At 36.0% G+C, this 60,948-nt stretch overlaps 4 protein-coding genes across 4 annotated transcripts in view; 2 read left to right on the top strand and 2 right to left on the bottom strand.

The window, feature by feature from the left end:
• The first annotated feature begins 14,047 nt into the window (after window positions 1-14,047).
• LOC123317828 (craniofacial development protein 2-like) lies at window positions 14,048-14,551 on the top strand. The gene has a single exon (XM_044904440.1). It carries the CDS (start codon window positions 14,048-14,050, stop codon window positions 14,549-14,551), a length of 504 nt encoding a protein of 167 aa, XP_044760375.1.
• Window positions 14,552-27,066: 12,515 nt separating this feature from the next.
• On the top strand, window positions 27,067-28,717 carry LOC123317827. The gene is made up of 3 exons (XM_044904438.1): window positions 27,067-27,284; window positions 28,041-28,434; window positions 28,607-28,717. Exons 1-3 carry the CDS (start codon window positions 27,067-27,069, stop codon window positions 28,715-28,717), a joined length of 723 nt encoding a protein of 240 aa, XP_044760373.1.
• Window positions 28,718-51,558: 22,841 nt separating this feature from the next.
• Window positions 51,559-52,986, bottom strand: LOC123317826. Its single transcript, XM_044904437.1, has one exon. It carries the CDS (start codon window positions 52,984-52,986, stop codon window positions 51,559-51,561), a length of 1,428 nt encoding a protein of 475 aa, XP_044760372.1.
• A 7,743-nt stretch (window positions 52,987-60,729) lies between these two features.
• Window positions 60,730-60,948, bottom strand: part of LOC123317202 — a 2,847-nt gene continuing 2,628 nt past the window's right edge. Inside the window, exon 2 of the mRNA XM_044903613.1 lies at window positions 60,730-60,948. This exon is cut by the window's right edge and continues 600 nt beyond it. Within this exon, the coding sequence (XP_044759548.1) occupies window positions 60,883-60,948 (66 nt within the window). The 3' untranslated portion in view covers window positions 60,730-60,882.

Genomic DNA, 60,948 nt, shown 5'->3' with positions numbered 1-60,948 from the left:
ATTTGGCCACCTCACCTGGATTTTTCTTATAGAGTTCTTGAGTCCGGGCGTACAAGAAACGCTTTTTGCTGCGTCCCTTGCTCCGAACTCTGGGACGGATTTTACCCCCAGCTTCACCTTCGGTTGGGCGGAAGTGTGAAGTAGCCTCCTGGTAGAGGAAGTCGACTTGAGCTTGTGAAAACTCATAGTCAGGCTCCGAGGCTAATTGGAGGGCGTCCCGCAGAAGTTGGACCGCTTCTGCAGACTTGCCTGGGGTGGCGTTTTGAGGTATCTCGTGAGCCAGAGCATGCTCTAGTATCCCCTTTCTCCATGCGGCTGTTTCTGGAGATGGCAAGTCTTCAGGTGCTGGAGTGACCTCGATCGCGGGAACCTGTACCTGAGGGGGAGCAGGTTCGGATCGCTCAACGATCCCTTCCTGGTCGGTAGTGTTACCCTCATTTTCCGTACCAGGGTGCCTCGAGGGTGCGGATAGTCGCGCAGATACGCATCCCGCAAAGCTTTGTAAGAGGACAGAGCCCGCTTGTCCCTTAGCTGCTTAGCGGTTCTGTTCAAAATACCCTCCATCTTTTCGGAAACACGAGAGTCCCCATAGAACCTCCGCTCCAATTCCAGCATGAGGTTGACTTCCTCCACCGTGAAGCCTCCCTGGCTGGGAGCCTGCTGCCTAGCGACTCCGGAGGTTCTTGCTCTGGCTTCATTTCTTATTTGGGGATGAGCCGTTCTCTCGTGCTGTGAAAGCCCTATGCGACATCGAAAGTACCATTGACAATGTTCACACCTGACTGCATTAGGTGGTGGTACTTTCGGACCCGTGCATTTCGGCACGTGGCATAGAGCAGCATGCTTGGACTCATACCCCTTGTGGCAGTTCCTACATTTAAATGTGGGGGTATGTGACCTGTGGTAGTCCTTAGCATGCCTTATGGCGTCATTGATGTTAAGCGCCATGAAGTTCCCGCGTGTAGTGTTGAGACAGACACTACATGAGGCGTCGCGAAATGGAACTTTAATCAAAAAGTTGCCTCCCTCGAATTCGACAAATAATTCGAGATTTGCGGGAGGATCAGTTCGAGGTCCGTTATTCGAATCCTGATCTGCCGGGTCGTCACCAGTGGTTCCCTGAGGAGTTGACATTAACTCCGAGTGGGAAGCGGAACCGTATCTCCCTCTCACCGAGGCCTGTGATCGCGTGATCGGGGCGCCGGGTAATGTGCCCGCCGGGTAGCCAGCCCAACGAGCCTTCTCTTGACGGCTATTAGCCGTGTGCTCCCACCAAACGTTTCCAACTCTCGGGTGGTGCAGGCACCGGACCCTGCCGCCGTACCCACAGGGAAGGTTGCCCTGTGAGTTTGGGATCTAGAGAAATCCCAAGAGAGTGAAATCTACTCCCACCGTTTATCCGCGGGTATTCACATCGCCCATATTGAGTGAGTTCTAATCTCGCCTTTTAGCCGCTGTTATTAACATCGTCTATATTGAGTTAGTGAATTCTACTCAAGTCGTTTACCCGCGCGTATTTAGATCTTCTATATTAAGTGAGTGAAATCTACTCCCACTGTTTATCCGTGGGTATTAACATCGCCTAAATTGAGTGACTTCTAATCTCGCCGTTTAACCGCTGGTATTAACATACCGTCTATATTGAGTTAGTGAACTTCAGTCGAATCGTTTACTCACGCGTATTTACACCGTCTAAACAGATCTTTATTCAGTAATAAATGAGCATTGTATACAGTAGGTGTGCCAAACATAATATAAAACAACATGTAAACCGTAACAGATTTGACACAAACATGCAGAATCATTTAGGCAGTGAACCTTCTTATTGAAATAATGCTTAAATTCTTGTTAAGCACTCGAAAGCCCACTCCCACGCACTCTAAGCAGAAAAGGCCTTATATCCCGCACACGCTCACACAACGCGCACTAAAGACCGATGTCGCTCTGTGGATCTTGCCAGAGGTAGCAAAATTGAAAATTCAGTCCCACGCCCTGCGGCAAACATCTGTGGGTATAGACCAGCTTCCCCGTAAAATTGTTGTTACGAGGTCCCTTCTCATTCTATTTTTGTCAATGGAGAGGATCTGTAGTAGGGAACTGCTTTCTCGACACCAGAACCCTCTGGTACCTATGATGAGCAGAACCTGTATTGTCTTGCCAGCGTACCTCTCTGCTAACACCACCAGGGGTTCGATTCTCGAGTCCATACGCAACGTAGAGTATACGAGACAAGGCGCACGGATGATAGCGCATAGAACCGATTCGATCTATTCCCGAAACTATCTACTACGTATACGCTACGGAATTGGGCGACTCGTACTATACATTCTGGCAACATCGCAAAATTGTGGGTTCATCTGAATCAAATGAAGCTGCGCATGTTCCCAAGTTGACATTTTGAATTCAAGATGGTTCCGTTTAAGAAAGGAAACTTTAAGATGGGAAGAATAAGAGCAACATCATCTTAATTACTTCTCTTATTGCTGAGAATTTTTGAATATAACATTCTAACATGTATTGAATACTTGTGATAAATTTAAAACTCACAGTCAACAACTAAAAATATGTTGGAAGCCTCACCCATTTGATAACTACCAGTGGCAGAGAATCTTAATGCAATATGTATCTGAAAATTTAAAAAATATACAGGGTGTCCCAAGATGTTGGATACAGTCAATATCTCGGCTCTCAGACAAGATAGAAAGTTCAAACAAAAAGTTTCAACTTAATGGAATCAGGAACTATAACCAGAATACGTCATTAATTTTTTTTCTAATTACCATCCCTAAAATCCACTCCCAAATGATTTTTTCAAATTGCACCCTTATATTTTTTCAACTCTAAACGATTCCCCAATAAAGAAAAAAATATGTTAAAACAATTTTTCATTTTCTTACGCAAATTCAACCCTTTAAAATTATAATTATAAATTCTGGCATATCCACCATTTTTGAGATTTATGATGAAATATTTTTAGTGCCCCAAGGCACTCAATATAGACAATAAAAAAAAATTATAGTAATACGATAATTTTAAATTCTATGGTGGTAACTTTGTTTTAGTTCGACATCTTATTCAATTTGATTTTTTTAACGTGTTTTTCTTTTTCTTCTATTAGGGAATCGTTTAGAGTGAACAAGTGAACAGAATGTAAGGATACAATTTGAATTTTTCTTTTACTAGGGAATCGTTTAGAGTGAAAAAATTTCAAATTATAAGGGTGCACTTTAAAACAAAGGGGGGTTGTTTTTAGAGGGGTGGTGATTAGAAACAAAATTTTATCGACGGGTTGTGTTAGAGCCGAGATTTTATTCGGAATATTATTAATGCGAGCTCAAGGAATTCCTTCATTTTCTGCAATTATAAGCATAACCTTTTCTCATGAATACGGCTCAATGACTGTATGGAACATCTTGGGACAACTTGTATAGTACAGAAAAAAACTTGACGAATATTTTGCCCTCAGTTGGAAAAAATGGGAAAAATCATCCCACTCGTGAAATGTGTGAGGTGGTCATTGAAAATTTGAAATTGGAATTTTGTCTCATTTAGAACTTCAAGCTATTAAATTCGAAGATACCATATTAATTCATTGATCACAATTGAGTTTTCTAATGTAATTAAATCACTTTCAGCTTTTTCTTAATAAAAACAACTGTTTAAATGTTCCACGGAACGAAAAGAACGTTCGAATTTCGTGCGACCGAACACTAGTCGCCCACTTATAACCACACTTTGCTAGACGCACGCATTCATCGCACATAATATTCGTATACGGCAGGGTCGCCCGCTCAAGAATAGCTATTTGAGAATTCTGTGCGTTACGATGTAACTAGCGTATACTTTGTCGAGTCGCCTGATTCGAGAATTGCCCGCCAGAAACGCCGGTTGGTCGTAAACCGCCTTCTTCAGAAGATATGTCTGTGACAGAAGTCTGGGAGATTCCCAACTCACTCCAATATCTGCCACCACCACCACATCATCCTTCACACAGATCATATCTGGCTTGTTTAGTCTTCCTCTGGTGTCCCGTATGTGTGGCTCCTCCTGAATAACCCATCCGCGCTTTTGTGCCGCCTGAACCAACCTCTTGATCACGAAGTCATGCCGGATTATTCTCTTTGTGTGTCCTAGGGGGCTTTTCTGAAGAACAAGTGACAGCGATTCTATTCTTCCACATCCCTCTCGACACATTTTCGCTTCTCGAGGTCCGTATGGTGAGCCCCTGGTTGGCAGCGTGTTAGTTCTTTTCTTAGCTTTACTGCTGATATATAATCTTCCCCTGACCACATCGAGGGTGGCGAATATATGTAAAAATTAGAGGCACTGTTGTTAGCTGCCTGTTTCGTACCACCTCCATAGAAAGAACTCTCCAGTCTTTCGGCATTCCTTCTGTACTCACGCCGTTTACCCGCGCGTATTCAGATCTTCTATATTAAGTGAGTGAAATCTACTCCAACCGTTTATCCGCAGGTATTCACATCGCCTATATTGAGTGAATTCTCATCTCGCCGTTTAAACGGTAGTATTAACATCGTCTATATTGAGTTAGTGAATTCTACTCACGCCGTTTACCCGTGCGTATGTACATCTTCTATAATAAGTGAGTGAATTCTACTCCCACCGTTTACCCTCGCGAAATCACATCTTCTCTATTAAGTGAGCGAATTCTACTCACGCCGTTTACCCGCGCGTATGTACATTTTCTATATTAAGTGAGTGAATTCTGCTCCCACCGTTTATCCGTGGGTATTCACATCGCCCATATTGAGTGAATTCTCATCTCGCCATTTAACCGCTAGTATTAACATCGTCTATATTGAGTTAGTGAATTCTATTCAAGTCGTTTACCCGCGCGTATTTACATCGTCTATATTAAGTGAGCGAATTCTACTCACGCCATTTACTCGTGCGTATGTACATCTTTTATATTGAGTGAGCGAATTGTACTCACGCCGTTTAGCCGCGCGTATTTAGATCTTCTATATTAAGTGAGTGAAATCCACTCCAACCGTTTATCCGTGGGTATTTACATCGCCTATATTGAGTGACTTCTAATCTCGCCGTTTAACCGTTGGTATTGTAACCAGTCCGGCCCTTGCGGTCGGACCTTTCGAGAACCAGAGCGGTCGAGAGGTTCTAGTCTAGAATAACCGCGAAGGTACCTGAATGTTTCCGGCGCCTATATAAGCCCAGCGGAGGAGCAGGTAGGCAAGTACAAGTACATTTATAGTTCACAGTGCAAGCGACTAGTGCAAAGAAATACGAGTGGAAATAAATAGTTGTGTAATAGTTAGTTTGTGAGTTATAAGTGTATTAAGTGTAAATAAATAATTGTAATAAGTTGGACGTTTTAATCAAGCGAAGAAAACGTTACATTGGTGTCAGGTGTAGGGTGAAACATCGCTCGAATTAAATAAATATTTTCGGTTATTTGTTCATGCCAGTGACCACAAGATTACAGAACGCAATGGAGACTCAAGCGGTAATGGACTTTTTGAGTAAGATGAACGAAAGAATGGAAGACAATTCTCGGACATTGAATGAGAAAATGGACGAGAACTCTTGTAAGTTGAATGAGAAAATGGACGAGAACTCATGTAAGTTGAATGAACAAATGGAAGAAAATTCTCGAAAATTGAATGAGAAAATGGACGAGAACTCATGTAAGTTGAATGAACAAATGGAAGAAAATTCTCGAAAATTAAATGAGAAAATGGACGAGAACTCTTGTAAGTTGAATGAGAAAATGGACGAGAACTCATGTAAGTTGAATGAACAAATGGAAGAAAATTCTCGAAAATTGAATGAGAAAATGGACGAGAACTCATGTAAGTTGAATGAACAAATGGAAGAAAATTCTCGAAAATTAAATGAGAAAATGGACGAGAACTCTTGTAAATTGAACGAAAATATGGACCAGATACAGCAAAATTGTAATGATGTGGTGAGTCAACTAACAGATAAATTGGATGGGAAACTGGAAACCATAAATGAAAAATTTGATAAAGTAGACAAAAAGTTTGATATAGTGAACGAAAAATTTGGCGAAGTTGATAAAAAGTTTGACAAAGTTTATGATGAAGTTAATGGAAAATTTGAAGAAATGGCAGGATTAATTGAACATCATGCCAAATTGATAGATTCCTTGAAAAGAATGCCAAACAGAACAGATGTTCGGGCTTCATCACCCTACAGCACAGCGAAAGCGGAAAATGACGGCGAAGGTAGTAGAATGAAGATCAAGCCTCCAACTCTTGATGGAAAAATACCCTGGTCGACATATCAAAAACAGTTTGAAGCTGCTGTGCTGGCGAACAATTGGAACGACAACGAAAAAGCCACGGCATTAATTATCGCTCTACGAGGAGAGGCACTCAACATTCTGCAGACGATCCCGGAGAGTCAACAAGCCTGTTACGAAGTTCTTACATCGAAACTTCAGATGAGATATGGTGATGCTCATTTACAACAAGTATACCATGCACAAATAAAGAACCGAGTGCAGAAAACAGGGGAAAATCTCCAGGAGTTTGAAGCTGATGTGGCGAGATTAGTCAGGCTGGCTTATCCATCTGCTCCAGATAGCTTCCTGGAACAGCTATCAATCCAGACATTCGTGGATGGGATAAAGGATTGTGAAATACAACAAGCCCTGAGACTAGCACGCCCTAGAACCGTAGATGATGCCTTAGCCCAGGCCTTGGAAATCGAAGCAGCGAAGCAAGCGTCGCATAGGGGACACCTTCGTATTAGACAAGAGCAAGAAACAGATCGATCTGTTGAGGAGATTGTCAGAGAAAAAGTCCGCAGAATATTGCTCGCCAGGAAAAAGGATGCTGTGTGCTGGAACTGCAACAAAAGCAGGCATTTCAAGCAAAATCGTCCAGAATTTGAAAGGGCTACAGCTGGGAAAATAAAAGGAGTCGCTGTGGTAGACAATGGCTCAACCAAAACCATTGAGGGTCCCCAGAATTCCAGCCATTGTTCGCGCCTGGAAGAAAAGATCGATTTAAGGCGGACCACCGTAATCGAAGACGACTGGCTACCTGAAGAAATTCAAAGAGCACAAGAGGAAGATAACGACTTGAAAGTAATCCTGAGTTGGAAGAAGAGCTGTAGACGACCTACTTGGGAAGAAGTATCCAGACTGAGCCAGAATGTAAAGTCGTATTGGGCACAATGGGAAACGCTGAAGATTGATGGAGGTCTTCTGAAACGTTGTTGGGAAAATGAAGATGGAACTGAGCAGAGACTTCAGTTGATTGTGCCGAAGAGCCGTGTGACAGACATTCTGACCAGACTACATAACGGAACTTCAGGTGGACATTTCGGGATAACCAAGACATTGGAAAAAGTCAGGCAGCGATTCTATTGGCCAAATTGTAAGAGGGACGTTAAAGATTGGTGTAGAAGATGCAAGGTTTGCGCTGCTGCTAACGGACCTTATGGTAGATGAAAAGCACCAATGAAGCAATATAACGTCAGATCTCCCATGGAACGAGTAGCTATCGACATCGCTGGCCCCTTTCCCGAAACAGACCATGGAAACAAGTACATTTTGGTAGCGATGGACTATTTCACGAAATGGGTGGAAGCCTACGGTATTCCTAATCAAGAGGCAAGTACGGTAGCTGATAAATTGGTCAGAGAATTATTCTGCAGATTTGGAATACCTCTGGAGCTGCATTGTGATCAAGGCCGAAATTTTGAATCGAAGTTATTCCAAGAAGTATGCAGCAAATTGGGAATTCACAAAACAAGGACTACACCTCTTCATCCACAATCAGACGGCATGGTCGAACGAATGAATCGGATCATGGGAAAACATCTAGCCAAAGTAGTTTCCGATCACCAGCGGGACTGGGATGAATATTTACATCTATTCACCATGGCATATAGATCTTCGGTTCAAGAATCTACCAAGGAAACTCCATCCAGTATAATGTTCGGCCGAGAAATAAGGTTGCCTTGCGACTTAAAGTTTGGATGTAAGCCTGGAGAAGACGTAGCTGGGGAGGACTACGTTAGTAAATTAAGGAACAAGCTGTATTACATTCATGACAAGGTACGCAATCAAATGCAGCAAGCAAGTGACCGAATGAAAATGCGCTACGACATCAAGGCTATTGAAGGTGGATTCACCACTGGAGACCTGGTGTGGCTACATAATCCACAAAGGAGGAAAGGTTTTTCACCAAAGCTGCAGAGATAGTGGGAGGGACCGTATGAAATAATCAAGAGGATAAATGATGTAGTTTACCGGATAAGGAAGCTCCCCAGAGGAAAACCAAAGGTTGTCCATTTCAACCGATTAGCCCCGTACGCGCAGGACAAAGAAGAAGTACGTCTTGTGGAAGCCCCGATGCAAGGTAGCAGCGATTACCAGAAGTTTATGGATTGTTATGGTGAGACACGCGTTGCACGGTTCGGCGTTACACAGGAAGTACATCAAGATCTCTTTACCGTGTCTAAGGAATACTCTCTCGCTCATTGCGTAGCGGAGGACCTTCGTATGAGCAAAGGAATAGCAAGAGTATTCAGAAATAAATTTGGACGTCAGGAACAACTATTGCGACAGCAGCCAAGAATCGGAAAAGTTTTGAAATTGAAGGCTGAAGGTCGGTTCATTTATCACCTAGTCACAAAGCAACATTCCTATCAGAAGCCAACCTATCAGAATCTATGGACGGCATAGCTTGAAAGAAGACCTTCAACGCTTTGGGGTTAGGAAATTAGCTGTTCCCAAGCTCGGTTGTGGATTGGACCAGCTGAATTGGCGAGTTGTGCGAAGCATGCTGGAGGTGGTATTTCAGGGGACTGGTATACGGATCCTGGTGTGCAGTTTCAACCCAAAGCAGGCCAGAAGCCTGGAAAAACTGTGGAGTGCTACTTCCATCAGAATGGCTACTGTAGGAATGGTGATGAGTGCAAGTTTCGCCACGGTCCTCGGAGGAATTCACTAAATCTGTTCTGGGACAGAACAGGCTTAAGGAGGGGACAGTGCAACCAGTCCGGCCCTTGCGGTCTGACCTTTCGAGAACCAGAGCGGTCGAGAGCTTCTAGTCTAGAATAACCGCGAAGGTACCTGAATGTTTCCGGCGCCTATATAAGCCCAGCGGAGGAGCAGGTAGGCAAGTACAAGTACATTTATAGTTCACAGTGCAAGCGACTAGTGCAAATAAATACGAGTGGAAATAAATAGTTGTGTAATAGTTAGTTTGTGAGTTATAAGTGTATTAAGTGTAAATAAATAATTGTAATAAGTTGGACGTTTTAATCAAGCGAAGAAAACGTTACAGTATTAACATCGTCTATATTGAGTTAGTGAACTCTACTCAAATCGTTTACTCGCGCGTATTTAGATCGTCTATATGAGCGAATTCTACTCACGCCGGCGCCGTTAACCCGCGCATATGTACATCTTATATATTAAGTGAGTGAATTCTACTTCCAACCTTTATCCGTGGGTATTTACATTGCCTGTATTGAGTGAATTCTAATCTCCCCGTTCAACCGCTGGTAATAACATCGTCCATATACAGTAAGTGAATTCTATTCTCGCCGTTTACCTGCGCGTTTTCACATCTTTTTTATTAAGTGAGCGAATTGTACTCACGCCTTTTACATTCGCGTATTTAGATCTTCTACATTAAGTGAGTGAAATCCACTCCAACCGTTTATCCGTGGGTATTCACATCGCCTATATTGAGTGACTTCTAATCTCGCCGTTTAACCGTTGGTATTAACATCGTCTATATTAAGTGAGCGAATTCTACTCACGCCGTTAACCCGCGCATATGTACATCTTATACAGGGTCTTTCACGAGGAACCTCACCCATATTTATACGGGAAAATATTGAACGTATTTTCATGAAATTAAGCACTTATAAGTATTTCACGATGCTGATGAAATCTAAAATATTTTCAAGGCATGAGCACGTCCGGTTTTTCCGGAAATGACGTCAACTTCCTTTTTTCAAATTAGAACACCATTTTTTTATTGCAGAAATAGATTTCTTAGAAAATTTCAAGTTATTTTGATGTAACATTTTTCAGTTTTGGTTGGAAAATTCTCTCTGAGCGGGAAAATTCGAAAAAAAAATCAAAAATAGAGCTCCGCTGAAACAAGAATAACTTCGAGGTTTTTGGATGGAAAATTTTCATTTTTGGGATTTTTCAAGATGTAAGATTGATGGATCCACTTTTAAAATCGAAATCGCGATTTATGATACAGGGGGTGAAAAAATCGCTTTCAAAGTTAGGGATGACAAAATTGTGAAAAATCAATTTTTTCAAATTAGAACCCCATTTTTTTATGGCAGATATTGAATCTACGTTAAAAAATAATGTGAGTGTATGCATCACACCCTTGCCCTAAAATGGATATTTTCTGAGTTATTCACAAAAAACTGTTTTTCGTCTTGAATTTTCAGCTATTTCTTTTCCCTTCACGCCAAAAAGATGAAATTTTCAGGAACTGTTATTTGAACCCTGCTGTAGATTTTTCACCCCTTCTTGAAACCGACTTCAAGTTACTATTAGGAGAACCATGGCAAACACTCGCAGTTATAACTAGAGAAGATGCTCAAAGTTTCGACCGTTAATTTCTAGACATTTATTTATACGTCTCAGGAATGCTTCGTGCGTCGCTCTTCTTATTTCATCGGGAGGAAGAGATCTGCAAAAGTGTTTAAAAACCAAATTGAGTTTCAAAACTATGAATCTAAAAATCTAAACAAACCTGAACGCATTTCTGACTCGTTCTATGCAGTCCTCTTTATCAGTCAGGGGAGTTGAGTAGACAATATTTTTTATCCTACCCCAAACATAATAGTCTAAAGGAGTAAAATCGAGAGAACGTGGTGGCCAAAGATGTGGACCATTGTTCGCCAACCATCGATCTTCAAATAGCCTGTAGAGGATATTTGACACATTCAGTGAATTGTGTGGAGGCGCGCCATCTTGTTGATACCATAAGTCATTATGGTTCTGTACTAGCGGCTCAATTATTTGAGTCAATATGTCAGAATATCTATCTCCTAAGGGAGAACATTCTTTAAATAATGCAAACATGTGTAGTGTTCTATCTTACCAGTTAAAGTCCCATCATAAATGTGAACATCGAGAATTGCATTATTTCTGATGGCGCAAAAAACATTGAAACTCCGGGTCTCTTGAAAGTTCCATTGTCTGAAGTGGTGGTTGTTCTCTTCATCCCAATAATGACTGTTATGCCTATGAAAGAACCATTCTTTGTGAATTTAGATTCATCTGTCCAAATTATACAGTCCAAAAAGTTTTCATTCTCTTGAAATCGAATCATCATAGCTTCGCAAAACTCTGTTCTCCTGACGAAATCAGTTTCCTTCAAATGCTGTACCCTATTGAATTTATATGGGTGCATTTTATGTTTTTTTAATATTCTCCAAACACTCGATTGAGATAATCCCAGATCAATCTCGGCATCTTTGAGAGAATTTTGAGGATTCACACGAAAATATGCAAGAACTGTAATTTCGTTGTTCTCATCTTCTACTACACTTTTTTCTCTGTGTTTAGTTTTCTTATCGAAAGATCCGACATTTCTCAAGTTTGTCATGGTTCTGTTAATGGCGACATCTGAAAACATTAAATCAACTACAACAAAGGCACCTGAGGCAGATAGCGCACATCAAATGGTTTCATAAAATATCCAATAAAGCTGTTCTCGAAAGAACTAACAGCCAGAGCATTGATGTTTTAGTTGGCCGAGCGCAACTCAGATGGGCCGGGCACGTCCAGCGTATGCCCGAAAATAGACTTCTTAAATGCGTCTTGTACGGAGAGCTGGTGTGCGGGCAGAGAAGTCAAGGCGGGCAGCTAAAGAGATATAAAGACTCTCTTCATGAGAAACTTAGACTCTTAAATGTACAGAACGACTGGGAGGCTCTGGCACAGGATAGATCGCAATGGAGACGTGTTGTGAATAGCTACAGCGCGGAATCGGCCAGACGTCGAAATCCATCAGCGCAAGGAAATTTTGAATGTCCTGAATGTGGCAGAGTGATCACCTCGAGAATAGGTCTTTTCAATCATCGAAGGACCCACCGAAGATAGGATCTGTGTGGGAGTTTCAACTCTATCTTCTATCATATAATAAAATGTAATCCTTCTGTGTAACGTTTTATACTCGTCATCGAGTTACAGCAATAATAATAATAATAATAATAATGGTATCTCTCATGTAGATTGTAGAGCGCTGTAATATTTGTATGTTTGTATGACACAGGTTAAGTGTAAGAATAGCCTTAGGCTAAACTTCGCCTGTGTTATATTGAAAACGTGAATAAAAGACGTTTATTATTATTATTATTATTATTACTATATGTGGAATTTTCAGAGTCCGAACGAGTTTCTTATATGTAGCATGACCTATGGTTTTTATCGTCGATTTGGATTGAATTAGGTGAGATACTACTTCCTAGGAAGTTTTCCGTTCATACCTTCGCTAATTTTTGAAAAATAAGAAAATTATGTTTCTTTATAAAACTGCATGTTTATATACATTCATATAATTTTATGATGTGAACGGTCAATGAAGAAATGTTTGAACCTTTTTAATTGTAATATTTTCAACCTGACCGAGTGCGGAAAGCAAAAAAAAAGCTTACAGCACGCGGTGTTCTCAAGCGGTCACCCAATTCAATTCAATTCAATTTAAAACGTTTATTGTGCCTTTTTGTTACAAGTATGCATACATTACATTTATAATATTAGGTTCATAGACATGATTCCTACTTTTAAGTATTATCCACGTATGTGGTTCAGCATGTCTAAAAGCTATAAATAATTTGTAATTTCATTTTATACCGTGATATGCTACATTTTGTTTGGACGCACAGGAAAAATAAAAAGAGAAAAAAACCTGTTTTGGTCAATGGAGGCTATGTACAATTATTTACATTATATACAGTATATACATTATTTACAATTCATATTTGAAAATTTTAATATTGGTTCAGCGATCCTTGTCCGCCCGGCCGCCATTGGCTAGGCGCGCTTGACCCCTCCCTCAGTGATCCCTCGCAATCCAGCTGTCGGTCTGATAACTTGTGGTTGGTTCGGTTTCGCTGGGGGAGTGGTCAGCGCGCGCCGTCTGTCATGGCGGTACCGTCGTTCTAGTTTCGTTGCCAATGGTACTGCTGTTGTTCTGTAATTCCAAAAGATATTATTGAAGAAATATTTTCAGGAGGGGGTTGGGGGAGGTGATTGGGCTGGGAGGTGGGGTTTGAGGAAGATGGGTATGGGGTGTGGGCTGTTGGGATCAATATTATTGACTCTAATTTTTGTTATATTTTTTACGAGATCGCTCGAACGACAATGGAATTCGTAGAAATTATTTGATATCCGATCGAAATGGTCTCTGATTGTTGGGAGATCTGTAATTTCGTGGAGGTCAGAAATTCTCGTGTAGCTGTGCCTGTTCGAGATGAGACGAAGCATTTTGTTCTGGAAATTTTGAATGGGCCTGAGGGGAAACGGCCGGAGATGACAAAATGCTGGGGCGGCGTACGTGACTAGGGGTCTGATTAGGGATGTGTAGAGGAGTTTTTTATTCTTTTGATTTAATTTGCTGTTTTTATTGAGCAGGGGGTAGAGGTTTTTCTTCGCTGTGTATGCTTTGTTAAGCGATTTTTGGATGTGGCTATGAAAGTTCAGCCTGCTATCCAGCTCGATACCTAGGTATCTAACGGAGTTTTTGAGGGTGATTGTGTGATTGTTGATTTTAAGTGGGGGGTTGATGATTTTGTCGTTGACCCTTCTGCTAAACACGATCTGTTCTGTTTTCTGTCTTGCTTTCGTTGAGTTCAATTTTCCATCTTTCAAAATATTTAAGTAGTATTTCAAGAAGTGCTAAAAGTTTCGACAAATCGCCTCGGAAAATGGATGGATCAAACAGGTATCGACAACGGCTACGAAAAAGGATTATGAAACTGGCTACTTGGAATATACAAGGACTTAGAACTAAACAAGAAGAAGTATTCCAGGAAATACAGAAAATGGATGTTGACATCTGTGTACCTACTCAACGAAGTGAAGAAAAAAGGGAGAGGAAATGAGATTATAGGAGAATATATCCATATTTATAGCGGAGTCCCGAAAGATGCAAGAGCAAAAAGAGGGGTGTCCATAGCAGTACACAAAAAGCTGAGGAAGAATATAAGAAGCTGGGAAGAAGTCGATGAGCAGATAATAAAACTGGAGATATTTAAAAACGGTAGAAAAATTGTTATAATAGGCGTGTATGCTCCCAGTGAGGACTCAGATAGGGCAACAAAGGACCACTTCTACAACCACTTCTACAACACCATATCTGACATCGAAGACAATAAAGAGATATTCATACTAGGAGACCTGAATGGTCGAACGGGACAGAAAAGTAACGACCCTGTGGTAGGACAATACGGCGAAACCGCTTTGAACGATAATGGACAGCGCCTGATAAGCTTCTGTCAAAGTTCATCCTTAAAAATAATGAATGGATATTTTGCCCATAGACATCCATAGATTCACCTGGATACAGGCCACTAGAGGAATACGCTCTATAATTGATTATGTAATCCAAAAACAGAACTCGACACTCAAGACCATGGACGTGAGGGTGTACCGAAGTGCGGAATGTGGGTCCGATCACCATATGGTTGTGGCTAAGGTTGCTGTGAATTATAGACAAACGAACAGCGCGTTGCAGTCCGAAGGAAAAGAAGAACAGAGAATGGATAACCGCAAATACAACTTGCTAAGCATGCAACAAGACTCTGTGAAGTTCCTATATAAAATACGTGTAGCCACCAAATTAGAGACACTTAACATGAGTAGTATGGATGCGGAAAATTTGTACAACGAAATTAAACGCAGCATTCATGAGGCGGCAGAAGAGTCTCTAGGGCATCAAGAGCAAAGACATTCATGAAATTCGGAATGGTGGTCAAGAGAAGTAGAACAATTGGTTGAAAAAAAGAAGAGAGCATACGAGAAATGGTTAGGCACGAACAATGTAGATGATAGAAGAATATATGCGCTGTGTAACAGAGAAGTAAAAAAAGTAGTTATACAGAGTAAGAACGAATTATGGGAGAAAAAATGCGAAGAGATAGAAAGATGCATGGGAGGAACAAGAGTAGCAGAGGCGTGGAAAGCAATTAAGAACCTGAGAAGAGAAAACAAGGAAAGTGCTGGAATGAGTATAATAAATATGGAAGAATGGGAGAAATACTATAGGACGTTACTCACCGAAAAACGAAAAGAGTTTGAGTTAAAAAACGTCAGGGTCGAGCCGAGTACAGTTTCGTCAGTAGAGGAAATAACAGTGGAGGAAGTAAGGGAAGCATTGCGGAGGTCGAAAAATGGGAAGGCTGCAGGTCCCAGAAACATCCCGATTGAGCTAGTAAAATATGGACCGGACATATTGTTGGAGACCATAACTGGGTTGTTCAATAGGTGCCTGAAAGGTGACAAGGTTCCTGAGGATTGGAATTTGGCGTATATTAGCTCGATCTATAAGAAGGGAGAAAAAAGTATGTGTAAGAACTACAGAGGAATAAGCGTTATGAGCTCGATGGCGAGATTGTACGGCCGAGTACTGAAACGAAGAAAAAAGGAAAGTATCGTGGAAATAGAGGAAGAAGGCGGCTTTCGAGTAGGAAGGTCTTGCACTGATAATGTTTTCGTTCTCCAGCAAGTAATAGAAAAAAGGAAGTCCAGAAATCTGTCCACACACTTGGTGTTCGTTGACTTGGAGAAAGCATATGACACGGTCCCCTTGAAAAGACTTTTTGAATCCCTGACGAGAATTGGCCTGAGTGGTGTGTATGTGAAGGCCATATGGAACCTGTATGTGGACGCTAAGAGCGCCGTTAAAGTGGGAAATACCACCTCAAACCCTTTTTCGACAACAAAAGGATTGAGACAGGGATGCAGTCTTTCCCCAACGTTGTTCAAAATTTACCTACAAGAAACACTTAGCCATTGGAGAAGGAAAACATCAGGAATGGGAATACAAATGTCTCAACACTGTTTGACGACACTGTTATTTGCTGATGACCAAGTAATTATGGCTGGAGATGAACGCAGACTATATGTTAAGAAAGCTGCTGGAAGAGTATCATGAATGGGGGTTGAGTGTAAACATGGGAAAGACTGAGTATCTGAAAGTAGGAAACGAACCAGAGGACACAGAACTGAAGATTCGGGAATTAAAAAGGTGTAAGGAGTTCAAATATCAAGGAACTATCATTTCAGAGGAAGGTACCACAAAACAAGACGTCCTTTATAGGACACAACAGGGAAAGAAGGCTATTCGTTTACTTAACTCTCTTCTGTGGTCGAATAAGATCAAATTGGATACTAAAATGACAATCTACAGGACTATTGTGGAACTAATTTTAACATATGGCAGTGAGTGTTGGCAGTTCTCGAGGGAGGACAGGCAAAGAGTTGAAGTGGTTGAAATGGACTTCCTGCGGAGAGCCTGCGGGTTATCAAGGATGGAACACGTTTCCAATGAAGTAATTAGAAGGCGAACAACGAGGGTGTTCACAAGCGCTGACAGAATTGAATCGAGGCAATTGTTGTGGTATGGCCATGTAAAAAGAATGTCTCCGGAAAGATGGCCGAAGTTGGCAGAGGAGTATAAACCACATAAACCACAGAACAGGCGGAAAAAGGGAAGACCAGGAAGGACCTGGATGGATGGGATTAGAGAGACTATGAGGGACCAGGCGATAACAGAGGAAGAATGGAAGGATAGAAAGACATGGCGGTCGAAATGCGGGATGCGTCAGAGAACGTAGGAACCCCGCGATATATATATATATATATATATATATATATATATATATATATATATATATATATTTTTTTTTTTTTTTTTCTTCACCACAATGGGGTTGGTTCACCGAGTACACCGGTCCGCTTTTCGGACAAGGTGGACTCAGGAGGTGGTAAGGAACTTTCGCACTATCCTTGTGGTTGCAAGAATAACCTGTTTCTGTGCAGTACTTATTAATTCTTTTTGTAGACCCAGCATGACAGTGTACTCCTCCAAGTGTGCCTCGACCAGTCCATTGGTGGAAATTATGAGTGGGAGAATCACCACCGACCTGAGAGCGTAAGTGTTCTTCAATTCGAAGGCAAGGTCTTGATACTTCGTAAGCTTCTCCGTGAATGCTTTGGATATATTATCATCAGCTGGAACCGTGACATCCATGATTTTGGCAGATCTTTGCCCCTTGTCGAAAAGCACTATATCGGGCCTATTATGCGGTATTGGTTTGTCCGTTGTTATGACCATATCCCAATAAAGTTTATATGCGCCGTTTTCCAAAACTGTGCTCGGACGATACTCATATGGCTTTTTTGATCTTTTAACCAATCCGGTTTCTTCGGCAATGGCACGATGGAAATATATATATATATATATATATATATATATATATATATATATATATATATATATATATATATATATATATATTTGTCCAATAGACGTTTCCAGTCCCGATACGTTTCTAAGGCGACCTGAGACCCACATGATCCGAATGTTTTCTTCGAGTATATATGATGAAATAACGTTAATGAGAATTATAACTCCTTAGGCACACTTAGAGGGGAAAAGAATTCCCTCATTTGAAAAACTAGCATAATCGATATTATTTTCCAAACCCGAGACATTGCACCAACTTTACAATCCCACATATACTCCAGCGGTAAATATGGCCAACGTTCACGATCCCAGCGCTGTTGCCAGTTTGACGGGACTGGAGCCGACAATTTCGATGTATAAAATGACGCGAAAAAGTAGGTGTTACGGTAGAAATTCATATATGTGTGAGTTTGTTGGGAAAGAAGTATTTTCTCAATATTCTCATGAAGCAAATTCCTTTTTAACAGATTTCACAAATTTTGATCCATTAATAACATAACCTTGAGAGGCCTGTATACATAAAATGATTGTAATAAAATATGAAAAATTAATTTTTAGCTTCCTTCTGAAATCTACAAGGGGGTTCCTGAAATTCGTGCAAGTACTCCAACTATCATAAAAATGAGACAAAAATCAACAAAATTTATTACAACACTGTTGAAAAAAATTGAGATCTAGAGAGCGAAATATGAATTGTTTTAATATTCCAGAGCTAGACTCATCACACCTAATTCAATGTGTTCAGTTTTATCATATCATCCTGTATGTCGAATTGAAAATAATTGTTTCACTTTCCAAGAAGTCCATGCCAAGCCCAGAATTCCTCCTCTAATGTATTTTCCAAATTGAAATAAAAAATAGAAGCAAAATCTAATTAATTCCTATAAATATCGCGTCAATGAATAGGTATGAGATGTGAAATATTCCATAACAAGCTTTAAAACGACCAGAATAATCGTAAAAGCTTTCCTCGATAGGTACAATCATTCATTGATGCGAAACACTGAAATGAAATAACACAAACAAAAATGAAAAAATTGATTACTGACGTTCAAATTCCGTCAATATTATTTTGAAAGTTTTGCGAAATGAGAACCGTTTGTGGGATATAGCCTTCCGAACCATTTTGCCATTGTTTCCTAATAGATCACAAAAATTCATCATTCAATTGGTTTCTCGTCGTCTGGATATCCTCCTCATAAACCTCCTTCAATTTTACCCACAAAGAATTGTATAGAAGGTTCAGATCTGGTAATCTATAAGGTCATGGTTCCCAGTTGGGCCTCCTGGACCAATTCATTTAATTGGATAGGTATTGTCCAGGCCATTCCTTACTTTGAAAATGTGTTTCTCCGATTTTTATGCCCTGTGGCATGCCAGGAGAAATATTTTGTGGAAAGTTAATATTATACAAATGCAAAGGACTAAGGGATATGATTCCTCGATGAAAATAAGCAGGGGTAGTTCCTATGAATTTTTTTCGAAATGGACCTCCAAGATACAGCCTTTGGAAGGCGATGACGAGTTTATAGTAGTTGATTTTTTTACGGGTTCTAAAAAGCACTGAGTCATAAAACTATACATAATATGAAGCACTAAGTATATATTATTACTCACACAATTTTTTAGATCTCATAATTTCATTATTAAGTGTTGAACATAACAACCCTCTATGATTATCCTTCAAAAATTGTTTTCGTGGGATAGATATTCAAAAAACAAAATTCTCTTGTGGATTCCTATTCGATTCGGGAGAAAAAATCGCCTGCAAAGTTTCGAAACATTCGATACTTTCTCGGAAGAAATATAAACTTGCAATCAGTTCTGATTACTGTTCATTCCATTTCGTCGTAAAAGTGTTTCAAAGAATGAATATTCTGAGATATTGTATGTCTATGACGGGAGATAAAGATGTTCTATGAATCTTTCTGAAGGTTAAATTACTAATTTCCGGAAGAAAATTATATCCGTAATATTTTAATTTAACAAATTGAAATTTCTTTCGATTAATGAGCATAATTGACAACAGTACTCTTCATTTTATTTTAGATACAATAACGCAAAACTATAATAAATGTTCAAAATGACTACCTCTCGCTAAAATATATGCATCAACTCTCTGTCTCGTAGAGCTTCGTATTCTTTCGAATATCCCGGTAGTATTTCTTATGGTTTCACACGATGATACTATTCGATCTCTGGAGTATTAAACGCATGATCTTCAATGAACTGCAGATTCTCATATACAAAAAAGGTTTGTGATTAGCCATAAAATTTGAAAAATTCAAGGTTGAATATTATCTCCAAGTTCTAAACATTCTACATACTGCATGTGGAGAGGAAACTCTTGTATACTGCGCTTTGCAATTGAATACTGTTGAAAATTTAATTTTCGATTGTCAAGGTTGAAATCTAATTGATTATTGGTTTATACAGCGTGTCCACTGTTAAAAGGGCCAAACTTCATGATGAGATAATACAAGCGATTTGGAACGAAAAATGTCATATAACACATAATCGAAATGTTATCGGTCATTCTTTAATATAACATTTTTTGATTTCACGAAATATTACCAGTTTTTCTAATAGTATCAATCACACTACAGTTATCTCGTAGCCTAATTAAATTTGACCACATATCTGGAAATAGCAATAAATCTGCTACATGATGAGAATTCGTGTGTACGATAAAATTTGTTATTGCGGGTCTGGTAAGGGGATGGGATGAATATCACGATTCTGAAGAGAACAAAATTAAGCCTATTTTTCCAATGGTTTTGTCAATGAAAAATTATTAATTATGGATATGTTTTCTTTTCAACAAAAAATACCCCATTTAGATTGCTTCCGAATGACATATAAGCTTTTATTCTTGCTGCTAGTCTTCTTCCATTATATTTATTTATTACATAATTTTTTCCAGTAAAGGACAAGCCTATAAACTCGAAGGTTATAGATTACATACATGCATACATAAACTGTGTGGATAAACGAAAATGAAAGCGAAAAATACAAAAATGAAATATCATATACAAAAAAGAAAAAAAAATTAGATATAACACCACAGTTCCTCACAGAGAGGACTTCTACCTGTCATAACTGTTTTTGAAACCGTTTACCGAGGTCGATCGCACTACGCATTCAGGGAGACGGTTCCATTTGTGAAATATACGGTTAAGGAGAAAGTGTTAACATATGAATATAATGGCTAACAAGATAACAACGAAAAACTGGACACATTCCAAACCTTAATTTGATTGAATGATTGAATATTAAAATTATTCACATGGAAATCATGAATTTATCTGCAAAATCAAATAACCCAAATGCATAAACTAAATTTTAATGATATAGATTTTATGAAAACATGTAAAGAAAACAAATTACTACTAGTACTTATACTCGTAATAATTGCTCGAAATGTCCACCGCCTTGTTCAATACATTTTATACATCGTTTTTATAGTGAATCTGCAACCCTGCGAAGTTTCTGACGCATTTCAGCATATAACACAATGTTATTCTTTCGATCAGGACCTCTCGAGTCTGAACGCTAATTTAATAAACTTTTTCTTTCAAGGTGTTCCAGACATAAAAATCCAAAGGCGTAAGGTCGGTGCCTCTTTGTGGCCATCTTACATTGACCCTCAACTACTCATGTTGAAAATGAGAAACCATGGTCGCATGGGAGTTTTCTCTTTTCCATACATGGGTTGAGGGTCAACGTGTGGTTGGCAGTCATGAGAGGTGGACTTTTCGGACGAGTAACATTTCCCGATCCGATTGATCCAAAGCATCTTGACAGACATATTGGAGAAAATGTCTGGTTTCAAATGAATGGCTGCCCAGCTCATAATAGCCGGAATGTACGGGACTAAATAAATCAATATTTTGGGGTGCAATGGATTGGAAGGTACAGTCCGGTAAGATGGCCAACAAGAAGCCCCGACCTTACGCTTTTGGATTTTTATGTCTGGAACACCTTGAAAGAAAAAGTTATCACCATATTTTGAATAGAATCTGCGTGGTGTTATCGAATTCTTTTCGTAAGCAAACTAGATTATCACACGTCAGCAAAACTATAAACGTCCGATGAATTCAGGATCTTCGCCAAAAAAAAATTAATTTTAACTTTACCCTACTCCACCCTATGCCGTCAATAGTCAAACGTTCCTCGCAGATTCCTTTTAAATCGTCTCAGTCGTCTCTGAAGGTATTTAATTTTAGTTTATCGCAACAGTTGCGAAATAATTTACTAGTTACGAGAAGTAAAAATTTCAAGACATAGATGAGTTCCAGAAAATGTCAATTTAAATGTCAAAATTTGAAAAATCACTATGGTCTTTTCCAGAATTATTGACATATTGATCTTCTGAAAAATTTCTGGAAAAGAGCTCCTGTCAAGTCAACCAAATATAACTACAATGATGTTCAGGAAATTCGTAAATTTGTAAACACGACAGAGGGTCAAGTAGGGTGTGGTGAATATACAATTTTTGTGCATAGGATCCTAAACGTGCCAGAGCTCCTGAAATTAGGTCGACTCACTTCACTTAATCGGGCTTGTATAAGTTTCCATACGTGTGCTATTATAGTTCGTATACGAAAAGAATCCAATAACACCACTTCAATTCAATTCAAAATATTGTCATTTAATATTTCTCATGACGACTGTTCATCATACCGGGATCGTATAAGTTTTCTTATAGTACATTTGAGGTGTATAAATCGAAAAGATGACAAAATAAATTCTCAAGCTCTTCAACTGCAGCGTTGCCAAATTTTCGGACTAGATGCGTCGGTCAACTATGCGGATTATATACATCAAGTTCATATCGCTCGAAGCGCCCTCGCACTGGCCAAACTCTGAAGTTTTCTGTATATAATAACGAGTATAACCGACTTTTCAGACCCACCTGAAAATTCACCCCTAGCATCCCCTAACCCCCCTTATAACGATTCTATGGTCGAACGTTACCAGACCCGGAGCCGGGTCTGACAACGTCACTTTTGGACTGAAAAGTCGGTCGAGTATACCGTTTTGGGTCTGTATATGCGGTCGAACAAATCTATATATATATATATATATATATATATATATATATATATATATATATATATATATATTTCCATCGTGCCATTATATATTATATATATATATATATATATATATATATATATATATATATATATATATATATATATATATATATATATATATATATATTACCAACTACGTGAGATTCATAAGCTTAAATCCGTTGGTGTGCTCCCGTTGATCATTTCAGTGAATGGTCTGGTCGAAAAACATCTGCCCGAAAACACTGAAAGACTTTGTCTGGACCGCAGTGTTATATCGAGTTCGCAGAAACAGGTGATGCTGGGTACGGCGAGAATGGTCAGAAGGTTTCTCCAAGGTCCGTAGCGACTGCACATGCTTTGGCGAAAGCCCGGTGGGTGCAGCATTTCCTCCCGTTCAATACGGTGCTATAAAAAAAAAAAAAAAAAAAAAAAAAAAAAAAAAAAATATATATATATATATATATATATATATATATATATATATATATATATATATATTTTTTTTTTTTTTCTTGATGTATTTTGTTTATGATGTATTTTACACTGAAGAAGGCGGATGCGCCGAAACGTTTGTACGAATAAATTATTTCACGTTTTTCAACTATAACCTAGACACCCAACAAATAAAGTCAAACACGTTGATATATATATCTATGTACAGCGGTACATATGGGGACTTTCGGTATATATATATATATATATATATATATATATATATATATATATATATATATATATATATATATATATATATATATATATATATATATATATATATATATATTTTTTTTTTTTTCTTGATGTATTTTGTTTATGATGTATTTTACACTGAAGAAGGCGGATGCGCCGAAACGTTTGTACGAATAAATTATTTCACGTTTTTCAACTATAACCTAGACACCCAACAAATAAAGTCAAACACGTTGATATATATATCTATGTACAGCGGTACATATGGGGACTTTCGGTACTTATTGGACCGGTCCCCATATGTTTTTAGATGCAGCGGTACTTATTGGGACCGGTCCCCATAAGTTTTCGTCAGTCTATCGGTACATATCAGGACCGTTTCAAAAATAGATACAACGGTAATTATTGGGACCAGTGTATATAAATTTGAATTTCATTATGAATTCCTCTATGATATAATTGTGGATAGCTCATTGATTTGGTCGACTGATAAGTTGTATTTAATAGCTACATATTCTTACAAAAAGTGTGAAAATATGGTAAAAATGCAAAACTGAAATGAAACTCATCATATTAGTTGATGAGCAATTGAAAATAATTCTAATTTACCATGTTGCAACGAATTCAATTCAATTCACATGAGAATATAGGAAAACTTATACAACATATAAGAAAAATACTCAAATTTATTGAAAAAATTATGTGAATGAAAATTCATGAGTTGGTGAAATAATTTTTAATATATATATAAAATACATACCTATTAATACGAAACACGTTAGAATAATAACATATATAGAGAAAAAATAAAAATATAATTTGATATCATACATATATAGTCAAAATATTGGATATCCCATTATTTAATTCCCTCTCTTGATTTTTTCAGCTTTTCATTTTTGATCCAGGTTTCAATAGTGGCTACACTTCTTTGAAATACACCAGGATTTGTATTCATGACCTCGTGCATTTTTTGGAATGATGGCAATGTATTATTCATAATGTATTCTTTGAAGTCTTCTGAAGCTATTCGTTTCTCTTCTTCAGACCAACGCATCCTACGGCATTTGACATTAGGAGACGGAGCTGTAAAATATTATTTTCAGGAATTTAAACAAAATAACAGTTATATTCATACATTATTGTTTTTGAGATATGCAGTCTATTAAGCTAAAAAAATTAGGTCATTTTAATCGTATGTGAGTTTCCAAGTCTGAATAATATTGTCCGGAATAAATAGTTCTAATTTATAAAAATGAATGTGCCATTCATGTCGTCTTTTTTCGAGAAATTAATAATGCCATCAACTGCATTCCTCTATCTCCTTTTGTTTTAGATTTATAGGCCAAAATTGAAATTTGGACGATTTCAACTTTGGTCATTATCTCCGTTCCTGTTTCTACTAGGATGTTGTAATGAAAACATTATACAGACACTTTTTCATAGCAATCCAGTGGCGTACTATGATTTTTTCCGAAAGGTATATTTGCCTAGCTATAACATCAAGTTGTGTTTTTTCTTATGGAAATAGTCGTTTAAAATGATCTAGAAAGAATCGACGTTTCTTTCCCGTTTCAGGAATATATCATACATCAAACATCGCCCTCAGATTCGTTCAGATATTATGAAAAATATAGTTTGTATGTGAATTTTAAATGATTGAGTAGGCTGAATCGCAGAATAATATGTCTCTAGGCATGGTTTAATTATTATTTTACGATTGAATACTTGATTCAATCCTCCATGGTTTGATCTCTATCTATAATTCAGCCTACATAATACACTTCATTTTAAATGTAACATAGATACAAACTCTATTTTTTATAATATCTAAACAAATATTTCCTCGAACGTGGCTTTTGAAAGAACCAAACACAGCTAACTTATCTGCCAACTGTTTGAAATACCTAACATTCGGTTGATTACGTTCTCGTAATTTTCGAATATTTCCGTAATGCCGCCAGTAATGACTAAATGTTTTAAACCGAGATCAAACCATGGAGGATTGAATCTAGTATTCAAACGCAAAGTAATAATTGGACCATGCGTAGAGACATATTATTCTGTGATTCAGCCTACTTAATACTCAATCATTTAAAATTCACATACTACATTTTTCATGATATCTGAACGAATCTGAGGGCGATGTATGATATATTTCTGAAACGGAAAAAAAAGGACGATTCTTCTGGTTCACTTTAAACGACTGTTTCCATAAGAAACAACACAACGATATTATATCTCAGCAAATATACCTGTTGGAAAAAATCAAAGAACAAAGCACCTGCTTCATCAAGCAAGTCTTCTTGAGCGGCGATCTCACCTTCATGTGTTGCAATCTGTTGTGTTTCTTCTAAAGATGCCAACTCTCCAGTCCCACCCGGCATGCCATTCCGAGTGGGACTATCGTCCCTTTGCTGTGTCCTTACTCTGTCCGCCTCTACATCTGAGACCTCCCTGGACTCACCCAGCATACCATTCTGGATGAGACCTTCCTGCATGTCTGTTGTGTGTTGGTTTGGAGTACTAAAAATCAGTTTGCTTGTTAAGCATCTAGAGAACCGTTGTTTAGCATCAGTGTGTTCAGTTTATTTAGGTTATCTTTAATAAAGGAGGTGTGTGAGATTTTGCTGATGCTGATGCAAGTTATTTCAAGACCAACAGGTCATGCTTATTAGAGGTCTTTTCTCTCTCAAAATTCGGTGGGTACTGCTGCTGTGTGTTTTTGTTGTATTTATCTATGTACATGTTATTGTAGAGTCCTGAAGAAGGCCAGCGACTGCGGCCGAAACGTAGACGAAGAATAAAAAAAGGAGAGTAAAATCTAGCCTTTCACTGAACATCTCCCCGTCATACCCCTTACCAATATATACATTACACTAATACGGGATTAACGTTACCATACAAAGAAGCATGGGGTTTTATGCGTACATCAAACAGCAGTACAGCAGCAGGGTATGCCAACAGCTGAAACTTTGGGCCAATCACAACTTGAAACTGGCCTCACTTAGAAATAGGAGAATTTTTCTTTTGGAATGTAGGCGACAAGGGTTGACACCCAGGCACATCAGGGACAGGATAAATTCACTCTATGGATCAATCTCAAGTTCGGATTCTGTAAGGCAAGCCGAGAGGATGCAGGTTAGAATTGTGAATCAAATAATCAATTTCGAAATAAGAACAACTATAAAGAACACACTAGCTTTAGAGAGGGATATGATCCGAAGGTGGGAGATTCTGGCTTGCTCCCTACCACTTGACATACTAGAAAGATTCAAGCATTTTCAAGACATAAGTTACAATCAATAAAAAGTAACAACCTTAAGAAAATACAATCACTAAATCAAAATTGTCTTGACAGAGCCAGAGCCTAGCCTCAATGGTTCAAAAATATTAGCGACATCAGTATTCCCAATCGAGTAGAACGTTTTCTTGCTTTAGGCCCTAAATTCTGCATAGAGATTCCAAAAAAAGAAGTATCTATTCAGAAACTGCTAGCGAACATCGAACAACTAATCACACTCAAAAAAACTAATAGTCACGAAGCTGATAATACCCTCAGATCATTGTCCACGAATATAGTTACCAACTACTTACTCAATAACATGAGCATTAATAATGCTTTTCAGGCGGAGTATTACTATTGCAAGAATTTCCTCAAAAACCAGTCGAACCTGTTAATCTTACAATCCGATAAAGGGAATGTAACAGTGGCGATGAACAGGGAACATTACCATTCCTTAGTGCTGGAGATATTGTCAGATGAAAAATATTACAGAAAAGTCAGCAGGGACCCAACATCATCCTTCTAAACCAAGGCTAACGACATGATAAAGCACTTCATCAGAAAGGAATACATAAGCGAGCAGCAGGGTAAAACAATGTTTAATTATAATGCAGTCCCAGCCAGATTTTACGGCCTTCCGAAGGTACATAAACCAGTATTGTCCCTGCGGCCAATCATTTCCAGTATCAACACCCCCATCACCAAATTATCCGCTCTGACGTCACAGATCCTTTCTGACAGCATGGATGATAACAACAGGTACTATGTCAAAGACTCTTTCGCCTTTGTAGAATTCATCAATGACTTTCAACTGCCCCCATACCACATCATTATTAGCTTGGATGTAGTATCACTTTACAGCAATATATCAATAGACCTTGCCTTGAGGGCGGTAGAACATAACTGGGACAACATATCACAAGTAACATCTATATCTAAAGAAGACTACTTTATCATGTTAAGATTTTTATTTTCCTCCAATTGCTTCATTTACAACAACGAGTTTTACATACAAACCTTTGGCTCTCCCATGGGAGCAGAGCATAGCGCCGCCATTGCAAGAATTGTGATGGACTACCTTTTGGACTGCATCTTACCGACCCTCCCTTTCAACTTCCCTTTTATCAAAAAATATGTGGACGACATTGTGGCCGCCATTCCCGAGGACATGGCCGAATTAACCCTAGAACGTTTTAATAGCCATGACGAACATATCAAGTTCACCATTGAGAGTGAATCAGATAATTCAGTACCGTTTCTTGATAAAAGACTTGTAAGAACACCAGATAATAAAATCATAACAAACTGGTACACCAAGCCGATTAGTTCAGGCAGATATATCAATTTTGCATCAAATCACCCAATAAAACAAAAAATTAATTTAGTACTTAACTTAAAGAATCGCATCAGCAAAATCTCACACACCTCCTTTATTAAAGATAACCTAAATAAACTGAACACACTGATGCTAAACAACGGTTTCCCTAGATGCTTAACAAGCAAACTGATTTTCAGTACTCCAAACCAACACACAACAGACATGCAGGAAGGTCTCATCCAGAATGGTATGCTGGGTGAGTCCAGGGAGGTCTCAGATGTAGAGGCGGACAGAGTAACGACACAGCAAAGGGACGATAGTCCCACTCGGAATGGCATGCCGGGTGGGACTGGAGAGTTGGCATCTTTAGAAGAAACACAACAGATTGCAACACATGAAGGTGAGATCGCCGCTCAAGAAGACTTGCTTGATGAAGCAGGTGAATTCACAAGGGTCAATTCAGAAGCACACATAACACCTAGCAATAGAGACAGGCTTATCCGGAATGGTATGCCGGATGAGACTTTGGAGACAACCACTGATGAAGAAGAAAGAAGATTAATTTTTGTAGCGTTCCCACTCATCCCTCAAGTAACCAACTCGATAATAAAACTGTTCAAAAGTGACAAAATAAAGATTGCGGTAAAAAATGAGTTTAAAATAGGCAATATGTTCTCGCATACGAAAGATAAATTCAGCGTAGAGAAAACATCTAATGTAGTCTATAAGGTTCCTTGTGCTCAGTGCCATCTATCATATATAGGGCAAACGTCGCAACAAATTAAAAAAAGAATGGCACAACATAAAAGTGACATCAAACATCCTGGAAAGGGCTGTGCTCTGGCTCAACACTGTCATGACAACCAGCACATGATGAATTTCAATAACATCCAAATTTTAAAAAGAGAGAAGAACTATAGAAAAAGAACCTTTCTAGAAATGTTTCATATAAAGAAAAATTTGGAAAATGTGGTTAATTCCAGATCGGACATTAAGAACATCAGTAGTATTTACACTTTTCTAATTCATCATAATAAAGACCATGATCGGAGAAGAAATAATTCTACAGCCTAACTTCACTAAGAAAAAGAGAACAAGTCATAGATTCACGAATGTCAACTTTCTTTACGTCACCGACGGGTCCTCTCGCCTTGTCATTATACATATTCTTGTTGCCCACGTGTAGCCGAACTAAGATTTTAATGTGTTGTCTTTTTGTGAAGATTGTAATGAGAGCGAGTGGCATGTATTTCATCGAATTATCCAAACAACTGCAAGTTATTTCAAGACCAACAGGTCATGCTTATTAGAGGTCTTTTCTCTCTCAAAATTCGGTGGGTACTGCTGCTGTGTGTTTTTGTTGTATTTATCTATATACATGTTATTGTAGAGTCCTGAAGAAGGCCAGCGACTGCGGCCGAAACGTAGACGAAGAATAAAAAAAGGAGAGTAAAATCTAGCCTTTCACTGAACATCTCCCCGTCATACCCCTTACCAATATATACATTAGATTAGAAAATACGGCAATACTACTTGTATATATATATATATATATATATATATATATATATATATATATATATATATATATATATATATATATATATATATATATATATATATATATATATATATATATATATATATATATATATATATATATATATATATATATATATATATATATATATATATATATATATATATATATATATATATATGAACCCGTAGTGCGCTGCTACCTCCGTTAAGTTCATTGGGCGACCTGACCTCCGGGTGAAGCAGTTATATAATTGGAATAATTTTTGTTTATATATGTAGAGGGGAAGGTAAATAACAGGGGTACCTAAAGAGGGGAAAAGATTTTTATCGACAAATTTTTCTTCAAACGAATCAGACCTTACTACCTCCGCATATATTTCTTATTAGTAGTGCGCTCTCACCTCCCGCAACGTTGCCAGATTTTAGGAGGACAGAAAGTAAGACAGCTCGAATTCTACTCATATATAGAATACAGCTGCTCTTCTGATTCATTCACACATATTGAAACCTGTAAATAGTTCGAGAACGATACTAATATTAATAAACTTCATACGCTGATAATTGATTGATAAGGTTCGTGATCTCGGTGTGAATGAAGTTGGACAGTTTTGAATAAATATGATTATGTTTACGATACTGCGTCCGATAGGGGAGTTTAATACCATATAGCTCCCAAAGTGAATGATGCATGAAAATGAAATTTTTCGTGACATATAAGATTAATTCAAAAGACAATTTTACCGAATTTGTTCTGGTATGAAATAGTAGTCTAATTTTTGGGCATTATATTCACGACATCAGGAACTCCATATAAATGTTTTTCCCGAATGAATCGATGAAGATATACGTTTTACTTTCAGCTTCTATACTTCATTCACTTTCATTTTAGCACTGGATTGGCCATGAAAATTGGATACCTTTCACTCTGTATGATACGAAAATGTTGGGTTAAGACGCTTGTCAAAACATTCTTGAGTTTTAAATCAGTGCTACGTAGTCCGTTCTACGTGAGACTCTCAGTAATTACGTATTTCATGACAATGTTAAATTACTTCGGAAAATATCAAGTCGAAAATATGTAACGAACATAATTGACGTTTATACAAACTAATTGAAGACATACCAAATCTATTTATTTATATGGAAAATACAAGTGATCAGTAGCTTGAGGAGAGTTACTGTTGTTTATCTTCTTTGGCTGGAGGTTGAAGACGTTACATCAGTTGTAGAATTCAAAAAAATTAACCCGAAGATGAAATGCATTTGATGCAGTGTTAGCATTGAGTTGAATAATCAAAGGTGGTAGGGAATGGGTATCTCTTGAAGAAATGAACGGATAATTACAAGAATGTTGAATTCTTCAACAAAAATCATCTTGCGTGAATAGTAGTCAAAATAATTAAAAGCAGTTTGAAGCAAGAGGAGCTTCACCTCACAAAACAACTGGCTCGTATTCATGTCTGTTTATTTTCAATACATTGATATAATGATAATAATTATACAGGGTGTGGCGTAATGAATGGATAATATGGATCCTGCGGGTAGAGGACTCTATGGCGCTTCAGATAAATATATTTTACGTTGGGTAAAAGTGCCTTGGTTTTCGAGATATAATTATATAAATAATAATAATAACTGGATATTGATATTTTTCATCATAGCGCATCAAAAGAAACTCCTTGATTTAATGGCATTTCTTAATTGCTCGAGGAGTCTTTTGCGATTTTTCAGTACACAGGGTGTTTCACAAGTAAACGGACAAACGAAAACCGTGAATAGAGGGCATTGAGCTGAGTTCAAAAACACCTCATATGTGTGTCTTGGGCATTCCGTTTCCGATATACAGAGGAGTTTATTCAAATTTCCCGAATTTTCGTTCAGCTATAACTCCAAATAATTTAGTTGTATTCGGCTAAAAACTCATTATCCGCTTAAGCTTGTAAGTTTCAATAAAACAGAACATTAAAAGTTGACGAACACAGCACCGGACTCATTGAGGCTATATTCAAACTTAAACTCATGCAAAACACTCTGTTTGTAGTTTTTTTTCGTCATAATTTTCAATTTTTCAGGTATCTGCATTTATTTTCTCAAAATCAATGAAAGTTTGGTATGCTTTATCAGTGGATAATTTTTAATGAATAATTGTTTGGTGGTGAAATGCCTCTAGAAAAAACCAGCGCAGCATATTGACTTTTACTTCATAATAATTATTGGTATGAATATGATCGCCAATCAGAAGTGGAAATCTAAAAATGGAATTGGAAATGTTCAACTGAATTTTTTCGTTTTTGATATTTTAGCATATCTGGTTATTCAGATAAATCATTCACAGTGATAATAAGCTTTATTATTGATAATGAACAAAAATAGCAATAAAAAACTACGCTATCATGAAAATAATAATTATAACTTGATATCTTCCGAATGAATCGCTTTTTATGGACAACGTGGACCGGAAGTAATTTTCCGAATTGATTTTCACCTCATTTGGTCTTTTAGTGAAGGTAATGAATGGCACTTCGAATAAGTATGATAAATGCACTTTCGAGTTCTTCACTTATTCCGTTATATTCATTATTGGATCTATGGAAATCTATGGATTGGTCTGGTCTTATTACAATTTGTTATTGAAACATTGATGATATTCATGCACTAGCAAAAGTATTTATCAGTATTTCAGGTCATTTCATTAGAAGGGTAGGACCCCAACATTGGACTGCTAGATCTCCAGATCTGACACCCCGCGATTTCTTTCTTTGTTTTAATTCACACAACTAGTTGTCCAAAGAAAAATAGATTAATTCTGAAGATCAAGTTTTAATATTTAGTTTGAAGATAGCGTAGTTTTTCCATCCATATTTGTGCATTATCAATTTTGAAACATTTTATCATTGTGAATTACTATTTTGAAGACCGAATATGGTATAATTGTTGAACACATTCATTTCATTTCTTTGAAAAAAAAATCAATTAAGAATTTCTATTTTTCATGAAGTGCTCTATTCCTTGAAGGCGTCTGACCAAAACAATTACTTCTAAAACATGATCAACAGGTGGCGCAACCCAAAAATCAATTCATTTTGAGACAATAATAATGCAGATAACAAAAAAGTTTAAATTATGATTAAAATACTACATACACGTTGTTTTTATGAGTTTGAAGTTAAGTAAAGCCTCACTGAGCCCGGTCCTGATTTTTTTCGAATTTAAATGCTCTGTTTCAATGAAATTAACAACTCAAGGCTAAATATAAATTTTCAGTCGACTTGATAGAGAATTTCAGGACTTATAGCCGAACGGAAATTCGAGAAATTTCAAAAAACACTGAAGAAACCTATATATAGGGTGCCCCAAAACTATTGAAACAAACGTCACACCACGATAGAGTAGATCAAATACTATCGAATGACACCAACATTAGTTGAGCGAAAATGTACGGTTTCTGAGAAAACCTAACCTAAAGTTGCCGATTTTCGAACTATTTTTTCAATCACAAGGCAAATTTGTGATTGAGGATAGCGTTTTTCTTCCATATTATCACCCCTGTTTAATCTGAGTATTGAAAATCATGTAGAAAAAACAATTGTTTCAATTAACATCAACTTAGGTCGAGACTTAGGTTATGGTTATCGATTAACTACTTAAAATAATTTCAATTAGGGGAGATAAAACAATAATCTTAGTTCAATATAATTTACAATCGATATCCTTCTTCACAAACTGGCCCTGTTATTAAGAAAAATAGTTCGAAAATCGGGAACTTTAGGTGTTTTAATAAAATTCTGATTATTTTGGAAACGGTACGTTTTCGTTGAACTAATGTTGGTGTCATTCGATAATATTTGGTTTACTCTATCGTGGTGTGACGTTTGATTCACTAGTTTTGGGACACCCTGTATATGGGGTGATTTTGAACTCCGCGCAATGCCCTCAATTCATGGTTTTCATTTGTCTGTTTACTCGTGAAACACCCTGTATACTCCTTGTACTCTGAAAATTTTGAAACAAATGCCTCACCCTCATATGAAAATTCAAATTCTTCTTGTTGTGAGAAACGTTCATCCAGAGACTCTGGTTCATCCCCCCGACCCTGGTTACATTGCCCGTTGAAAATGAAATCGGCATCTGTTTACTGCAAAACACGTGTTAATGCTGATACGAAGGGTTCAAACTTCTCTACCTGATTCGAGCTTTTTAGGAACGAATTTCTCAAGATGAGTTCGAGTAACATTTCGTTTTGCGTGTTATATTGGATAAAATTGAATTTATGCCATGGACGATTCGAGAATTATTGATGTCCGGAATGCTCTAGAATGATGAAAATTTTCAGATTTCATTGAAACTCTTGCGAAAACTGTCTCGTATATTGTCAAGTTTAGATTTTAATTCATTCAGAACTTTGAAGTTCGACAAATAATGATGTAAATAATTCAATATTATATTTGCCTCAAGACTCGAAACTTTTCGAGAAACGATTTATTTAATGATTTGATGACGAATAAATCAAAAAATTATGTGTGTTGATATTATATTTTCATTCATTGAAGAATATTTAGAATAATGAAGTTCAACAAATGATACGAACAATATACTTATTCAATTAACCTCATGATCCGAAACATTTCAGAATTTATTTCGTGTTTAGATAATCCGCTGCATATCGTTGTTCACAATACGACTGTCAATTTAGGACCAATTATAGAACGATTCAATTAATAGATCAATAGCTTTCGAAAATGTTGGTCAGTCTATGACTGACAACTCATTTTGTCAAATGACGGATTTCAGTATCAGACTGCTATATTAGTATGATGAGAGTTCAAAAAAATTTGTATGGACTACAGAATTCAGATGGTTGATATTCCGTGTCGCTAACAGTCAATCACATTTCCTTCAGCGTAGTTGTTGTTTTGAAGAAAAAGTAGTAGATTCTCGCAAAATCCGAAACTCTACATGTATAGCAGTTGTTCAGTTCGGGATTAAAGTTTGTCCTAGATTGATTTTGACATTTCAGTTCAGTTCTGTCAGATCAATCTTGGATCATCTTAAATCTCGGCCTAATCCTGAAGTGATCAACCGGGCCTTATAGTAATAGCAACGTAGCATTCATTAAGTCGGTATATTATTGAAATAATACTAATTTTTTATAGTGGAGAATAGTGGATTCTCCTCGGTAGTTATTCACGAAATTCATTTTATTATGTTTTTTTAAGGTGAATCGGCCCGAAATCTTGGATCCCCCCGACCTGCTAGTTTCGTATACTTCTATGACAATAGCATAAAAACTCAAATTTCAACATTTTCACAGAAATTTTTGAATTTAAGGGAGAGACACATTGAAAAAATCGATAGCAATTTACCGCCTAAACTACGAGCTTGCCGAAGTTGAAACTGGTAACAATCTACTCAGTGCTTCTGTAAAAAAAATTAAAACCTGTAAACTCGTCATCGCCTTCCAAAGGCTGTATTTTGGAAGGGCTGTCGATTTGGAAAAAAATTTATAGGAACTACCCCCGCTTATTTTCATTAAGGAATCATCTACCTTAGTTCTTCGCATTTGTTCACAGATATCCTGTATATAGATATATTTTATCTATGTACCTACTTATTTTGGATAGTAGAAGTTTAGTTTCGAAGACCAAAACAAAAATGTCAATTGCACCTGATTTGTTGATTATAAGAATCATTTATTTTGAATAATGAAACAGCATGCGAAAATACTTAAATTAACTTTTGTCTTTCTCCTTTCATCATGCCTCCATCATAGTGTCCGCTGTTCATCATAGCTTTTGGGAATTTACCAACCAATCATCTGTATATCAATCATATGTATCCGAGTATGTATTTATATTATTAACTTCATTTTGTAGATTCATCATGTCTTGACAAAAACATGGTTGCAATTTCAAAATATGTTGACTCGAGGCCTTCTAAAGACTTCAATTTTGTTTAATTTTTCCCTTACATCCTTTATGATCTATCGAAAAATGAAATCTGTTTTGAATAATTCTTCATAAAATCTCACTTGTTTCGATATAATTGGTAATTTTCTTTATGATACATCACTAAAAAATTCAAACCAGAGAGATGGTACAAGTTCTTTAAATTTTCGGGAAAATCTAATATTTAAACATAATCTATAATAAAATAGATGCTTCTGAGCAAAGGATTCCTCAAAATCATTGAGCAATCCGATTCAAAGAAAATATACAGAGCGTTCGATCTGGAATAACACATCAATGACCAACATTGGGTTCAGCCGACGTTCATTTCTTTTATATTGTAAAATTTATCGCATTTTTTCTCTCGATTCTGAAATAATTTGAATTAATCTGAAAATGTTCGGAATCGCTTATTCTCATTGAATATTCATCACTATCTATTACGGTAGTGTCGATCCTAGCAGGTATGCAGCGCTTGTCCGGCACGCGGTCGCCCAAATAAAAGGGATGGCCTCAGACAGCCACCTTCATTTGTCAGTCAGTGTCAATTATTGAGTATTACTTTCTAACTCCAATTATCCAAATTTTGAATGAGACGACGAAAAATATTAAATGAAACTGAATTTTTCAATCTTGTCAAATCGAATATTCCTTGTTCCCTTTCACCGAAAAAAAGAAAAACAAAAGAATGCTTGCTTCAGAAGAACGTGATGTAAAGATCGAACAAACCACCATCTGAGAGCAATTATCGTTATCGATAGGGACTCGAGATAGGAATGTCTAGGGTTTGTAAAAATTACCAGATTTTGAAATAGAATCGCGTGGTCGTAAAAACAAAAACGGCTAGGGTTCAATTATGATGCTTCCTACAGTTACTGCATGCGTGTACTTAAAAATGTAAATTGCATTTTCATTGTGTAGATTAGATAACATAAAAATCTGTAGAGAAAATGTCGGAGGGCAGGGACATCATCATCCAAATGGGAGATTATAGATTCTCATTTACAGGGTGTTTTTAAAGTTTGAGTGGAGCGGAAATTAAAACAACTCTATCTCCTGAACGGAATCGCCTATTCATCCGAAATTTGGAATGGAGATAGTTTCCATGAGGTTCCAGAAAACTGCAATCAATATCATTCTATTTGCAGGACAGTAAATTTGGACAGTCGTTGTCGTTAAAATTTCGCGAAATCACCCAATGAATTTCATGATTTCTCGATATCTGCGTAAACTGTAAAATTTATTTATTCAATTTCTTGATAGTGACAATAAGTTTTTTCTCGTGTTGATATTTAACATTCTATTCTTCTCATACCGAAGTGAATTTTGAATCTTTACGAATTTAATCAATTAAATATACATTATTGAATGTTTATTCCAATTTTCATTTGATCCAATACAAAAAAAAATCAAAGGTGCGGTGCGTTCTATAAAATAACATCAAATAAAATCATCTCTGCAACCAAAGATGTAGGAACAATTAATTCTTTAATGCAATTCATTAAGATATAAAATTCACTTCATCATGGGATGAAAACGATCACTTTATATTTTATTTTTACCAATTAAATTACTTAAAAATAAATAATTGTTGAAGAACCATCCTCGAGTTACTCTTCAGAAAACTGATCTAAGTAGTCGATCAAATGAAAACTAAAATTAACATTCAATAGTGATTCAATTGATTAAATCCATAAAAATTCAAAATTCACTTCGTTATGAGATCAATAGGATGTTGAATATCGACACGATAGAAAAAATTATTGTCGCTATCAAGACGAAAAATCAGTTTCTGGAACCTCATAGAAGCTATCTTCATATCAAATTTCGGATGAATATCTCCGTTCAGGAGATAGAGTGGTTTCAATTTCCATTTAAATTTGAAAAACACCCTGTAAATCAGAATCTAGAACTCTTAGATACTACATGTGGGGGTTCTTCGTAATCCTCGAGGTTTTCTCTATCTCACATTAAAATGTTTTTCATCTTATCTGGGACACCGTATATATGTAAAAAAAAGTATATTTTTTGTCTTTGGAGCGGGCGGAGCGGCACATAAGGAATTCGGCACGCCTAAGGATCGGCCTGTACTTCTGAATATTCTTTTCCAAAAAGTATTCTCCTTTCTCTGAACAGCTCATTTTTTTATATGCAATGTAACATTTCTGATTATTCGTTATTCTAATAGGAAGTATTATCTATATAAATAATTTTCATAGAAAGAATCAATATTATTATGGTTTTATTTCAGGTAGGTAATGAATTATTTCGCCAAATTCAGAATTATAGAGATATATTGAATTGATGTGACTGATACTGGATGAAGATCCACAATTGAACTCAAAATAGATAATACGATTTTACAAAATTAGTTTTGAACCACGACACAATAACATCTTCAGGTGGGTGAAGGTAAGCTCAGTTTACCCAGTAGTGGAATTAATAGTATTCCAAATCTTGCTTATGACCATGAAGGTCTTTCGACTAGGTTCGGCCTTCCAAGTGAAGATTCTTCTGTTCTTCAGTTGTTTGAGGAACCCTCATGTTGGGGAATCATCTCCCATAGATATATCAGTGGTTATTCATTAGAAAATAGGAAAAAGAAATTCAAAAATTTCTCACACTTCATTGAAAATTCGTCAATATTTCCTATCAGTGGTTATCAAACCGGCCGAAACAAGGCAACATTTGGCCCGATAAAATCATGCAGAAACCAGAGACGGAATAGCTTGAAATATCTCCAATTGTACAAATTCGTGATTCGTGTTGGCGTAGATTCAGGGTTTTTTGCCCGATATGTATTTTAACAAGTGTTTGAAACAATGAATAATTTTTCTCCTGTTGTGTTATCTTGCAGGTAGTTGTACATTCTTAACAAAAAACTATCTGGTATCATCCATTTAAGCCGTTTCCCTACATAGAGCATTACGCTCCTGTGAGTGATACACTTTTTGTAGTGCTATCGATGTTGATATAAATGAATATCGAAAGTTCGAGCTGAAAGAAAGTTCTTCATAGTATATATAGATATATTTTACCTCTAGGTGTACCTAGAAAAGCTCCTTCCTGTTATTCTATGTTCTAAGAACATTACTGATTTATTCGTTATTCTAATGAGTGGTATTATCTATATAGATCATTTTCATAGAAAGAATCACTATTATGTACAAGATTCAAATCGATTTGTTTTCAAGTAAGTAATTAAATCGCCAAATTCAGAATTATGGTGTTAGCTTGAGATGAAAGAAGTTCAACGGATGCATAGATACACACGATGAAATGTATACAGTCATAATCCCATTCGAGAGAGCTAAGATTGGTTTTCTTTCACGTGATTCTTTTCCCTACAAAAGAATGCGATAAAAATTGTTGAGATATGCCGCCTGGATTGCAATTATGGAGGAGATAGCGCGCTGCGCCTCTATTTACTTAATTCCTCCGTATACTGATATTCCGCCTGTGTACATCTGCTTGTACGGTACAACGTTGCCATTTTCGGAGGTGCTAACCAGCAAAGAGTCCCGCAGAGCAATTCTTCTATATACAGCTCGGCACACTAGCGCCAGTGATATACACTCGAACTAAAAGATTGTTCAGTACATAAACGGGGTGCGTTGTGACCTCAAAACGATTTTTTGATATGTTGATCCCTGAAGCCTCCTGAATCTAACAAGCTAAAAAACAAGGCAAAACGATGTCACCTCCGAAATCGGAGGTGACATCGATATATATGAGGTGAGAGCGTTAAACGAGTTACTATTTTGGAGGTGGTATTAACACTTTATAACTATATATATATATATATATATATATATATATATATATATATATATATATATATATATATATATATATATATATATATATATATATATATATATATATATATATATATATATATATATATATATATTTGAATTCATTTTTACCTAGTTATTTATATATTAACGTGTTTGACTTTATTTGTTGGCTGTCTAGGTTATAGTTGAAAAACGTGAAATAATTTATTCGTACAAACGTTTCGGCGCATCCGCCTTCTTCAGTGTAAAATACATCATAATGGACTTAAAACATCTAAAAATTTTGTATATTAATTAAATAAAATAAAAGTTTTATGTAAACATCTCACTTATTGTCATCTTGGTTGATTAGGTGTTGTTGAGCCCGTATTGTCAATTTCATGTCACTGTGTGTTCTTTATGATTGTTGTTATTCTTCTTTAATTTTGTGGTCGCTTCAGTAGGGGCATATAAATACGACTGAGATTTTTTGTGTCTAACTTGTCGTTTACTGTATTTTCGTTCCTCATTTGGATGTGTATCATCACCAATATTTCTCTACTTTTCTGTTGATGTTCAACTGCTAAGATTTTTGTGTCCTCATAATTAAAGTCGTGTTTTTTCGTTTTCTTATGTTTGTTCAGTGCTGTGGTTGCATTTTTGGTGTATTTATGTGCATTTAATGCACATGAAATTTCATGAAATTGACAATACGGGCTCAACAACACCTAATCAACCAAGATGACAATAAATGTTTTAAGTCCATTATGATGTATTTTACACTGAAGAAGGCGGATGCGCCGAAACGTTTGTACGAATAAATTATTTCACGTTTTTCAACTATAACCTAGACACCCAACAAATAAAGTCAAACACGTTGATATATATATATATATATATATATATATATATATATATATATATATATATATATATATATGAACCCGTAGTGCGCTGCTACCTCCGTTAAGTTCATTGGGCGACCTGACCTCCGGGTGAAGCAGTTATATAATTGGAATAATTTTTGTTTATATATGTAGAGGGGAAGGTAAATAACAGGGGTACCTAAAGAGGGGAAAAGATTTTTATCGACAAATTTTTCTTCAAACGAATCAGACCTTACTACCTCCGCATATATTTCTTATTAGTAGTGCGCTCTCACCTCCCGCAACGTTGCCAGATTTTAGGAGGACAGAAAGTAAGACAGCTCGAATTCTACTCATATATAGAATACAGCTGCTCTTCCGATTCATTCACACATATTGAAACCTGTAAATAGTTCGAGAACGATACTAATATTAATAAACTTCATACGCTGATAATTGATTGATAAGGTTCGTGATCTCGGTGTGAATGAATTTGGACAGTTTTGAATGAATATGCTTATGTCTACGATACTTCGTCCGATAGGGGAGTTTAATACCATATAGGTCCCAAAATGAATGATGCATGAAAATGAAATTTTTCGTGACATATAAGATTAATTCAAAAGACAATTTTACCGAATTTGTTCTGGTATGAAATAGTAGTCTAATTTTTGGGCATTATATTCACGACATCAGGAACTCCATATAAATGTTTTTCCCGAATGAATCGATAAAGATATACGTTTTACTTTCAGCTTCTATACTTCATTCTCTTTCATTTTAGCACTGGATTGGTCATGAAAATTGGATACCTTTCACTCTGTATGATACGAAAATGTTGGGTTAAGACGCTTGTCAAAACATTCTTGAGTTTTAAATCAGTGCTACGTAGTCCGTTCTACGTGAGACTCTCAGTAATTACGTATTTCATGACAATGTTAAATCACTTCGGAAAATATCAAGTCGAAAATATGTAACGAACATAATTGACGTTTATACAAACTGATTGAAGACATACCAAATCTATTTATTTATATGGAAAATACAAGTGATCAGTAGCTTGAGGAGAGTTACTGTTGTTTATCTTCTTTGGCTGGAGGTTGAAGACGTTACATCAGTTGTAGAATTAAAAAAAATCAACCCGAAGATGAAATGCATTTGATGCAGTGTTAGCATTGAGTTGAATAATCAAAGGTGGTAGGGAATGGGTATCTCTTGAAGAAATGAACGGATAATTACAAGAATGTTGAATTCTTCAACAAAAATCATCTTGCGTGAATGGTAGTCAAAATAATTAGAAGAAGTTTGAAGCAAGAGGAGCTTCACCTCACAAAACAACTGGCTCGTATTCATGTCTGTTTATTTTCAATACATTGATATAATGATAATAATTATACAGGGTGTGGCGTAATGAATGGATAATATGGATCCTGCGGGTAGAGGACTCTATGGCGCTTCAGATAAATATATTTTACGTTTGGTAAAAGTGCCTTGGTTTTCGAGATATAATTATATAAATAATAATAATAACTGGATATTGACATTTTTCATCATAGCGCATCAAAAGAAACTCCTTGATTTAATGGCATTTCTTAATTGCTCGAGGAGTCTTTTACGATTTTTCAGTACACAGGGTGTTTCACAAGTAAACGGACAAACGAAAACCGTGAATAGAGGGCATTGAGCTGAGTTCAAAAACACCTCATATGTGTGTCTTGGGCATTCCGTTTCCGATATACAGAGGAGTTTATTCAAATTTCCCGAATTTTCGTTCAGCTATAACTCCAAATAATTTAGTTGTATTCGGCTAAAAACTCATTATCCGCTTAAGCTTGTAAGTTTCAATAAAACAGAACATTAAAAGTTGACGAACACAGCACCGGACTCATTGAGGCTATATTCAAACTTAAACTCATGCAAAACACTCTGTTTGTAGTTTTTTTCGTCATAATTTTCAATTTTTCAGGTATCTGCATTTATTTTCTCAAAATCAATGAAAGTTTGGTATGCTTTATCAGTGGATAATTTTTAATGAATAATTGTTTGGTGGTGAAATGCCTCTAGAAAAAACCAGCGCAGCATATTGACTTTTACTTCATAATAATTATTGGTATGAATATGATCGCCAATCAGAAGTGGAAATCTAAAAATGGAATTGGAAATGTTCAACTGAATTTTTTCGTTTTTGATATTTTAGCATATCTGGTTATTCAGATAAATCATTCACAGTGATAATAAGCTTTATTATTGATAATGAACAAAAATAGCAATAAAAAACTACGCTATCATGAAAATTATAATTATAACTTGATATCTTCCGAATGAATCGCTTTTTATGGACAACGTGGACCTGAAGTAATTTTCCGAATTGATTTTCACCTCATTTGGTCTTTTAGTGAAGGTAATGATTGGCACTTCGAATAAGTATGATAAATGCACTTTCGAGTTCTTCACTTATTCCGTTATATTCATTATTGGATCTATGGAAATCTATGGATTGGTCTGGTCTTATTACAATTTGTTATTGAAACATTGATGATATTCATGCACTAGCAAAAGTATTTATCAGTATTTCAGGTCATTTCATTAGAAGGGTAGGACCCCAACATTGGACTGCTAGATCTCCAGATCTGACACCCCGCGATTTCTTTCTTTGTTTTCATTCACACAACTAGTTGTCCAAAGAAAAATAGATTAATTCTGAAGATCAAGTTTTAATATTTAGTTTGAAGATAGCGTAGTTTTTCCATCCATATTTGTGCATTATCAATTTTGAAACATTTTATCATTGTGAATGACTATTTTGAAGACCGAATATGGTATAATTGTTGAACACATTCATTTCATTTCTTTGAAAAAAAAATCAATTAAGAATTTCTATTTTTCATGAAGTGCTCTATTCCTTGAAGGCGTCTGACCAAAACAATTACTTCTAAAACATGATCAACAGGTGGCGCAACCCAAAAATCAATTCATTTTGAGACAATAATAATGCAGATAACAAAAAAGTTTAAATTATGATTAAAAAACTACATACACGTTGTTTTTATGAGTTTGAAGTTAAGTAAAGCCTCCCTGAGCCCGGTCCTGATTTTTGTCGAATTTAAATGCTCTGTTTCAATGAAATTAACAACTCAAGGCTAAATATAAATTTTCAGTCGACTTGATAGAGAATTTCAGGACTTATAGCCGAACGGAAATTCGAGAAATTTCAAAAAACACCGAAGAAACCTATATATAGGGTGCCCCAAAACTATTGAAACAAACGTCACACCACGATAGAGTAGATCAAATACTATCGAATGACACCAACATTAGTTGAGCGAAAATGTACGGTTTCTGAGAAAACCTAACCTAACGTTGCCGATTTTCGAACTATTTTTTCAATCACAAGGCAAATTTGTGATTAAGGATAGCGTTTTTACCCCATATTATCACCCCTGTTTAATCTGAGTATTGAAAATCATGTAGAAAAAACAATTGTTTCAATTAACATCAACTTAGGTCGAGACTTAGGTTATGGTTATGAAATAAAACACCCCTTACCTGGAATCAATGGAAGAGCGGCTTTCCACTGAACAAGGGGTGATTATTTTTAAGATGTTAACTACACAAAATTGAAGGCCCCCTTAAGGGCAAAAATGGTGGATTCGGCCCGTCGCGCGAAGGACAGGTCTTTGATGTTTTTCTATATTTTCTGGGGAGAAAATTTAAATGAAAATCTGTTAAATTTAACAAATAAATCTATTGCAGAAATTTGAATACAAGCACGTATTTGGTCGATAACGACCACAATAAAAATCTCAATTTCTTTCACACATGCAAAGTGCGCAAAGCAATAATCATTAAAATTTCATCGATAAAAATCTTGGATTAAAAAATTCTCTTTTCTCAATTTCACAACAACAATAAAAATATGATCAAAAATCAGATGAATTTTAGAGGAGCTTTCAGGACTCTGGACAAACAAAAATTGGAACCTTCTACCTTTTTCTGCGACCAGCGACCGTCGTTCGCCTGGGGTTGCTGGTGAACTTTTCGATCACCAGACTTTCCTCGCACAGTACGGCGAATTCTTTACACTCAACCGCACTTCCCGCACTTTTCCGTCGTCAACGATTAACGCTATTCGTTTCGACTCTATCCAAAATTCCTAAAATCCTATATCCGATTTATATCACAAATAAACGCAATTATTACGCCCTGACTGACTTTAACCACGGTACTAAATCTCTTACACTATTCCCCGAATAGCTTGTACCCGTCTCCCTTTTTGAGACCTAACTCCGAAAAAAAAATACTTCTAAATTTCTCGGACTGCCGAACTTACTTTCGGACTTCCAAATCTACTCTATTAGAATCCCGGATTCTACTTCCGTCTTCCCGACGTATATTTTCTTCGACCAACTTCCCACTGACTCCCTTCCCTATTTTGGTTCCTTTTTATCATTCCCCTTCTTAGACCAAAAACCCAAATTTCCTCTCCACCTCTCGTGGGTGTATCCAGAATTATTCTACGACGCGCTAACCTTGCATTTTTCTGAACTAATTGAATTAGCCGGTTAAAACTCAAGAGCCTGCTAATTCTTACAACGCCGAATCAATTATCTTCGAATATTGAATTGATATATAAGCTCTTATGGGCGAGTTATTATCTAAACTAAACCGTTTTCCTTTTAACTTAAAATCAGCCTCAAGTCCGACATGAAACTCTACTTCTTCGATACTTATCTTCTTACTGGAAAAATATCATTCATACGCTTGTCATCGAAACCTTTATTTTCAATTATCTTGAACGTTGAGAGCCCGAGAAAGAATTTCCTAGCCCAATATTCTACCAGCATATATATCTCTTCAATATTCCTATTTATTACAGTTATCGATTAACTACTTAAAATAATTTCAATTAGGGGAGATAAAACAATAATCTTAATTCAATATAATTTAGAATCGATATCCTTCTTCACAAACTGGCCCTGTTATTAAGAAAAATAGTTCGAAAATCGGGAACTTTAGGTGTTTTAATAAAATTCTGATTATTTTGGAAACGGTACGTTTTCGTTGAACTAATGTTGGTATCATTCGATAATATTTGGTTTACTCTATCGTGGTGTGACGTTTGATTCACTAGTTTTGGGACACCCTGTATATGGGGTGATTTTGAACTCCGCGCAATGCCCTCAATTCACGGTTTTCATTTGTCTGTTTACTCGTGAAACACCCTGTATACTCCTTGTACTCTGAAAATTTTGAAACAAATGCCTCACCCTCATATGAAAATTCAAATTCTTCTTGTTGTGAGAAACGTTCATCCAGAGACTCTGGTTCATCCCCCCGACCCTGGTTACATTGCCCGTTGAAAATGAAATCGGCATCTGTTTACTGCAAAACACGTGTTAATGCTGATACGAAGGGTTCAAACTTCTCTACCTGATTCGAGCTTTTTAGGAACGAATTGCTCAAGATGAGTTCGAGTAACATTTCGTTTTGCGTGTTATATTGGATAAAATTGAATTTATGCCATGGACGATTCGAGAATTATTGATGTCCAGAATGCTCTAGAATGATGAAAATTTTCAGATTTCATTGAAACTCTTGCGAAAACTGTCTCGTATATTGTCAAGTTTAGATTTTAATTCATTCAGAACTTTGAAGTTCGACAAATAACGATGTAAATAATTCAATATTATATTTGCCTCAAGACTCGAAACTTTTCGAGAAACGATTTATTTAATTATTTGATGACGAATAAATCAATTATGTGTGTTGATATTATATTTTCATTCATTGAAGAATATTTAGAATAATGAAGTTCAACAAATGATACGAACAAGATACTTATTCAATTAACCTCATGATCCGAAACATTTCAGAATTTATTTCGTGTTTAGATAATCCGCTGCATATCGTTGTTCACAATATGACTGTCAATTTAAGACCAATTATAGAACGATTTAATTAATAGATCAATAGCTTTCGAAAATGTTGGTCAGTCTATGACTGACAACTCATTTTGTCAAATGACGGATTTCAGTATCAGACTGCTATATTAGTATGATGAGAGTTCAAAAAAATTTGTATGGACTACAGAATTCAGATGGTTGATATTCCGTGTCGCTAACAGTCAATCACATTTCCTTCAGCGTAGTTGTTGTTTTGAAGAAAAAGTAGTAGATTCTCGCAAAATCCGAAACTCTACATGTATAGCAGTTGTTCAGTTCGGGATTAAAGTTTGTCCTAGATTGATTTTGACATTTCAGTTCAGTTCTGTCAGATCAATCTAGGATCATCTTAAATCTCGGCCTAATCCTGAAGTGATCAACCGGGCCTTATAGTAATAGCAACGTAGCATTCATTAAGTCGGTATATTATTGGAATAATACTAATTTTTTATAGTGGAGAATAGTGGATTCTCCTCGGCAGTTATTCACGAAATTCATTTTATTATGTTTTTTTAAGGTGAATCGGCCCGAAATCTTGGATCCCCCCGACCTGCTAGTTTCGTATACTTCTATTACAATAGCATAAAAACTCAAATTTCAACATTTTCACAGAAATTTTTGAATTTAAGGGAGAGACACATTGAAAAAATCGATAGCAATTTACCGCCTAAACTTCGAGCTTGCCGAAGTTGAAACTGGTAACAATCTACTCAGTGCTTCTGTAAAAAAAATTAAAACCTGTGAACTCGTCATCGCCTTCCAAAGTTCCAAAGGCTGTATTTTGGAAGGGCTGTCGATTTGGAAAAAAATTTATAGGAACTACCCCCGCTTATTTTCATTAAGGAATCATCTCCCTTAGTTCTTCGCATTTGTTCACAGATATCCTGTATATAGATATATTTTATCTATGTACCTACTTATTTTGGATAGTAGAAGTTTAGTTTCGAAGACCAAAACAAAAATGTCAATTGCACCTGATTTGTTGATTATAAGAATCATTTATTTTGAATAATAAAACAGCATGCGAAAATACTTAAATTAACTTTTGTCTTTCTCCTTTCATCATGCCTCCATCATAGTGTCCGCTGTTCATCATAGCTTTTGGGAATTTACCAACCAATCATCTGTATATCAATCATATGTATCCGAGAATGTATTTATATTATTAACTTCATTTTGTAGATTCATCATGTCTTGACAAAAACATGGTTGCAATTTCAAAATATGTTGACTCGAGGCCTTCTAAAGACTTCAATTTTGTTTAATTTTTCCCTTACATCCTTTATGATCTATCGAAAAATGAAATCTGTTTTGAATAATTCTTCATAAAATCTCACTTGTTTCGATATAATTGGTAATTTTCTTTATGATACATCACTAAAAAAGTTAACACAGAAAGATGATACAACCTCTCTAAATTTTCGGGAAAATCCAATATTTCAAACATAATCGATAATATGAGAGATGTTTCCGAGCAAAGTATTCCTCAAAATCATTGAGCAATCCGATTCAAAGAAAATATACAGAGCGTTCGATCTGGAATAACACATCAATGACCAACATTGGGTTCGGCCGACGTTCATTTCTTTTATATTGTAAAATTTATCGCGATTCTGAAATAATTTGAATTAATCTGAAAATGTTCGGAATCGCTTATTCTCATTGAATATTCATCACTATCTATTACGGTAGTGCCGATCCTAGCAGGTATGCAGCGCTTGTCCGGCACGCGGTCGCCCAAATAAAAGGGATGGCCTCAGACAGCCACCTTCATTTGTCAGTCAGTGTCAATTATTGAGTATTACTTTCTAACTCCAATTATCCAAATTTTGAATGAGACGACGAAAAATATTAAATGAAACTGAATTTTTCAATCTTGTCAAATCGAATATTCCTTGTTCCCTTTCACCGAAAAAAAGAAAAACAAAAGAATGCTTGCTTCAGAAGAACGTGATGTAAAGATCGAACAAACCACCATCTGAGAGCAATTATCGTTATCGATAGGGATTCGAGATAGGAATGTCTAGGGTTTGTAAAAATTACCAGATTTTGAAATAGAATCGCGTGGTCGTAAAAACAAAAACGGCTAGGGTTCAATTATGATGCTTCCTACAGTTACTGCATGCGTGTACTTAAAAATGTAAATTGCATTTTTATTGTGTAGATTAGATAACATAAAAATCTGTAGAGAAGATGTCGGAGGGCAGGGACATCATCATCCAAATGGGAGATTATAGATTCTCATTTACAGGGTGTTTTTAAAGTTTGAGTGGAGTGGAAATTAAAACAACTCTATCTCCTGAACGGAATCGCCTATTCATCCGAAATTTGGAATGGAGATAGTTTCCATGAGGTTCCAGAAAACTGCAATCAATATCATTCTATTTGCAGGACAGTAAATTTGGACAGTCGTTGTCGTTAAAATTTCGCGAAATCACCCAATGAATTTCATGATTTCTCGATATCTGCGTAAACTATAAAATTTATTTATTCAATTTCTTCATAGTGACAATAAGCTCTTTCTCGTGTTGATATTTAACATTCTATTCTTCTCATACCGAAATGAATTTTGAATCTTTACGAATTTAATCAATTAAATATACATTATTGAATGTTTATTCCAATTTTCATTTGATCCAATACAAAAAAAAATCAAAGGTGCGGTGCGTTCTATAAAATAACATCAAATAAAATCATCTCTGCAACCAAAGATGTAGGAACAATTAATTCTTTAATGCAATTCATTAAGATATAAAATTCACTTCATCATGGGATGAAAACGATCACTTTATATTTTATTTTTACCAATTAAATTACTTAAAAATAAATAATTGTTGAAGAACCATCCTCGAGTTACTCTTCAGAAAACTGATCTAAGTAGTCGATCAAATGAAAACTAAAATTAACATTCAATAGTGATTCAATTGATTAAATCCATAAAAATTTAAAATTCACTTCGTTATGAGATCAATAGGATGTTGAATATCGACACGATAGAAAAAATTATTGTCGCTATCAAGACGAAAAATCAGTTTCTGGAACCTCATAGAAGCTATCTTCATATCAAATTTCGGATGAATATCTCCGTTCAGGAGATAGAGTGGTTTCAATTTCCATTTAAATTTGAAAAACACCCTGTAAATCAGAATCTAGAACTCTTAGATACTACATGTGGGGGTTCTTCGTAATCCTCGAGGGGTTCTCTATCTCACATTAAAATGTTTTTCATCTTATCTGGGACACCGTATATATGTAAAAAAAAGTATATTTTTTGTCTTTGGAGCGGGCGGAGCGGCACATAAGGAATTCGGCACGCCTTAGGATCGGCCTGTACTTCTGAATATTCTTTTCCAAAAAGTATTCTCCTTTCTCTGAACAGCTCATTTTTTTATATGCAATGTAACATTTCTGATTATTCGTTATTCTAATAGGAAGTATTATCTATATAAATAATTTTCATAGAAAGAATCAATATTATTATGGTTTTATTTCAGGTAGGTAATGAATTATTTCGCCAAATTCAGAATTATAGAGATATATTGAATTGATGTGACTGATACTGGATGAAGATCCACAATTGAATTCCAAATAGATAATACGATTTTACAAAATTAGTTTTGAACCACGACACAATAACATCTTCAGGTGGGTGAAGGTAAGCTCAGTTTACCCAGTAGTGGAATTAATAGTATTCCAAATCTTGCTTATGACCATGAAGGTCTTTCGACTAGGATCGGCCTTCCAAGTGAAGATTCTTCTGTTCTTCAGTTGTTTGAGGAACCCTCATGTTGGGGAATCATCTCCCATAGATATATCAGTGGTTATTCATTAGAAAATAGGAAAAAGAAATTCAAAAATTTCTCACACTTTATTGAAAATTCGTCAATATTTCCTATCAGTTGTTATCAAACCGGCCGAAACAAGGCAACATTTGGCCCGATAAAATCATGCAGAAACCAGAGACGGAATAGCTTGAAATATCTCCAATTGTACAAATTCGTGATTCGTGTTGGCGTAGATTCAGGGTTTTTAGCCCGATATGTATTTTAACAAGTGTTTGAAACAATGAATAATTTTTCTCCTGTTGTGTTATCTTGCAGGTAGTTGTACATTCTTAACAAAAACCTATCTGGTATCATCCATTTAAGCCGTTTCCCTACATAGAGCATTACGCTCTTGTGAGTGATACACTTTTTGTAGTGCTATCGATGTTGATATAAATGAATATCGAAAGTTCGAGCTGAAAGAAAGTTCTTCATAGTATATATAGATATATTTTACCTCTAGGTGTACCTAGAAAAGCTCCTTCCTCTTATTCTATGTTCTAAGAACATTACTGATTTATTCGTTATTCTAATGAGTGGTATTATCTATATAGATCATTTTCATAGAAAGAATCACTATTATGTACGAGATTCAAATCGATTTGTTTTCAAGTAAGTAATTAAATCGCCAAATTCAGAATTATGGTGTTAGCTTGAGATGAAAGAAGTTCAACGGATGCATAGATACACACGATGAAATGTATACAGTCCTAATCCCATTCGAGAGAGCTAAGATTGGTTTTCTTTCACGTGATTCTTTCCCCTACAAAAGAATGCGATAACAATTGTTGAGATATGCCGCCTGGATTGCAATTATGGAGGAGATAGCGCGCTGCGCCTCTATTTACTTAATTCCTCCGTATACTGATATTCCGCCTGTCTACATCTGCTTGTACGGTACAACGTTGCCATTTTCGGAGGTGCTAACCAGCAAAGAGTCCCGCAGAGCAATTCTTCTATATACAGCTCGGCACACTAGCGCCAGTGATATACACTCGAACTAAAAGATTGTTCAGTACATAAAGGGGGTGCGTTGTGACCTCAAAACGATTTTTTGATATGTTGATCCCTGAAGCCTCCTGAATCTAACAAGCTAAAAAACAAGGCAAAACGATGTCACCTCCGAAATCGGAGGTGACATCGATATATATGAGGTGAGAGCGTTAAACGAGTTACTATTTTGGAGGTGGTATTAACACTTTATAACTATATATATATATATATATATATATATATATATATATATATATATATATATATATATATATATATATATATATATATATATATATATATATATATATATATATATATATATATATATATATATATATACCAGTACCAGCTGATGACAACATCGAGAAGGCATATACGGAGAAGATAGTGAAATACCACGACCTTGCCTTCGAACTGAAGGAAATTAATAGACTTACCTGTACCACAATTCTTCCACTGATTATCACCACCAATGGCCTGGTTGAAACACATCTGCTGGAGAACACTAAAAAGCTCGGCCTCGAAGAACATGTGATTGATGACGCACAGAAGGAAGTGATCCTATGGACTACACGCATCGTACGTAGGTTCCTGACGAGCAATTGAGGAACGCTTTGGTCTGTGGTGACCCGGCATCCTCAATAGCCTTACCCGAAATGGTGGACAAAAAATATATATATATATATATATATATATATATATATATATATATATATATTTTTTTTTTTTTTTTTTTTTTTTTTTTTTTTTTTTTTTTTTTTTTGTCAATCACCTTTCAGGGAATTACGAAATACCACCGGGCTCTGGGAGCCAAAGTGGAATCAAGAGCTATGAAGGAAGCGTCTTACGATACGTGTAGTGCCCAGTATGACCTCCTTCTGGGCACTCGAGACAACATAGCTGTCAAGTTCCAACAGCTTTGTATTATCAACAAGATGTTCCTCTACGAGTCCGTTGACCGACATCACCAGTGGGATAATAGATATTTTCTTGAGCCTATACATCTCCTTTAGTTCGAACGACAGATCGAAGTATTTTGTCAGTTTTTCAGTGTAGGCCCTTGAAATATTGTCGTCTGAAGGAACCGTTATATCGATGATCACACAGCTTTTTTCTCTTTTATTTAGTAAGACGATATCCGGTCGGTTATTTGCAACTGGTCTGTCTGTCACCATCGTGGTGTCCCAATACAGTTTAAATTCTTCGTTCTCGAGGACATTCTCAGTTAAGTATAGATGATTTTTTCTCTTTGTTTCAATTAATTTTAATTTCAGTGCCATGGCCTGATGGTAAACTTTTGCCATTTGGTTGTGTCTATCCGTGTATTCTCTCGGTGCAAGGATTGAGCAACCAGACGTAACATGTTGGATGTGTTCACGTCCCTGCTTGCATTTTCTACATAGATCAGAGGTAAGTTGTTGTCCCGCTATGTTTTTGAGGTAAGACCTGGTAGGAACCACCTGATCCTGTATTGCAAGCAGCCGGCCTTCGGTTTCAGGAAACAGGTAGCCCGCCTTAAGGTAAGTTAAGGATTCTTTTTTATTCACATTGTTGTTTTCTAAATTATTAGGGTATCTACCATGCAATACCTTAGCTTTCCATTCCTCCTGCAGGTTTTGCTGAGTGCGAATCGGTTGTGTGAAGTCGGAATCCGATAGCCGCAATGGGGAGCATCCTACATCGACTGAACGAAGGGTCCTGACAAAAGGTGAGTTCTGCTTCATGAAGTATTCCCTTAGTTTTAATACGGATTTGTCATGTGTTGTTTCTAGGTTAAGCATTCCTCTTCCCCCTAGATGTCTTTGGAGATAGAGTCTTGCCACGGATGAGTGAGGGTGATGTACTCCGTATTTCGTCAAAATGGTGCGGATCTTCGTGTCCAATGCCTGCAGTTCTGTAGCCGACCATGTAAGTATCCCGAAGGTGTACGTCATTATGGGCAATGCCCATGTGTTCAAGGCTAGAAACAAAGATTTTGAATTTAATTTGGACTTGAGCACTTGGTTCACCCGATAAAAAAGTTTCTTACTAAAGGCTTCCTTCATTTCAGCGTTTTTAATTTCTAGAGCTTGCTGTATACCTAGATACTTATAGGTTTCATCCCGGCCGAGGTTCTGAATGGCATTTGGATTCAAGATATTGGAGTTATTCTCAATTATTTTTCCCCTCTTGACTGTTAGCCTTGCGCACTTGTCCAGCCCCATCTCCATTTTTATGGTCTCACTAAATGTTGCCACGATCTCTAACATTTTTTCAAGTTGTTCTTCATTGGACGCATATAACTTGAGATCATCAATAAATATATATATATATATATATATATATATATATATATATATATATATATATATATATATATATATATATATATATATATATATATATATATATATATATATATATATATATATATATATATATATATATATATATATATATATATATAGTTATAAAGTGTTAATACCACCTCCAAAATAGTAACTCGTTTAACGCTCTCACCTCATATATATCGCTGTCACCTCCGAAATCGGAGGTGACAACGTTTTGCCTTGTTTTTTAGCTTGTTAGATTCAGGAGGCTTCAGGGACCAACATATCAAAAAATCGTTTTGAGGTCACAACGCACCCCGTTTATGTACTGAACAATCTTTTAGTTCGAGTGTATATCACTGGCGCTAGTGTGCTGAGCTGTATATCGACGAATTGCTCTGAAAGACTCTTTGCTCGTTAACACCTCCGAAAATGGCAACGTTGTACTGTGCAAGCAGATGTAGACAGGCGGAATATCAGTATACGGAGGAATTAAGTAAAGAGAGGCGCAGCGCGTTTTCTCCTCCATTATTGCAAGCCAGGCGGCATATCTCAACGATTTTTTATCGCATTCTTCTGTAGGGGAAAGAATCACGTGAAAGAAAACCAATCCTGGCTCTCTCGAATGGGATTATGACTGTTTATATTTCATCGTGCGTATATCTATGCATCCGTTGAACTTCTTTCATCTCAAGCTAACACTATAATTCTGAATTTGGCGAACTGTTGCATTACCTATCTGAAAACAAATCGATTTGAGTCTTGTCCATAATAATATTGCTTCTCTCTATGGAAATGATCCATATAGATAATACCACCTATTAGAATAACGAATAATCAGTATTGGTACATTGCATATAATAAAATAAGTTGTTCAGAGAAAAATTTTTTTTGGATAAGAATATTCAGATGGTATTGGTGATGAATATTCAAGGACAATGAGCCATTCCGAAAATTTTCATTTCAGAATCAAGAGAAAAAATGCTACAAATTTTACAATATCACAGAAATGAACAACGTCGGCTAAACCGAATGTTGGACATTGTTGTGTTATTTCAAATGGAACGCTCTTTATATTTTTCTTGAATCAGATTGCTCAATGATTTTGAGGAATCCAGATTGCTGAATGAGGAATCCTTTGCTCAGAAACATCTCTTTTATTATCGATTATGTTTAAATATTGGATTTTCCCGAAAATTTGAAGGGCTTGTACCATCTCTCTGGTTTAAATATTTTAGTGATGTATCATGAAGAAAATTACCAATTATATCGAAACAAGTAAGATTTTATAAAGGATTCGCCAAAACAGATTTGCATTTTTCGATAGATCATACAGGATGTAAGGGAAAAAATAAACAATATTGATGTCTTTGGAAGGCCTCGAGTCAACATATTTTGAAATTTCAACCATATTTTTGTCAAGATATGATGAATCTTCAAAATGAAGTTAATAATATAGATACATACTCGGATACATATGATTGATTGGTAAATTCCCAAAAGCTGTGATGAACAGCGGACACTATGATGGACGCATGATGAAAGGAGGAAGACAAAAGTTAATTTAAGTATTTTCGCATGCAGTTTTATTATTCAATATAGATGATGATTCTTATAATTAACAAATCATGTGCAATTGAAATTTTTGTTTTGGTCTTCGAAAATAACACATATTGCTTAAACTTCTATTATCTGAAATAAAAAGATACATAGATAAATTATAGCTATATAAAGGATATCTGTAAACAAATGCGAAGGAATAAGGGAGATGATTCCTTAATGAAAATAAGCGGGGGTAGTTCCTATAAATTTTTTTCCAAATCGACAGCCCTTCCAAGATACACCCTTTGGAAGGCGATGACGAGTTAACAGTTTTCAATTTTTTTCACAGGTTCTAAAAACCACTGAGTCATAAAACTATAGATATTATGAAGCACAGAGTAGATTGGTACCAGTTTCAACTTCGGCGTTTCAACTGAGCTCGTAGTTTAGGCGGTAACTTGCTATCGATTTTTTAATGTGTCTCTGCCTTGAATTCAAAAATTTCTGTGAAAATGTTGAAATTCGAGTTCTTATGCTATTGTCATAGAAGTATACAAAACTAGCACTTCGGGGGATCCAAGATTTCGGGCCGATTCACATTAAAAAAAAAACATAATAAAATGAATTTCATGAATACCGAGGCTAAAAACCTCTATTCTCCGCTATAAAAAATTAGTATTATTCCAATAATATACCAACTTATTTAATGCTACGTTGCTATTACTATAAGGCCCGGTTGTTCAGTTCAGGATTAGGCCGAGATTTAAGATGATCCTAGATTAACCTGACAGAACTGAACTGAAATGTCAAAATCAATCTAGGATAAACTTTAATCCCGAACTGAGCAACTGGGCCTATTCATGTAGAGTTTCGGATTTTGCGAGAATCTACTAGTTTTTCTTCAAAACAACAACTGCGCTGAAGGAAATGTGATTGACTGTTAGCGACACATAATAGCAACCATCCAAATTTTGTACTCTACAAATTTTTTCGAACTCTCATTATACTATGTAGCAGTTTGATACTGAAATCCGTCATTTGACAAAATGAGTTGTCAGTTTATAGACTGACCAACATTTTCGAAAGCTATTGATCTATTAATTCGTTCTATAATTGGTCCTTAATTAACAGTCGTATTGTGAACAACGATATGCAGCGGATTATCTAAACACGAAATAAATTCTGAAATGTTTTGGGATCATGAGGCTAATTAAATAAGTATCTTGTTCGTATCATTTGTTGAACTTCATTATTCTAAATATTCTTCAATGAATGAAAATATAATATCAACACACATAATTTTTTGATTCATTCGTCATCAAATCATTAAATGAATCGTTTCTCGAAAAGTTTCGAGTCTTGAGGCAAATAGAATATTGAATTATTTACATCATTATTTGCCGAACTTCAAAGTTCTGAATGAATTAAAATCTAAACTTGACAATATACGAGATAATTTTCGCAAGAGTTTCAATGGAATCTGAAAATTTTCATCATTCTGGAGCATTCTGGACATCAATAATTCTCGAATCTTCCATGAAATAAATTCAATTTTATCCAATATAACACGCAAAACGAAATAATACTCGAACTGGGCATCTTGAGCAATTCGTTCCTAAAAAGCCCGAATCAGGTAGAAAACTTTGAACCCTTCATATCAGCGTTAACACGTGTTTTGCAGTAAACAGATGTTGGGCTGAACGCTTCTCACAACAAGAAGAATTTGAATTTTCATATGACGGTACAAGAAGGTACAGGGTGTTTCACAAGTAAACAGACAAATGAAAACCGTGAATAGAGGGCATTGAGCTGAGTTCAAAATCACCCCATATACAGGATGTCCCAAAACTAGTGAATCAAACTTCACACCACGATAGAGTAAACCAAATATTATCGAATGACACCAACAATAGTTCGACGAAAATGTACCGTTTCCAAAATAATCAGAATTTTATTAAAATACCCAAAGTTGCGATTTTCGAACTATTTTTCTCAATAACAGGGCCAGTTTGTGGAAAAGGAAATCCATATTAAATTATATTGAACTAAGATTATTGTTATATTTCCCCTAATTCAAATTATTTTAAGTAGTTAATCGATAACCATAACCTAAGTAAAGGTAAATTAAAACAATTGTTTTTACTACATGATTTTTGATACTCAGAATAAACAGGGGTGATAATATGGGAGAAAAACGCTATCCTCAATCACAAATTGGCCTTGTGATTGAAAAAATAGTTCGAAAATCGGCAATTTTAGGTTAGGTTTTCTCAGAAACGGTACATTTTCGCTCAACTAATGTTGGTGTCATTCAATAGTATTTGATCTACTCTATCGTGGTGTGACGATTGATTTAATAGTTTTGGGGCACCCTATATATAAGTTTCTTCGGGGTTTCTTTAAATTTCTCGAATTTCGAATCGAAGTCGACTGAAAATTTATATTTAGCCTTGAGTTGTTAATTTCATTGAAACAGAGCATTAAAATTCGAAAAAAATCAGGACCGTGCTCAGTGAGGCTTTACTTCACTTCAAACTCATATAAACACCGTGTATGTAGTTTTTTAATCATAATTTTAACTTTTTTGTTATCTGCATTATCATTGTCTCAAAATGAATTGATTTTTGGGTTGTCCCACCTGTTGATCATATTCTAGAAATAATTGTTTTGGTCAGACGCCTCTAAGTAATAGAGCACTTCATGAAAATGTATTTAGAAATTCTTAATTGAATTTTTTTTTCAAAGAATATTCTGTTGAATGTGTTCAACAAGTAAACCTTATTCGGTCTTCATAATAGTCATTTACAATGATAAAATGTTTCAAAATTGATAATACACAAATATGGATGGGAAAACTACGCTATCTTGAAACTAAAAATTAAAACTTGATCTTCAGAATGAATCTATTTTTCTATGGACAACTAGTTGTGTGAATAAAAACAAAGAAAGAAATCGCGGGGTGTCAGATCTGGAGATCTAGCAGTCCAATGTTGGGGTCCTACCCTTCTAATGGAATGACCTGAAATACTGATAAATACTTTTGCTGGTGCATGAATATCATCAATGTTTCAATAAGACCAGACCAATCAATGGATTTCCATAGATCCAATAATGACTATAACGGAATCAGTGAGGAATTCGAAAGTGCATTTATGATACTTATTCGAAGTGCCAATCATTACCTTCACTAAAAGACCAAATGAGGTGAAAATCAATTCGGAAAATTACTTCAGGTCCACGTTGTCCATAAAAAACGATTCATTCGGAAGATATCAAGTTATAATTATTATTTTCATGATAGCGTAGTTTTTTATTTCTATTTTTGTTCATTATCAATAATAAAGCTTATTATCACTGTAAATGACTCATCTGCATAACCAGATATGCAATAAATATCAAAAACCAATGGAAGACATATATTGAGAAAGAAAAAATTCAGTTGACCATTTCCAATTCCACTTTTAGATTTCCACATTTGATTGGCGATCATATTCATCCCATTAATTAATGTGAAGTAAAAGTCAATATGCAGCGCTGTTTTTTCCAGAGGCATTTCACCACCAAACAATTATTCATTAAAAATAATCCACTGATAAGGCATAACAAAGTTTCATTGATTTTGAGAAAATCAATGCAGATACCTGAAAAATTCAAAATTATGACGAAAAACTACAAACAGAGTGTTTTGCATGAGTTCTAATTTGAATATAGCCTCAATGAGCCCGGTCCTGTGTTCGTCAACTTTTAATGTTCTGTTTTATTGAAACTTACAAGTTCAAGCAGATAATGAATTTTTAGCCGAATCCAACTAAAATAGTTGGAGTTATAGCCGAACGAAAATTCGGGAAATTCGAATAAACCCCTCTGTATATCGGAAACGGGATGCCTAAGACACACATATGAGGTGTTCTTGAACTCAGCTCAATACCCTCTATTCACGGTTTCCGTTTTTTCGTTTACTTATTGTGAAACACCCTGTGTACTGAAAAATCGCAAAAGACTCCTCGAAAAATTAAGAAATGCCATTAAATCAAGGAGTTTCTTTTGATCCGCTATGATGAAAAATGTCAATATCCAGTTATTATTATTATTTGGGGTGATTCATCGAAAATCCCTAATATCTCGAAAACTAAGGCACTTTTACCAAACATAAAATATATTTATCTGAACCGTCATAGAGTACTCTACCCGCAGGTTCTATATTATCAATTCATTACGCCACACCCTGTATAATTATTATTATTATATCAATGTATTGAAAATAAACAGACATGAATACGAGCCTGTTGTTTTGTTTGAAGGTGAAGCTCCTCTTGCTTCAAACTTCTTTTAATTATTTTGACTACCATTCATGCAAGATGATTTTTGTTGAAGAATTCAACATTCTTGTAATTATCCGTTCATTTCTTCAAGAGATACCCATTCCCTATCACCTTTGAGTATTCAACTCAATGCTAACACTGCATCAAATGCATTTCATCTTCGTGTTGATTTTTTTTAAAATCTACAACTGATGTAACGTCTTCAACCTTCAGCCAAAGAAGATAAACAACAGTAACTTTCCTCAAGCTACTGATCACTTGTATTTTCCATGTATTTAAATAAATAGATTTGGTAAGTCTTCAATCAGTTTGTATAAACGTCAATTATGTTCGTTACATATTTTCGACTTAATATTTTCCGAAGTGATTTGACATTGTGATGAAATACGTAATTACTGAGAGTCTCACGTAGAACGGACTACGTAGCACTGATTTAAAACTCAAAAATGTTTTGACAAGCGTCTTAACCCAACATTTTCGTACCATACAGAGTAAAAAATATCCAATTTCCATGGCCAATCCAGTCCTAAAATAAAAGTGAATGAAGTATAGAAGCTGAAAGAGAAACGTATATCTTTGTTGATTCATTCGCATTTTAGCATTTTAATGGAGTTCCTAATGTCGTGAATATAATGCCCAAAAATTAGATTACTATTTCATACCAGAACAAATTCGGTAAAATTGTTTTTGGAATTAATCTTATATGTCACGAAAAATTTCATTGTCATGTATCATTCATTTTGGGACCTATATGGTATGAAACTCCCCTATCGGACGAAGTATCGTAGACATAGGCATATTTATGCAAAACTGTCCAAATTCATTTACACCGAGATCACGAACCTTATCAATCAATTATTAGCGTATGAAGTTTATTAATATCAGTATCGTTCTCGAACTATTTACAGGTTTTAATATGTGTGAAGGAATCGGAAGAGCAGCTGTCTGTATTCTATATATGAGTAGAATTCAAGCTGCCTTACTTTCTGTCCTCCTGAAATCTGGCAACGTTGCGGGAGGTGAGAGCGCACTACTAATAAGAAATATATGCGGAGGTAGTATGGTCTGATTCGTTTGAAGAAAAATTTTTCGATAAAAATCTTTTCCCCTCTTTAGGTACCCCTGTTATTTACCTTCCCCTCTACATATATAACCAAAAATTATTCAAATTATATAACTCCTTCACCCGGAGGTCAGGTCGCCCAATGAACTTAACGGAGGTCACAACGAACTACGAGTTCATATATATATATATATATATATATATATATATATATATATATATATATATATATATATATATATATATATATATATATATATATATATATATATATATATATATATATATATATATATATATATATATATATATATATATATATATATATATATATATATATATATATATATGGAAAAGTTTAAGGGGTATGGGGATTGATTAGTATGTATTAGATCACTCTTCTTTATTTCATAAAGTCAACGTTTCGACCACAATGCGGGTCTTCTTCAGGACTCTAAAATCACAAAACAGTTAAGACACATGGTTACATCGAACACGTTTAAAACCTACCGAAATACAGAGATCCCTTCGATATGAAGGATGATGTACCAACCAATATTCAAGAGTCAGCAGCCGTGACAGTACAAACAGTTCGTAATATTCATCAGTAAAAGACATATCAGGTGTAAACTTTCGCAAATCATCAATCGAGGTGTTTAGACAAAAGATATGGTTAGGTTTATGAGGGCACAGAATTTAGGTCTGACATATCGACCACAACTTAAATCATAGAGTCCGTTGTAAAGTCATCTGGTCTTGGCAATTCGCTGTCACCGAATTATCATCGCATAATGACATTTGGTCTCAGCAATTCACTCTCACTGAATCACTACCGCATAATTGTACTCTATGAGGCACAAGAAGTCATCAAGCACATTCAGTCTAATAACACAGGAAATGGTGGAAGCGTCACGTGATCTCACTCACCGCAATAGAGTCCATCATGTTCTGTGTCCCTCTCAACTCACTCTCACT

This window comes from Coccinella septempunctata, chromosome 7, assembly GCF_907165205.1.
Source record: "Coccinella septempunctata chromosome 7, icCocSept1.1, whole genome shotgun sequence".
Taxonomy (NCBI): domain Eukaryota; kingdom Metazoa; phylum Arthropoda; class Insecta; order Coleoptera; family Coccinellidae; genus Coccinella; species Coccinella septempunctata.
This window is presented reverse-complemented; position numbering and strand designations above follow the sequence as displayed.

Coding starts and splice junctions, on each gene's coding strand:
- LOC123317826 (XM_044904437.1), bottom strand. CDS start 52,986: ATGTTAGAGATCGTGGCAACATTTAGTGAGACCATAAAAATGGAGATG.
- LOC123317827 (XM_044904438.1), top strand. CDS start 27,067: ATGATAAAGCACTTCATCAGAAAGGAATACATAAGCGAGCAGCAGGGT. Junction 27,285..28,040: donor AGCATGGATGATAACAACAG/GTACTATGTCAA, acceptor ACTGATTTTCAG/TACTCCAAACCAACACACAA. Junction 28,435..28,606: donor CGTTCCCACTCATCCCTCAA/GTAACCAACTCG, acceptor TATCATATATAG/GGCAAACGTCGCAACAAATT.
- LOC123317828 (XM_044904440.1), top strand. CDS start 14,048: ATGTTGACATCTGTGTACCTACTCAACGAAGTGAAGAAAAAAGGGAGA.